At 48.2% G+C, this 65,218-nt stretch overlaps 3 protein-coding genes across 6 annotated transcripts; 1 reads left to right on the top strand and 2 right to left on the bottom strand.

The window, feature by feature from the left end:
* Positions 1-15,674: 15,674 nt before the first annotated feature.
* LOC121339058 lies at positions 15,675-39,381 on the bottom strand. 4 transcript variants are annotated; one of them, XM_041410529.1, is made up of 9 exons: positions 39,250-39,381; positions 32,275-32,344; positions 31,579-31,638; positions 30,373-30,441; positions 29,684-29,743; positions 28,751-28,918; positions 28,049-28,213; positions 27,536-27,691; positions 15,675-16,907 (listed from the first exon to the last, which is right to left on the bottom strand). In XM_041410529.1, the coding sequence occupies exons 2-8, from the start codon at positions 32,342-32,344 to the stop codon at positions 27,579-27,581; spliced, it is 705 nt and encodes a 234-aa protein (XP_041266463.1). In that variant the 5' UTR covers positions 39,250-39,381; the 3' UTR covers positions 15,675-16,907; positions 27,536-27,578. The 4 variants fall into 4 exon arrangements, with proteins under 4 accessions (XP_041266463.1, XP_041266464.1, XP_041266466.1 ...); XM_041410530.1 differs by having other exon boundaries at positions 29,684-29,734; XM_041410532.1 differs by having other exon boundaries at positions 30,400-30,441.
* A 13,631-nt stretch (positions 39,382-53,012) lies between these two features.
* On the top strand, positions 53,013-54,806 carry LOC121339056 (cytochrome P450 4F4-like). The gene is given in 8 exon segments (XM_041410527.1): positions 53,013-53,327; positions 53,686-53,752; positions 53,827-53,956; positions 54,027-54,160; positions 54,242-54,265; positions 54,268-54,305; positions 54,390-54,472; positions 54,572-54,806. Coding segments are annotated over 8 exon segments (972 nt in total). The 3' UTR covers positions 54,753-54,806.
* A 331-nt stretch (positions 54,807-55,137) lies between these two features.
* On the bottom strand, positions 55,138-56,745 carry LOC121339057 (zinc finger protein 3-like; the record flags this gene model as incomplete). Its single annotated transcript, XM_041410528.1, is given in 1 exon segment — positions 55,138-56,745. A coding segment is annotated over 1 exon segment (718 nt), but the record flags the coding sequence as incomplete, so codon positions are not given.
* Between the last annotated feature and the right edge of the window lie 8,473 nt (positions 56,746-65,218).

The raw sequence follows: 65,218 nt of genomic DNA, 5'->3' as shown, positions 1-65,218 counted from the left end.
ACCAGAGGCGTCTCCAGGACCACGACGCTGTCTACATCCAACTGCAGAGAGACCAGGAGACCTGGCTGGTCACTGGGATGTTCCCAGTGCCAGCAAGGGATGGGGGGACTGAAGTGCCCCCCAGTTCCCTGAGGGGATGCCCTCCAATGCCAGCAGCCCACTCACCTCCCAGAGATCATCTTGGGTTCCTTCCAGGAGTGCCTGGAAAGGAGAACAAAGGCTTGGTCTAGACTGGACCTTGTGGGGCTGTGGGGGACTGGGGCACAGGGAGCAGGACCCAGGCAGAGGGATGGGAATTCAGGGCCTCCAAGGAGATCTGTCTGTGGTGGGGGAGACCCAAAGACACTGATCTGGGGTCAGCTGAGGGCCCAGGGGACAGGGCTGGGGTGTGGAAGGAGCAGGGTGTGAGGTACAGGGGAGGAGAAAGGAATTGCAATGTAGGGACAAGGGAGAGCAAGGGAGTGGCTTAGTGGGGACAGAAGATGGGTGGGGACAAAGGCAACAGAACTGGGAGATGGTGTGGGAGTGGGGGGTGAGTCAGGGAATTGTATAGGGGGACTCCTCTGCAGTGGCCAGGAAGAAAGGCAAAGAATGAAGAGGGGACATGGAAGGAAAGGCCTTGGCAATGGTCAGTGGGAGGGGGTTTGGGGACCCTGAATGGGACACAAAGGAGGGACCAACAGGGTGGGAAGGGAGGGCAGAAAGGGCAGTGTTATAGATGCATATTCTATGATTGGCTCTTTGCAAATATTAAAATGAATACTACATATGTTATGTTGGAAAATTACGCTGTAATAATCTCTTTTAAATAGTGGTGCATTAATTTCTTTTAAGAAGTGTAGTAAATACAGTTTTAGGCTATAGCAAAATATTAAAATATAAACTATGTGATGTAAAATGCTTCTTGTAACTAGCTCAAGGAATGGAAAAGATATTCAAGAAATTCTTCTCATTATCCTACCTGGACAGAGTTAACAGCAATAGACACCAAGATTTCAAGAGAAGAATTATTTCCTACTTATCGAGAAAGATCAGACATGGAGGAACCAAGAAGACTGATTTACAAGATGAGGCAGGGGGAAGCTAAAATTAAGCAGAAACACAGTAGTTTGAAATAAATGTTTGAATCACGTATGAGAAGCACGAATATGCATTAGGCTATTGCTTTTCAGGGGTAATCCTTTGTTAGCAAGGTGTACTTTGTGGCAGAGTGCCAGGCACCCAGACATCCACTCCAGAGCCGCCGGTGAGCTGGAGGATTTTCCTGATGCCCCTTTGTACTTTGGGCCTCCTTTGTTGGGGAACTGTGGGGCCTTGGCCCAGGAAGGGCCAGGGGAGGTGACCCCACTCTGAGGGGGGAAATGTCCAGCCCCTGGACACCCAAGTGGCTGTTGGGGACCATCCCAGTCATGGGCTGGTGCTCAGGGTGCCCAGAGCAGCTGTGGCTGCCCCTGTGTCCTTCAACGTGTCCCAGGCCAGGCTGGACACTTCGGCTTGGAGCAGCCTGGGACGGGAAGGTGTCCCTGCCCATGGCAGGGGTGGAACGGGGTGTTCTTTATGCTTTTGTTCCTCCCTTTGCCCACCCAAACCATTTCAGGATTCTGTGCTGAGGGCAGGCGAGGCCAGCGACCGCTCCCCAGGCGGTTCTCCCAGTCCAAACCAGTCCAAGAGCACAGAGACCCCCTTGCTGAGTCTCGTCTCCCCCAGCCCACAGCTCCCGGGAACTGGGGGCTCTGACGGCAGTGAGACCTAAAAGCGGGGAGAACAGGGCCCCCTTTCCTCCTCCCCTTTCCCTCTGTGACCCCCCAGGACACCTCCCTGAGAAGGGCCAGGCCCCAAATGGATTTGGAACCCCAGAGTGGGAGAAATCCCCTGGAAGAGGCTGTGGGAACAAGAGGGATTTCCCCAGGTGTTGGAGTCCTGGATGTGGAGAATTTTAGACTTCCTGTGCTGACAGACTCTGAACCCCCAAGAGAGCACTGCATTTGACCTGAGGCCTTGGAGAAAGCTTCCAAAATTAAATTACAGAACTTAGATTGTAGGTGTGTAGTTTGATTAAAAGCATGTAATATTACATAGCAGAAAACTTAGAGTTTAAAGTTTTAGAATATAGAAATATATATAAAGCAAAATAGAAATTTTAAGACAGAAGCTAGTCCTTCTTCTTCTTCTTGAGTTTAGATAGTATTTTGTAATTAAACTAAAAAGTCCACATTACGAAACACAAATAATTAGTTATTAAGTTAAAAATAAAAATAATTTTTAAGTACCATTTCTCAATTGGATAGTTTTTCCTTAAAAGGCCTTGTAAAAAAAGATACGAGGCCATTTTGCAGCTTATTAGTAAAATGTTACAAAACTCACAGCTTGTAGGACTATAATATAGATTAAGAAAAAAACAAACATCTAAGCCTAAACAAAAAATACCATCTCAAGACCCCAGGACACCTCCCTGAGAACAGCCAGGCCGCAAATGGATTTGGAACCCAAGAGTGGGAAAAATCCCCTGGAAGGGGCTGCGGGAACAAGAGGGATTCCCCCAGATGCTGCCAGCCCAACTTGGGGACAGAAAGGGGGACATCAGGTGGCACCTCAGACTTGTCCCCCTGCGGCCCTGGTGAGGTCTCTGGTGCCTCTCTCTGTCCAACACCAAAGTGGGGACATTTCCCCGATCCCAGGAGCTGCTGATCCGCAAACAGGAGCATGGCCGTGCCTGGCCCATTGACCCACAGCCGGGATGGTCCCCAGCAGCCACTTGGGTGTCCAGGGGCTGGACATTCCCCCCTCAGAGTGGGGTCACCTCCCCTGGCCCTTCCTGGGCCAAGGCCCCACAGTTCCCCAACAAAGGAGGCCCAAAGTACAAAGGGGCATCAGGAAAATCCTCCAGCTCACCGGCGGCTCTGGAGGCAAACGCAGCGTGCCCAATCACGGCAGGTGCCCGAGGGGTTCTGCCAGGTGGCCACAACAGGTCCCTTCTGTGTGGGCAGTGTCCCGTGAGGAGGGAACATCTCCTAGAAATGTCACGGAATGTCAGTGGAGAATGGAGGCACTGGCAGCTCCTGGGAGCCCTGCCAGGGACTGTCCCTGATCTGTGCCCTGGGAGGTCACCCTGACAGGGGCTCTGAGCTGGGACAGCCCCACGGGACCCTCGGGCAGGAAGGGACCCCTGCTCAGGGCCAGCGCTGGGCCGAGGGCAGGGCAGGGCCATCCCTGGGGCCAGGGGCTCTGTGGGAGCTGTGTCCCAGTGCCAGCCCAGTCTGGAGCCACAGCCCTGCTGGGACAGAGCCCCACCGATGTGTGGGACAGCTCAGCAGAGCGGGACTGGGGTGATCCAGCAGGACACAGTGCTCCTGGGTGGGACAGTGGGGCCGGGCAGGGGATCTTCCCCTGGGGGCTGGAGCAGTTTGGGGCTGCAGTGCTGGGAATGGGCTGGAGCTGTGCACTGTGACCACCCCAGCACTGCCCCAAGCCCAGCCCTGGTGTCCCATGCCACCATTCCCCAGTGCTCCCCAGTGCTCTCCAGAGCCTGGAGATCCCAGTCACCCAGGTGTCTCCATGGGACAGTCACACTCTGACCTCCCCCCTCCCTTTTCTCCTGGTCCCTGGGTGCTGGTGGCCCAAGAAGTGGGGTCAGTCCAGACCCAGTTTCCCTGTGAGACTCTCAGGCAGCGCTGCCCAGAGCGAGAGGAAGATGAAGGTGGCTGTGCTCAGCGTGGCCCTGCTCTTCTCCATCCTGCTGTGCTCCCCGGCAGGTGCTTGGGCTGGGACACAATGTTCCCTGGACCTGAGACAGGGCTGGATTTGCCCCCCTGACTTTGGCTCCGGTGGAAGGTTCCATCACCACGGTGAGTGGGAGATCCTTTGGGTTGGGATCTCTAGGATTTTCTTTTGGGTCAGAATCTTTGGGAATTTCCTTTCTAGGATTTTCCAGCCATGGGATGGGAGTTTTGGTGACCCCTTCTGCCCCATAAGGTCCAACCTTGTGGTCACTCTGCTCCCCTTCCCCAGGGCACCATGAACGTGGCGGGTGCTTCCACCCTTGTGGTCAGTTCTGGAGTTTTGGGGGAACTGGGAACAGTGGGGAGTTTTGGGGGAACTTTCTGGGGGAACAGTGGGTACTGGCAACCAGTTTGTCCAGCCCATCCCTTACTGGGGCTGGGGACACCACAGTGATGTGTCACCATCTCTCTGCAGGGGGGAGCCACAGTCAGGAAGAGCAAGGTGAGAACTGGGAACTGTGGGGCCAGACCTCCCCCCAAGGGCTAACACTCATCCCATTGTACCCCATAAATCCCAGTACCCCCCAGTACATGCCAGTACCCCCCAGTACATCCCAGTATACCCCAGTACAGCCCAGTACACCCTAGTACATTGCAGTGCTTCCCAGAGGGCCCCATTGTATTCCCAGTCGTCCCAGTCCACTCCAGTGCTTCCCAGAGGGCCCCACTGTATTCCCAGTTATCCAGGTGTCTCCCAGTAACCCCCACAGTGCTCATTCCCCATCCATTCCCTGCCCTCTTTCCCCCCTTGCCCATTCCTATTGCCCATATATGGGATGTCCCCAAATCCCAAACCCAAATCCCCTTCCCAAACTCAAATCCCCTTCCCAAACCCAACCCAAACCCCTTACCAAATCCAAATCCCAAACCCAACCCAAATCCCAAACCCAAACTCCAACTCCTTACCAAACCCCTTTCCAAACCCAACCCAAATCCCAAACCTAAACCCAAATCCCAAACCTAAACCCAAATCCCAAACCCAAACCCAAATCCCCTTCCCAAACCCAAATACCAAACCCAACTAAAATCCCCTTCCCTAACTCAAATCCCAAACCCAAATCCCAAATCCGAATCCCAAACCCAAATCCCAATCCCAAACCCAAATTGCCTTTCCAAACCCACACCCTAAGCCCAAACCGAAATCCCAAATCCCAAACCCAAATCCCAAATCCCAAACCCGAATCCCAAATCCCAAACCCGAATCTCAAACCCAAACCCAAATGCAAATCCCAAACACAAATCCGAAACCCAAATCTCAAACCCCAAACCCAAATCCCAAACCCAAACTCAGTTCCCAAACCCAAATCCCCTTCCTGAACTCAAATCCCAATCCCAAACCCAAATACCAAACCCAAATACCAAACCCAAACGCAAATCCCTCTCCCAAACCCAAATCCCCCTCCCAAATCCAAACCTGAATCCCCTTCCCAAATCCCAAACCCAAACCCAAATCCCAAATCCCAAACTCAAACCCAAATCCCAAACCCAACCCAAATCCCCTTCCTTGTCTCCACACTCCCAAAGGCCCTGCCACAACCCTCAGATTTTGGGATTTTGTCCCCTGTCCAATTTTCTCCTGTCCCTATCCATGCCTTCAGGCCCCGTTTCCCCCCAAGGAATTGGAATTCCTTCCTCCTCCTCCTCCTCCTACTCATCATCCTCCTTCTCCTCCTCCTCCTCCTCTTCCTCATCCTCCATCTCATCCTCCCCCACAGCACCAGGCCTTCATCACCCACGTCCCAGTCCCTTGGGGTCCCCATTTCCCCATCTCTGAGGGCCTCCCTTCACCCCAACCCTCCCATCCTTTACTGGGACTGGGGAAACCTCACTGGGCATGGGGGCACCTCACTGGGACTAGGGACACCTTTCTGGAGTGGGGACACCTTACTGGGACTGGGGACACCTTACTAGGGCTGGGGCACCTTACTGGGACTGGGGACACCTTTCTGGAGTGGGGACACCTTACTGGGACTGGGGACACCTTACTAGGCCTGGGGCACCTTTCTGGGACTGGGGACACCCCGGTGACATTTTGGGGTCTCTCGGCAGGGGGGAGTGAGAGCCTCTCGAGCGAGGAGATCTGAGGTGAGCACCCTGAGTTCTGCTGGGCCTGGACCTTCCCCTGGCATGGCCAACACCCTTGGGGCCACCCCAGTGTGCCCCAGTACACCCCAGTGCCTCCCAGTCTCCCCCAGTACCACCCTAACCCCACCTTTTGGGGCAGCATCACCCGGCTGCTCTCAGGAGGCTCCATGGGGTCAGGAACTGCTCCAGGTCCTTCCATGGGGTCAGGAACTGCTCAAGGACCATCCATGGGGTCAAGAACCTCTCCAAGTCATGGTTTGGGCTCTGGCTTTAGGATCAGGACCGCTGGTGACACCCATGTGCTGACCCCTCCAGCGGCAGGAGATCACCGTCCCTGGAGGACCCCACCCTGAACTCCTGGGAACTCCCCTGGAATGATCAATAAACCCTCAGCAGAACTTTGTGTCTGTGTGTTGAAATGGGACTCCAGGTCCATCCATGGGGTCAGGAACTGCTCCAGGTCCATCTGATGCCTTGTGAAGGCTGACCTAGAACAGAGACTGGATGGAGCTAAAGAATAAAGTAGGTATTTATTAAGAGGCCTCAATGGATCCACCTTGGGCAGCACAACCCAAAATGGCCACAAAATGGACAACAGGTCACAGGGTCTCACACTTTTATAAGTTTTTGTCCATTAGCATATTGGAGCTAATTGTCCAGTTACAACTTTAGCCCATTAAGTCTCATGATTCTTGTTTTCTCTCTTTGGTCCATTGTTGTTTACGCTCTTGGGCCTGAGATCTGGATCATTTGTCCTTGGTCCCCAGCTAGAGAAGGAATTGTTTTGTCTCCCTACTCTGTTAAGAGAGCTTATTATCCCCTAATATGAAGCCTAGACTTACACACTAAAGCAGAACAGAATCTGAAAAATATAAAAGCTAAAACCTGAGGCATCATTTCCCCCCTTTAGAGGCTTGTCAAGATCTTTACCTTGTTGAGCCTCTACTCTAAATATTTACTAACAATAGGTATTTAATAACATATTAGTATCTAACAATAATAAACTATCAATACAAACATCTAATAATAAACAGATTAATATCTAACAGTAAATGTCTGACAACAGTAATGTCTTTCACAGTCAGGCATCCTGCAAAGAAGATTAATGATTATTGTGAACAGTTCTTTGGGCACAGAAGAGGAATAATTTAACACAGGTTTTCAGCTGCATTAGTCTCTGTTTTTACAGTTGTTTCAGGAGCAGAAGCTTTCTTAACTCTGGAGTAGTGAATCCAGGGTCCTTTGTCAGTGACACTGACTGGGTGAGGGTGGTCAGCAGAACTTGGAATGGTCCTTTCCACTTGGCTTTTAGAGAATCCCTGTCCCACCACTTAACATGGAGCCAGTCTCCAGGCTGGAAGGGATGTGCAGGTGTGTCCAGTCTTATGGGTCTGGATAGCATGATGTAATTGTGGAGCTTCTGTAAAGTGGAACCTAAAGCCACTAGATATTTCTGCAAATCAAGTTTTGTCTTCATGTGAATTTCACCTGGAATATGTGGAATCTGATATGGCTGCCATACAGTATTTCATAGGGGCAGATACTATCCCTTTGCCCCAGTTGAATGCAAATTCTTAGTAAAGCTATAGGCAAGGCCTGAATCCATGTCATGGATGTTTCCTGACAAATTTTGCTAATTTTTCTTTTGAAAGTCCCATTCATACACTCAACTTTACCACTCACTTGGGGTTTATAAGTGAAGGTGCATGCAGATCCCAAGAAATTCCCAAAATCCAGCTAACTTCCTTAACCACTGTTGCAACAAAGTGAGGTCCCCTACCTGATAACATTCCCAAGGCAACTCTGAACCGCGGAATTATACAATTGAGCAAAACTTTCACCACTTCCTTGGCTGTGTTAGTGTGACAGGGGTAAGCCTCTGGCCACCCACTGAAGGTGTCAACTAATATCAGTATGGACCAGTATCCCTCTACATAGTAACTCCGCAAAATCTGTCTTCCAGTAATCTCCAGGAAGATCCTCTGCTTTTGTTACTCCTAACACAACACTTTTCCTTGTGTCAGGTTTGTTTTTATAGCAGATTTCTCATTTGCTCACTGCCGATTGTATAATATCAGTAATTTCCTTTCCTATTACTACTTCTTTCAGATGTTTCAGAAGATTTTCAACCCCAAAATGTGTGTTTTCATGCTCCCTCTGGGCTAGCTCCTGAAGGATCAGGAGTGGGACTACAACCTGATTTGCTGGTGTGACAGTCCATCCACTTTCTTTGCTCTCAGCCTTAAGGAACTTAATTCGTTTGTGGTCTGCTTCGTCATATTTTGGGGTAAACCCTGACAAATCAACTTCTTTTTGTGGAATTACTGCGAGAATACCTTTTTCTGCAATCCCTTATGCTACTTTATCAGTAAAGCGATTTCCCAATTCTGGAGTGGTTTTCCCTTTTTGGTGACCTCTGCAATGCATGATAGCTACTTCTGTGGGGTTTTTAATGCTCTCTAAGAGGGCAAATATTCATTCATCATGTTTGATTTGATTGCTTTGAGCGTTCAGAAGTTCTCTCTCCTTCCAGATGGTTCCATGGGCGTGGACAACACTAAATGTATATTTAGTGTCAGTTCATATATTTGCCTTTTTCCCTTTGCTCAGGTTGGGGGTTCTCATCAGCGCAATCAGTTCAGCTTTCTGTGATGATGCATCTGCTGGCAGGGCCTTTGCCTTGATGCCCTTGTGCTGTGTAGTCACTTCATAGCCTGTCATCCTTTTGCCATTTTTCATGAAGCTGCTCCCATCTGTAAAAAGTTCCCAATCTGGATTCTCCAGGGGCATGTCTTTCAGGTCTGATTGGCTGGAATAGACTTCATAGACCGTCTGTAAACAGTCATGTTCAGGCTCACCATCAGTTAAGGTGGAGGACAGAAACATGGCAGGGTTAACAACAGAAGTGGTTTTTGAGGCAGCATCATCCTGCTCTACTAACAGTGATTGGTATTTAAGCATCCAGTTACCAGACAACCAATGTCCTCCTTTTGCTCAAGTACAGCTGTTACTGCATGGGTACACACAGCACAATGTGTCACCCCAGGGTGAGTTTTCAGGCCTCCTGGATCATGATGACAGTGGCCACCACAGCCTTCAGGTACCCTGGCCAGCCTTGTTCAGAAAAGTAGGCCACAGCCCTCCCTCGGTTCCCGAGGCACTGTGCTAGTACCCCCAAAGTCCTATTCAGTCTCTCATGTGTAAAAAGTTCAAAAAATTTAGTTAAGTCTGGCAGTCCCAGTGCTGGGGCTGACATCAGAGAGTGTTTCAGCTGTTTAAAAGCTGCTCTGGTGTTTTCAGTCCATATGATCATTCATCTCTCAGCTGCTTTTAATGCTCCATGTAGGTATTTTACCAGCAGTCCATCCACAAGCGACATCACCCTACCATTCCCAGGAAAGCTTGCATCTCTGTCTCGGTACGGGGCTCTGGGAGTCGACAGATGGCTTCTTTCCGTTCTTTGCTGCACTGTCAGTGTCCACGGAAGATCTCAAGCCCCAAGTAAACTATTGCTTCCTTGGCAATCTGTGGTTTGTCTTTAGAAACTCTGTACCCACCCAGTCCTAAGAAGTTTAATAAACTTACAGTAAATTGTACACAGTCATCTCTGGTTCTGGCTGCAATCAGGATGTCATCCATGTCCTTAGGAACAACTCCTTCTGGTTCCTGTCTTCTCCAGTCCTCTAATTCCCTTGCTAGTTGGTTTCCAAATATTGTGAGGCTGTTTTTGAACCCTTGTGGTTAAACTGCCTGTGTAAGTTGACTTTTTCTCCCTGTCTCAGGATTTTCCCACTCAAAAGCAAAAAGCTCTTGGCTGATTTTTGTTCACCAGAATGCAGAAAAAGGCATCCTTCAGGTCTACAACATTAAATCACCCTAATTCATCTGTCAGTGTGGTCAAAAGGGTGCAGGGATTGGCTACCACTGGGTGTACATCTTCTGTAAATTTGTTAATTGCTTTAAATCTTGTACTAATCAATAATTCTTACCATCTGCCTTTTTAACAGCTAATATGAGGGTGTTGAACTTGGACTCACATTGTACTAATGGTTTATTGTACTAATAAACCACCTTGTAGGAATTCTTCAATTACAGATACCAGTCCCTTATGGTTCTGTAATTTCAAAGGGTTTGGTTTTTTGTTGGTTTTTTTTTTTTTTTTTTTTTTTTTTTTTTTTTTTTTTTTTTTTTGCCTTACTGGTGTAGTTCCTGGTTTGAGTGTAATACTCACTGGTTCTTTTTTTTTTGCATCTTCCCAGGATATCACTGGTCCACTATTGGATTTACCACATTTTCAACTCCAGGAGGGATTTCACTGCATTTTTTCTGTACAAAAAGTGCAGCAACTCGGATAAATTTAGATTCAGTAATTACAACTTGTACACCCTTCCCTTTTTTGAATTTGTTTTCTGCTCCCAATTTTTTTAGCAAGTCCCTCCCCAGCAATGGTTTAGAGGAGTGAGACATATGATGGGTAACCCAATGCTTCCCCAGTTTAAATTTTAAAGGTTGGATGAAATGCTGTGTTTCGCAAATCCTGGTTGTCCCAATAACATATACAGTATTGTGACTCAGTTTCCCTTCTAAGGTATTTAACACGGAATATGCTGCTCCAGTGTCTACAAAAAACTCAATGCCATCTTTCCCCAGCTTAGCTATAACCAAGGGCTCTGCTGGGGGGGTAGCCCTCAGTCCCCATCACTCAGAGCCTGAGCTGCTTGAGGTTTGTCCTACTGGCAGTTGGGGGACTGATGTTTTTTCTTTCAGCACTGGACAGTCCTTTTTTCAATGCTCCCATTTCTTACAGTATGCACACTGGCCCTTGCCGGTGGGGGAAGCTTTCTTGGATGACTTTTCCTGAGTTGCCTTCTTACTAGGTTGGGATTTAACTCTTTCAGTTGGACCCCTATCTTGAAACACCTTCCAGGCAACCTCTAGCAGTTTATCTGTATCTCAAACTCCCTCTACAGCTTTCTTCTTATGTCATTTGAAGCTTGAGCCATAAACAACAAAACCAGATGTGCTTTACCATCAGCTGAATCAGGATCTAGATCGGTATATTTGATGGCAGCTTTTCATAACCTGTTTAAAAAATCAGTGGGTGATTTATCATAATTTTACCTCACTTCATAAAACTTTGACAAATTTATAGTTTTAGGGACACCATGTTTCAACCCATGTACCACGAGGCTTTGGTATTGTTTTAACCTTGCCATATGTTCTGGTATATTTGGATCCCACCCAGGATTCTCAAGGGGGAATAGCTGAGTGACAGTGCTTTGAAGCAGTCCACTGGCTATGCTTCCCTCCACAGATGTTGTGACGGCTTTATTGACCATTTGTCCCTCAGTGGGATCAAGTCGTGTCTGTCTCAGGTTGGAAAGACAGGTGTGTGCTAAGGAAGGCAGGAGCCTCCCCTGAAATGGAAAATGTAAACCCCCTCCCCCAAATTGTTATAAATTTGAAATTAAGGGGCTCTCAGGCAAAAATATGGGAGCAGGAATAACAGTTCTTTATTAGAGAAGAAAAATTTAAAAAATGAAATGAACAATGTAGTAACATAAAACAACACTGACAGAGTCAGAATATGACCTGACACCCTGTTGGTCAGGGTGTTGGAATGGTGGCTGCAGTCTTCCTGGAGTGTCAGGTGTGGTTCTGTTGGAGCAGTGATCCTGTAGAAGGGTGGAATCTTCCTCTGAAGATCCAGTGGAAGAGGCAGCTGTTGCTCTGGGAATCCAGTGGAGAAGCTGTCTTGCTGTTCTAGGATCTCAGATTATATCCAGTTAGGAATGCTTGGCTCCTCCCTCTGGGCAGAGCATCTCACAATGGGATGATGTAATTTTATCAGTCATGCAGTGACAGTCAATGGCAAATTAACAGAAGATAACTCCCTGGAGGGAGGATTGGTTCATGGAAGAGATAAGGAAAACTGCCCAATTAACAGAGGATAACTGCCACACTTCTAACAGATGGCAAATAGAATACATCTTGCCTTGCAATCTGGGACATTATCCACCTCTTATTCTATTTCCATCTGCACCACAATGAAATCTTACACACAGTTCTCACTTAGGACTAGGTTTCCCTGTGGTACACAACAGGCTGCTCCACCTTTTGCCATTACCCACCAAGTGCAACCAGGTTCTTGAACAAAAACTATCCCATGGATGGGTTTGTCTTTGCCTGAGGTGGGACTAATTCAGTCTGTTAGGAATGTAGTTAGTAATTCGTGGAAATAAATGCTGTATAAAATATAAGTGTATAAAATAAACTGCGGAAGGGGGGGAAGAATCCCTTTTTCTTTCAGGTTGGGAATTCTTGGCCAGATGACCCGCGGCAGATGGACATCACGGCATTTGCACCCAAAGAGGACTCCAGCTGCACCAAGGACGAACGTTCAACAGCACCTACGCCCAAAGATGCCAGGTGCTGATGGCCCAGACACGGAACTGTATTATGGTCCGGCAATAAATTTTATTTTTCATATTTTTATTAAAATTGGCTATTTTTCATTTTTCATTTATAACACAGTCTTTCCTAAAATACCTTTCCATTGGTATTACCAGTATTGTGAACAGGATGTGCCTTGGCTTGTCTGGCCCTGCTGCTGAACCAAATAGCAGCAACTGTGGTGTTTCACCCCAGAGACACCTTTGGCTACCTGGAAGTTGTTATGAATAAAAAGTTATCTATTTTTGTTTAAGGTTACAGAGCTAAAACCGGTTGGACCAGTTGCTGTTAAATTAGCTTAATTGTTAAGAGTTCTTCTTTAATTGCCTGTCAATGGTTGGTGATTTAGCCATTGTCCTGCCGATGCTTGCCCCGGAGCTACACCTGGACACCCAGCCCAGGAGAATAGGAGTGGCCTGAGACCACGTATGCAGATGAGGAATGCACTGCTCCAAAATTTTCCCGTTTTCTAGGAAAACCCCTAAAAACAACGAACCAATATAGAATTAGGGGACTTTACATTGTGTCTAAGGATGGGCGCGAAGTCCAGTACCTGCTTGGATCCTTTTTGCTTCTCACCCTGACCTCAAAGGATGTTCACTGGGGAGGAGACCCGAAGTGTTGGACCAAAAAGTAGGAATCTGCTAATCTCTCATGAGGACGCAGTCCCCAGCTCTGCCTGCAGACCAGCGGACAGAGCTGCATCACCCTCCTCCTCCGTGCCACTCTTGGGGACAGCGGCGGCGTGGGCGCGACCCGTCGATTTCTCCCCACCTGAGCTGAATCTCTTTAATAAAGGCATTAAAAAGGAGAAAGATCTCCTGCCCTATTTATTTCAGAAGTTGCAGCTGGGCTCATGGAGACAAGTCCAGACATGCCGGGGCTCCAGTGGCAGTGGGATGGAGCTTCCTGTCGTAGAGGGTCACTCCTCAGGTCTTCCTCTGCCAGAGAAGCTTTAAGGTGGTAGTGAAAGAAGGAGTCAGTTCTGATGGAGGGTTTCAATCCAGAGCTTTTATTCTGGCCCACAGGCCTCTGAATCCAGCAACAGCTCCAACAGAACTCCCTAGTGTGGTCTGCCAGCCCTTTTAACCTGGGGAAGAGGAGGAGGGAAGGGATAGGGGGACCACCAACCAGCTACGGGAGAGGAGGTCTTAAGGGGCAAAGGACACCTGGATGGCCCAATGCCCCCCGGGGTGGAAGGCATCTTTTGAATTTGCCCAATCACTCAATGCCCTTCTGGAATTCCAGGATTGACAGACAGTGCTCGGCAGGCTCTGGGTGGAGGGAAGGAGAGGTGATTGACACACCTGGGAGGGAATCTTCTGGAGAGGGACCGGGGTCTGGGATAAACCATGAAATCACACTGCAACACTTGGTTACGTGAAGCCCTGCAGTGTCACAATGGAAATTTGCATGGTTGGAACACCTCTGCTCTGGAGCCAGGCTGAGAGAGCTGGAGCTGTTCAGCCTGGGCACGAGAAAGCTCCAGGGAGATATTAGAGCCCATTCCAGCACCTAAAGGGACGTTGAGAGAGATGGAGAGGGACTTTGGACAAAGGCCTGGAGAGACAGGACATGGGGGAATAGCCATGAGGGGAAGGAGGGCATGTTTAGGTGGGATATAGGGAAGAAATTCTTCCCAGTGAGGGTGATGAGGCCCTGGCACAGGTTACCCAGAGAGGCTACAGACTCCCCACCTCTGGAGGTGTTCAAGGCCAGGTTGGATGGAGCAATCTGGTCCAGTGGAAGGTGGCCCTGTCCATGGCAGCAGACTGGAACTTTAGGATTCCAACCCAAGCCATTCTATGATCCTGGATTTGCCCCTCCTTGCCCTCATTCAGCAGCAGCAGGTTGACATGTTCCTTTTGCAGCCATTTACTGCAAACATAGCGACTGAATTAACTTTGCTCTGGATGTTGCCTGCAGCCTCCACCAGCTCCAGCTGGGCTTTGGCTTTCCTAAACACGTGAACACACACTCGGGTCAGATTCCTGAATTCCTCCTCCTTAGCTTGTCCTCGCTTCCACCTCCTGGTCGTTGTGTTGTGGCCCACCCCTGTCACTTGTCCCTGAGGCAGCCCCGCTGCCAGCGCAGGCCCCACATCCCTCTCATCAGACATGGCACAGCACAGGGTGAGTTTTGGGTGGGAAAATGCTCCCCACCAAAGTGTCCATTCCAGACCTCAGTGTCCAGTCTCTCCAGCCACGTCCAGTGCCTGGGTTCATGGAGTGCCCTGCTCTGGGGTCTGCCAAGGGCTGGGTGAGGAGGGAGCTGGGGCAGGGCTGATGCTGCTGCTACACCGGTGCTGAAATCGGCAGGAGGAAGGAGAAAACCACAGAACAAACAGACCAATAAACTGCAGTGAGTGCCCTCAGTGAGGTCTGAAAGTGGCTGACAGAAGAGGCTGGAGGGACGGTCAAAGCCCTGGGGCACCTTCTCAGACTGGCCATACCACCAAGGCCACAGACCACCCTCCTCAAGGCTGCACCTGCCTGTCTGAGATCCCTGCCAGGGGACTGGCACAGCAGCACACACCTGCAGGAACGTGTCCTGGCCCTGCAGAGCCACACAGCTCAGCTGGCATGGGTGGGTTTTATCTCCTGGGAACTTCCCAGCCCAGCACAGCTTCTGCCCAGATCTGCCCACCTCCCCTGCCCTCAGCCCGGCCCAGCCCATTCTGGGTGAGCCCCATGGCAGTGCCTGCTCTGGGGTTCTCCAGTGTCACCATTGAGCAAGAAATGACAAATCCACCAGCAGGCTGGTTTGCACAACAGCAGCAGCTTTTAATATGCAAGTTCTTTTATAACTAGGTTCAATACATTCTACTCGATTGGTTAATTAACAAAACATTTTTCTCACAAACAGAGAAGAACAGAAAAAGAGAGTAGGAAAACACCACCTGAAGGTTGTTTATACTAACAAGTTATCATTGTTTCTCTACAACTCCCTGAAATCTCACAAGTCCATTGTGAGAAAACAAATCCCATTTTTTTGCTCTTTGACCAGGCTGTCACAGCCACACTCCAGCCCTGGGGGCACTCACCCCACAGCCCCGGGGGCACTCACTCACCCCACAGCCCCGGCCCCTGCCTGTCTGAGATCCCTGCCAGGGGACTGGCACAGCAGCACACACCTGCAGGAACGTGTCCTGGCCCTGCAGAGCCACACAGCTCAGCTGGCATGGGTGGGTTTTATCTCCTGGGAACTTCCCAGCCCAGCACAGCTTCTGCCCAGATCTGCCCACCTCCCCTGCCCTCAGCCCGGCCCAGCCCATTCTGGGTGAGCCCCATGGCAGTGCCTGCTCTGGGGTTCTCCAGTGTCACCATTGAGCAAGAAATGACAAATCCACCAGCAGGCTGGTTTGCACAACAGCAGCAGCTTTTAATATGCAAGTTCTTTTATAACTAGGTTCAATACATTCTACTCGATTGGTTAATTAACAAAACATTTTTCTCACAAACAGAGAAGAACAGAAAAAGAGAGTAGGAAAACACCACCTGAAGGTTGTTTATACTAACAAGTTATCATTGTTTCTCTACAACTCCCTGAAATCTCACAAGTCCATTGTGAGAAAACAAATCCCATTTTTTTGCTCTTTGACCAGGCTGTCACAGCCACACTCCAGCCCTGGGGGCACTCACCCCACAGCCCCGGCCGCCCTGAAGGGCTCAGCAGCTGCAGAGGGGCAGGGAGGGAGCTCAGCCTCCACATCAGCCCCAGGCTGCAGCTCCCATGGCAGGGCAGACGGAGCTCAGTGACAGTGCAGAACTCCTGCTCCTGGCTCCAGGAGGCTGCCCCTGCCCACCCAGTGCCAGCTACTCTGTCCAGGGCAGCACAGGGGACACAGGGGCCTGGACAGAGCTGGTTCCTGCAGGAGCAGCTTCCTCTGGATTCCACCTGCAGGCACAGAAACGCTCCCTTGCTCTCCTCCCTGGACATCCTTTCCCCAGCTGGGTGTCCTGGCTGGCTGGGCTGGCTTGTCCTGCTGCCCCAGCCCCTGCTGCCCAAGGGCCCTGAGCTGGCTCTGCTGCTCTGCACACACCAGTTCTGCTGCTGGCCACGGCCCGGGCTGCAGGGAAGCAGCAGCTCCAGGGGGAAGGTTCCAGAAAGGCTCTGGGCACTGAGGCTGACAGGAGCACCACAGGCTCTGCAAGTTCTCTGTGTGGGAGCTGAGCTTGTGACCCCCTGAGCCCTGCCAAGGGTGGGGCTGCACCTCCAGCTCCAGAGGAGATGTGACAAATAGGAGCAGAGACAATAATTCCTGCTGGGTTCTTTCTTGTGTTTGCTTATACAGGTGAGCTGGATCCATATGTAGAGGAGGTGTTTTGTGTTAGTAACACTGGCAGAGTGATAAGAATAATATTTTTAAGCTGAAAATAATATTTCATGCATAACACACAATGAGAAAAAAGAGACATATATGATCAGAAGAGCATCTGAGTTTTTCAGAGGATGAGAGACTCATTGATGTTCCACGTGTCCTGTTGAAATGCTTTCCTCAGGGCTTCCTTGAGATGAGAGATGACCACCTGTCCTGGTTTTGCATCAGGAAGTGATTCAAAGAGAAGCTGCTGGCAGTTTCCTCCGTGTCTGACAAAAAAAACAATCAGTAATTAACTCTGAGAATTGTCAATCTGTTAAACCACTGAGAAAGCTGATACGCCTCTGTGAACACCCATGTGAAAAAAGAAAAATCCTGGGAAATCCCTCTTTCTCTTCTGGTCCCAAAGCGGTGACAAGGCCCCCGTCCTGGCCTGGTTGGGCTGGGCCCAGTGGATGCAGGACAGAGAGAGGGGAGGCCATCAGCCGCTGAGCCCAAGCCTGGCTGCTGAGATCCTACCTGTGAAAAACACCAATCACTTGTTTTTAAAATTTTAAAAGTTTAATAGTAATAAAACAGTTACAAAAATAGCAATATAATTAGAGTAACAAAAATTTGAACAATTGAGATTAGGACAATATGGGACAAGAAGAACAAAGAGTTATGGACAGTCTGGGTACCTTTTCTGGGCAAAATAAGGCCGAAAAAGGACGCAGGTTAACAGAGGATTAACCCTTAAAAACCATAGCCTGTTGCATATTCATATACTTCATACATGATGTATAAATTCCATTCAAACAAAGGATTCTGTCTGGTCAGTGTCAACTTCTTCCTCTTAATCCTAACGGTGTCATTATGGCTGAGCAAAGCGGGAAGAAGTTCGCTTCTCCTGATAAAAGAGCAATAAATTCTCTTTCTCTGAAGGATTTAGGTGTCCTGTGGCTGCTCCATGGTGCGAGTACCTCATTCCTTCCTAAAAAACCCATTCCACATACATAGCTCCTATTTTAACTACAAAAGTTACCTTTTAACTATAAAACTACATTTACCACACTGTAAAAATGTTAATACAGCACTACAAATCAATACAACATAATACATATGCATAGAGCCATACAATATGCACTTTTCACACTAGCCATTCCCTCCCCGCCTTGCACGGCTGCCAAAAAAACCCTGAGGTGGCTCTGCAGCAGAAAAAAGCCCCGGGCCAGACCAGCTAGGCCAAGATTCCACCAGCGCTGAGATTCGCCCGCAGCTGCCGGGCAGGAGGAGGAGAAGGCATCAGCACCACGCCGGTGCTGGCTGCTGAGATCCTGGCCATCCCCAGCCCAGCCCAGCTCCACCAAAAACTTCTCTGCAGCCCTCAGGTGAGATATTAACCCTTTCACTGCATCAATCCCTCCCTGAGTGAGAGAGCAGGATGAAGTTCAGAGACGTAAAGAAACAACATGAAGATACTGAGGTCAGTGAAGAGGAAGTCAGACCCCAGATGGGAAGGATGAGGAGATGTCTTTGTCTTGGGGCTGAAATCTTCTTGTAAAGCTATACCAATCACTTGTTTTTAAAATTTTAAAAGTTTAATAGTAATAAAACAGTTACAAAAATAGCAATATAATTAGAGTAACAAAAATTTGAACAATTGAGATTAGGACAATATGGGACAAGAAGAACAAAGAGTTATGGACAGTCTGGGTACCTTTTCTGGGCAAAATAAGGCCGAAAAAGGACGCAGGTTAACAGAGGATTAACCCTTAAAAACCATAGCCTGTTGCATATTCATATACTTCATACATGATGTATAAATTCCATTCAAACAAAGGATTCTGTCTGGTCAGTGTCAACTTCTTCCTCTTAATCCTAACGGTGTCATTATGGCTGAGCAAAGCGGGAAGAAGTTCGCTTCTCCTGATAAAAGAGCAATAAATTCTCTTTCTCTGAAGGATTTAGGTGTCCTGTGGCTGCTCCATGGTGCGAGTACCTCATTCCTTCCTAAAAAACCCATTCCACATACATAGCTCCTATTTTAACTACAAAAGTTACCTTTTAACTATAAAACTACATTTACCACACTGTAAAAATGTTAATACAGCACTACAAATCAATACAACATAATACATATGCATAGAGCCATACAATATGCACTTTTCACACTAGCCATTCCCTCCCCGCCTTGCACGGCTGCCAAAAAAACCCTGAGGTGGCTCTGCAGCAGAAAAAAGCCCCGGGCCAGACCAGCTAGGCCAAGATTCCACCAGCGCTGAGATTCGCCCGCAGCTGCCGGGCAGGAGGAGGAGAAGGCATCAGCCCCACGCCGGTGCTGGCTGCTGAGTTCTGGTCTGGCTGCTGAGATCCTGGCCATCCCCAGCCCAGCCCAGCTCCACCAAAAACTTCTCTGCAGCCCCCAGGTGAGATATTAACCCTTTCACTGCATCAATCCCTCCCTGAGTGAGAGAGCAGGATGAAGTTCAGAGACGTAAAGAAACAACATGAAGATACTGAGGTCAGTGAAGAGGAAGTCAGACCCCAGATGGGAAGGATGAGGAGATGTCTTTGTCTTGGGGCTGAAATCTTCTTGTAAAGCTATGGAGAATATAATTGATCCATCAGACCTTTTTCCCTATAACGCATTGAAGAATTATTGCGGGGGGTGGGTTGTTCAAACCTGTGTTGAAGCAGGCAAATGCTGAAATAGCTGTGAATTTAAAAAGTTTGAACACACACAGAGAGAGAAGAGTCATGAGACCCTGTGCCCCCAGGGAGAGAAGAAGACCTCTGTTCCCAGAGATTATCTGAGATAAAGAGAACCTTTGCTCTTGAACAGCTCATCCTTAAAATAGTACCCCATAACTTGACATGGTCCATAAACCCAGCTGTGGAAAAGCTGTGGAAAAGATGGGAGGGACTCCATGATTGCTGATTTCCTGGGTGGCTGCTATTCCTGAAAATTAGAAGCCATGAGAGAACTTTTTTCTGGTGGAGCAGTTTCCGTATTTCCATAAACTCAACAAGAGGGACTTCTCTCCCTAAGTGAATTGTAGAAAGACTATTCTAGAAGTGCTAAACTGACTGAATTGTTTCTGTGCATTGGGAGTGGGAAAGAAAAGGTTGTGGGGGGAGGAGAAGTGTTCTAAAAGTTTTATTCTGATTCTCATTCCTCTTTCTTTTAGTTACTGTTAATAAAGGTTTCTTTACATCCTTTTCAAATTTTGAGCCTGCTTTGCCTTCCTGCCAGTCCTATCTCACAGCAGGAAATGAGTAAGGGTATTCTAGGGGTGCACGGCTGCTTGGCCAGCACTGAAATCCACCACGTTAATTGGTGAGCTGGCTGGGAAATCTCAAACTGGAAAACCAAACCCACTACAATGAACTACTGGTACGAAGCAAGAGAGGAGCTTGGATCCGCGGTTCTGTTTCTCAGGTGACCAGAACAGCTGGAGAAAAGCCAAGTGTTTGTCATTTTATAATAAAGATTTTGCGTTGTTTGTACGAGTGCAATTTTATGCTAGTTTTGGATCTGGGTGTGAACCTTGGGTTACGTGTGAGTGTAAAATGTGTCACAAGAGGTGGTATTGCACAGCCACTGGTGAGAGTGCCTGGTGCTGGGAGTGTAAAAGAGTGGAATTAAGGACCAGAAATCAGACCTTTAATTTCTTAATTTCTCTAGGACATGGGGAAATAGGCAGCCCAAGAAAAAGAAAAGCTTGGTGGGAGGCATTGATTGAATCACACCAGGCAGAAATAATTAAAATAGTGTGTGGGAGACAGTATTTGGTTCCTAGATTTGGATGTATCTGAGGAGGACTGGGACAAGACATGTGAGAAGTGTAAAGTTAAGATTTACATAGAAGCTAAGCAAGAAGAGAGACAAAAAGGGGTGTAAGGGACGTTTTGGGATAAACTAAAAAATGGGACACAAGGCAAGCAAGGAGAAAGTCCCCAGGAGAAAGGGAAGCAAGAAAGCATCAATAAAGATACCTTCCGATAGCCCCCTTGGGATAAAATTGGCACAGTGGGAACATAAACCTGACACCAAGAATAAAAATATAATGTATCATAAAAAAATGACACATTATTGTATGCTAGAATGGACTAAAGAGGAGATATACATGGAGCTTTACACATGGTTCCTTTGAGAGGGGGATGTGCCAAGCATTGAACATTTTTGTGAATGCTAAAGAAGCAATCACTCAGGAACAGAAGGATTCTGCCACTTGCTGGAGGGGAAGCCTCTCTGGGGGAAGAGAATACATTTAAATTAAAAGAAGCAAAAAACTGAGACCCCTTAGATTATCAATCTCCTCCATATCCACCAGCACCCAATGTACCCCCTCCACACTCTGATGGATCCAGCAAGAATACCAGGGGAAGAGCAGTCCAGTGAGAGGAATCAAAAAATTGGGAGACCAAAAAATTGAGAGGACCAAGAAGTATCACTACACCCCCTCCAGGAAGTACCCTTGGGAAGGGCACAAGGGGAATTGGGTTTGTAACTGCCCCACTTATCTCCTCTGAAGTGAGGGCCTTTGAAAAAGAATTAAAAGCTCTACTAGAAGATCCTATTGGATTAGCAGAACGAGTAGACCAATTTTTGGGACCCAATGTTTATACTTGGGACAAAATGCAATTTATAATAAACCTTTTGTTTACACACGAAGAAAGACAAATGATCCCAGCAGCAGGGATGCAGATATGGGGGAGGGAACATGCAAACAGACCCCCCGGGGAGGAGAAAATGCCATTACAGTGCCCGATTTGGGACCACAATAACCCCAGAGGAAGGCAAAACATGGCAGAGTATAAACATTAATTACCAGGGGAATTAGGGAGGCTGTTCCCCAAACTCAAAATGCCCATAAGGCATTTGCTGAACACCAAAAGAAGGAGGAGACTCCAGCTGAATGGCTGGAGACGTTAAAAAGAAATATGAGACCATACTCAGGAATGGACCCTGACAGAGAGGCTGGACAAGCTCTGCTAAAAGTGACCTTTGTCACTCATGCTTGGCCAGACAGAAGAAAAAATTTAGAAAGACTAGATGAGTGGCAAGACAAAGGACTAAATAACCTGTTAAAAGAAGCCCAGAAGGTATATGTACAGGGTGATGAAGAAAAAGCAAAGACAAAAGCTAAAATAATGGCGGCTGCTCCTGCTGAGGCAAACTTGCCGTTTGCCCAAGGAGCCATTCCCACAAGGAAATGAGGCCCGGGAGGACAAGGGGAACAGAGCTCCCTGGGAAAAAGGCCATAAAGAGGGGGAAAAGGGAATTTAACAACCAGGGCCCAATCTGTCACAATTGCAAAGAAATTGGACATTTAAAGTGGAACTGCACACAGAGGGAAAAAGACCTGAAAGCCTTTAAGGAGGTTTGAGAAATGGATGAATAGGGGTGGTCAGGGGCTCTGTCTCCTGAGGTCAAAATATCAGCAGGAGCCCTTGATAACTCTAAAAGTAGGCTCCCAGAAGGAGGAATTTGAATTTCTAGAAGATACAGGGGCTGAGAGGACATGTGTCTGTAAAATTCCAAAAGGATGCAAAAAAAGCCAAATTCAAGTAGTACGGGCAAAAGGAGAAGAATTTAAAGCACCAATTATAAAAATTGAATAGTTGAGGGAACAAAAAAAAGTAGGAATGGGGGATGATTTATTAGTACCAGGGAGAGAATGTAATTTGCTGGGGAGGGATTTGCAAGTGCAGTTTAGTATCAAGGTGCCTCCAGGGGGAGAGAAAATGGGAGAAGACAAAAAACAAAATGAGGAAACAGTTTGGCCCAAGCCTGGAAATAGGGGCAAGTTAAACATAATGCCTATAATAATCAAAACAGATTGCCTGATTCGAGTAAGGCAACACCCAGAAAAGAGCTGCAAACAGTAATTCAAGAAAGGATTAAAGATGGAATTTTAGAACCATGCATGTCTCCCCAAATACCCCATATTACCAGTAAAAAAATCAAATGGGACATGCAGGCTTGTCCAAGACCTGAGAGAAATAAATAAACAAACTAGAGATCAATGTCCAGTGGTGCCCAATCCCTACACACTATTGAGTAAAATTCCCCCATGGCATTGGTGGTTTAGTGGGACAGACCTCACAGATGCCTTCTGGACCTGTCCCCTAGCAGGAGAAAGCAGAGATATATTTGCTTTCGAATGGGAAGGTCCCGACACAGGGAGAAAGCAAGAATTCAGACAGACCAAATTACCCCAAGGATTCACTGAATCCCCTGAGCTATTTGGACAAGCCTTAGAAGTAGTACTGCAATGTTTCCCCAAAGTACCAGAGGTAAAACTTATCCAACATGTTGATGATTTACTTCTCTCAGGGGAGGACAAGGAAAAAGTCTGAGAATTCACCATATTGTTACTAAATTTTTTTGGAAACCAAGGGCTTCGAGTATCAAAAGAAAAACTTCAATTAGTGGAGAATGAAGTAAAATACTTAAGGCATATAATGAGCCAGGGGAGTAGGTTATTGAATCCTAAAAGGATCACAGGAATAACCTCACTTCCCCAACCAAAAACTAAAAAGGAAATCAGAAAACTTTTTGGGCTGGTTGGGATATTTATTGTAGGATATGAATAGAAGCATACACCCAAGCTGTTAAATTCCTCTATGAAAAATCAGTAAAAGAGGAAATGACGTGGGAAAAAGAAGACAAACAGAGAAAGTTTAAAACAAAAATTGATTATTGTCCCTGATCTAAGTCTTCCTGCTTTAGATAAACCTTTTGACCTATTTGTAGGTGTGGAAAATAGGGTAGCCCATGGAGTCCTAGCCAAGAATGAGGGGGGGTCCAAGAAACCAGTGGCTTATCTGTCAAAATTGATAGACCCTGTTAGCAGAGGGTGGCCAACCTGTATCCAGGCAGCTGCCTCCACTGCCTTACTAGTAGAAGAAAGCAGAAAATTCACTTGGGGGGAAATTAAAAATGCACACCCCACATGCAGTCAGAAATATTTTGAACCAGAAAGCTAAGAAGTGGCTCACTGATTCTCGAGTACTAAAATATGAAGCAATTTCAATAAACAAAGGTGGTCTGGAACTAACTACACATAAGCATCTCAACCCTGCCCAGTTTTTGTATGGAGAACCAGTGGAAGAGCTATTGCATGGTTGCTTAGAAATTATAAACTATCAAACCAAAGTGAAAGAAGATGTGACAGCCCAACCCCTTCAGGGGGAAATGATTATACATCGATGGCTCCTCGAGGGTGAATCAGGGGCAGTGAATGTCAGGATATGTATAGCAGATGAGAAGTTAATAAATACAGAAAAAGTAGTAAATAGAGTAAAGTAAATTAGTAATTTTAGTATATTAGTAAATACAGAAAAGTTATCCCCCAGCTGGTCAGCTCAAGCATGTGAATTGTAGGCTTTGAAAGAGGTGCTCAAAATATTAACACAAGAGAGGGGGATTGTGTATACTGACTTTGAGTACGCCTTCGGGGTGGTGCATACCTTTGGGAAAATCTGGGAGGAAAGAGGACTGCTAAATTCAAAAGGGAAAGGATTAATTCATGAAAGGCTTACCTCAGAAGTATTAGAAGCCTTACAATTGCCAGAGGAAATTGCTGTTGTGGGTATTTGGGGGCTATGAGAAAGGGACCACCTTAGAAATAAGAGGGAACAACTTAGCAGACTTAGAGGCTAAAAATGCAGCCGAGTCAGGGGAAAGAGAACGTGATGATGATACTGACTCCTACTGAAGAAATTCAGGATACACCAGCATTCAGTGAGACAGAGGAAAAGAAATTCCTTGAAATAGGAGCAAAAAAGACAACAAAGGTAAGTGGGTGTTATCTTACAGGAGACAGTTAAATGAACCATTAGCCAAGAAAATGTTAGAGAGCAGGCATTGTAAGACTCCTTGAGGTATCCAAGCGCTGAGTGATCAGTTCCTGAGAAACTGGGGTTGCATGGGAATTTTTGGAATAGCTAAGCAAGTAACTGAAAAGCAAAAAACTGTGCAATATGTCAAAAAGTAAACAGAAATGCCATGAGGGGAGCAGGCTGAGGAGGGTAAGAATTAGCCTTACAACCCTTTCAAAGCATCCAAGTAGATTTCACTGAACTCCCTCAAGTACAACGGTGATAATTTTTGCTAATAATAGTAGATCATCTAACCCACTGGGGAGAGGCAGTACCAACAGTTAAAGCTACTGCCAATATGATATGTAAAACTCTCCTAGAACTCATCATTCCCCAGTATGGAATAGTAAACAACATCAACGCAGATCGAGGAACCCATTTCACATCAAAAATACTATGGCAGGTGGTCCAAGCTCTGGGTATAGAATGGGAATTACACACTCCATGGCATCCACAAAGTTCAGGGTGGGTTGAAAGGATGAATCAAACTCTCAAGAGAACTCTAAATAAACTGATGATTGAAATGTCTTAGGTAAAATGCCTACCCCTAGCCTTGTTGAGAAGAAGGACACAACCTAGATCAGATTTAGGGATTTCACCCTATGAAATGATGTTTGGCTTACCCTTTCTGATTTCACCAAAGAATGTTGCCACTTATGAGGAAGGGGAGGACAGAGTCAAGAAATATGTTCTGTCTAAAGCACAAACCTTAGAGGAACAGTGAGGAAAAGGGATGCTCCCTCAGACTGCTACCCTAGATTTCAAAATTTATAATGTCAATCCTGGGAATTGGGTAATGGTTAAACCATGGAAAGACCAACCTTTAACCCCTCAAAGGGAAGGTCACTTTCAGGTGTTGCAGACCACTGAATCAGCTGTATGAACTGCAGAATGAGGATGGACCCATGCTAGCAGAATAAAAAGACCAGTAGCAGAACCCCGTGACTAGAAAGTCATCAAAGGACTGAAAATTACTCTAAATGAAACTCACAAGGTCAGTGTGGCAAGTAAACCACAAGCAACTGCACATCAATCCAGACTAGCAGGGAGTTCCCTGTGGGCTTTCTAGATTCTTTTGTATTCCCATAGGCCAGAGGCTTTCCAAACTCCGGGGCAGTGGTTTGCTACCTCCCCAGTCAGGGTCATCAGGATTATCTAGATTAACAAACACGGGGTCCATAGGTGATCCTAGAATTTTTGGTTTTGCCTGTGACCTACAAAAAGAAAAACCATCAGCTGTCCCTGCTGAGACATTTGCCAGATTTATTCCTGGTCACATTCCCTGCTTAAAGCACCCTAGGGCAAAACACTCAAGCTAGGTACGATGTCAGTGTGAAAAACTGTGGCCAGCTCTGGCATTGTAGCTCGCCCAAGCGGCAAGCGGGTTGCAAAATTTGTCAAGAGAAAGGGACAAGTTCAAACACAAATGGAGGGCAAGCACCAATTCTAACTCTTTGTTGTGGAGTTGAATGGATGCTCCCCAGTACTCATGAACTATTACAAGCTGAGTGAGAGGCTGTAGTAAATCAAAAAACAGGGACCATATTTTGAGTGTAGACAACAGCTCCATGTAGTGGGGAGGTAGTAAGACCCTATTCAGCTGTGACCAGAACTGCACCAAAGGGGAAAGTGCCTGAGAGATGGGAGAAGGCTGGGACTGGGTCTGTGCTTCTGGCTGGGACTGGGTCTGTGCCTCTGCCTGGCACTGGGTCTGTGCTCCTGGCTGGCACTGGGTCTGTGCTTCTGCCTGGCACTGGGTCTGTGCCTCTGCCTGGCACTGGGTCTGTGCTTCTGCCTGGCACTGGGTCTGTGCCTCTGCCTGGCACTGGGTCTGTGCTCCTGGCTGGCACTGGGTCTGTGCTCCTGGCTGGCACTGGGTGTTTCTGCCTGGCACTGGGTCTGTGCTTCTGGCTGGGACTGGGTCTGTGCTTCTGCCTGGCACTGGGTCTGTGCCTCTGCCTGGCACTGGGTCTGTGCTCCTGGCTGGCACTGGGTCTGTGCTTCTGGCTGGCACTGGGTCTGTGCTCCTGGCTGGGACTGGGTGTTTCTGGCTGGGACTGGGTCTGTGCTCCTGGCTGGCACTGGGTCTGTGCTTCTGCCTGGCACTGAGTCTGTGGTTCTGTTTGTTGTTGCTGCCACTGTTGCTTGTTTGCCTTGTTTTACATATATATCTTAGTAAAGAACTGTTATTCCTTTTCCCGTATCTTTGCCTGAAAGCCCAATAATTTTGAAGTTATAATACTTTGGAAGGAAGGTGGTCACATTTTTTATTCCAAGGCAGGTTGCCGCCTTCCTTGGTGGCATCTGTCTTTCAAAGCAAGACAAAGGGAGATGAATTTCCCTGCAGGAGACCTCTCTGGTTTGCCATACAATGGGAGGGGCTGTAGCTGCAGGGCTACACTGGTCCCATCTGCTGTAGGGATGCACCTTCCCCACCACAGCCCAGCTGCTCTATGACAATTTCCTGGTGCCAACTGAAACTTCCCCATTGCAATATTTTCAGAGTGCCTTAAAATCTGCTCATTGTCCACAGTAATTTCCAGGTTTTGATATTTCTCAGGATGTGTCCCCTAATAAGACACTTTGGAGGGGGATCCAAACAGTTACCAACTATCTGCTCTGAGACCACTCTCACACTCCCCTCCTGCCCACTCCATTCTCTTAACTAGTTCTGCTCTCATGTCTCCAAAAGGAAACAGTAAATCAGGATGTGTGATAATTCTGTTTCCCAGACAGAGGGCTCCTGGCTCAAACTTCTCTGAGGTCCAAGGAGTACTAAAATCTGGTCAAAGAAGGTCACCCCTGTGACCAAACTGATCCCACCCCAAAGGCCAGGCCTTCTGCTGGGCTCTGGAAGGGGTTCTGCAGGCAAAGTGCTCAGGGCAGAGACCTCCACTGGCCTCACCTCTCTCAGGAATAACACATCCCACCCCAAGGGTTCCCAAGAATGGCTCACACAGTGGTTGGCCTGTAGAGCAGCTTTTGCCTTCAGACAGATGGAAGTCTGCTTAATAATAGCCCTGCTCACCTTATTACTTCTCCTGGTCTGCTCTGAGAAGCTGAAACTCATGCTATGATGACTCTGGCGATTTCTGCAAACGCTCTTCCAGAGTTTCAAATCTTTGTGAGAGCTGCCGGAATTGGCTAATCAACTCAGCAATTGAATTTTCCTCCTCTTTCTTTCCTGTGAAGAAAGAACAATGCCACTGGGTGACTAATGATTCCTTCTTGAGGGGGAGACAAGCTCTCTGACACGAGGATACCCAAAGGCTCTGGTTTAATGTCCCTGACAGAGGGTCTCTGCTCGCACAGACACATCCAGGCTCTGATCAGGGAAGCTCCTCTCCCTGCTGGTCATCAATAGGGAAACATTGATCTCACATGTGCCCCAGCATGGGACCAGGAGCGGGGCAGCAGGAGAAGGGCACTGGGGAAAGGGAGAGAGACGGGGACAGGACTTCAAGGGGGGACCCTTGGCAAGTATCAGGCAAGGAGAGAACTCCCAGCACAAAAAAGTCTGCTTGGCAATGGCCCCGCTCACCTTGTTTCTTCTCCAGCCTTGCTCGGAGCTGACGCTCACGCTGTCTGGACTCCTCTAATTCATTGAGACATTCCTGCAAGGCTTTCAGTGTTCTCATGTGCTCCTGGGAGGCTTCATCTCTCTTCGATTCCGAGGCTTTTGTGGTCTTCTCCTCATTCCCCCTTCCTGTAGAAAAGGATTGGTGTCAGTGGGGAATGGACATTGCTCATTTGATGGGGAGAGCACCCATCCTGCCTCAGGATGATCAAATCCTCTGTTTTAAAGTCTCTTCTTGAGAGTCTCTTCTTGGGTCTTTGACAGGTTGGTTTTTGGTTTCCTCTCCTCCTGGTTGTGCTGGGAAAAGCCCTCTGCTGGGACATCTCTGCACCCTGGGATCCTGGGCATCTGCATAGGGATGGGCAATATAACAAAGGACTGGCTGGAGGCCTTAGCAAATGGGAATTTATGGACAGGTGGGATTGCTCAATCTGACTCCACTGGGCCCTCATGCACAATAGACCTCTGGATCTCCTTCCTGCTTGGCAGGGTTTAGTATCCAGGTAGTGTGGGCAAGGACTGGCACTCACCTGCACAAAGGCTTCTGCCTTTTGTCCCTGTAGCTAAGGCCAGGGTGAGATTCCTCCTTTAGTGTTCAAAGACAAGCATCAGGCAATGTGAGAATTCCCAGCACAAAAAAGTCTACTTGGCAATGGCCCTACTCACCTTGGTTCTTCTCCAGGTATGCTCTGAAGAGCTCATGTTCATGCTGTCTGGACTCCCGTAATTCTTTGAGACAATCCTGCAAGGCTTTCACTGTTTCTTTGAGCTCCTGGGAGGTTTCATCTCTCTTATATTCCAGGGCTTTCATGGTCTTCTCCTCATTCCCCCTTCCTGTAGAAAAGGATTGGTGTCAGTGGGGAATGGACATTGCTCATTTGATGGGGAGAGCACCCATCCTGCCTCAGGATGATCAAATCCTCTGTTTTAAAGTCTCTTCTTGAGAGTCTCTTCTTGGGTCTTTGACAGGTTGGTTTTTGGTTTCCTCTCCTCCTGGTTGTGCTGGGAAAAGCCCTCTGCTGGGACATCTCTGCACCCTGGGATCCTGGGCATCTGCATAGGGATGGGCAATATAACAAAGGACTGGCTGGAGGCCTTAGCAAATGGGAATTTATGGACAGGTGGGATTGCTCAATCTGACTCCACTGGGCCCTCATGCACAATAGACCTCTGGATCTCCTTCCTGTTTGGTAGGGTTTAGTATCCAGGTAGTGTGGGCAAGGACTGGCACTCACCTGCACAAAGGCTTCTGCCTTTTGTCCCTGTAGCTAGGCCCAGGGTGAGATTCCTCCTTAATTGTTCAAAGCAAGGAAAGGAAACCCCAGAAGGGATGTGCTATGTCTTTGAAAATGTTACCAATTGTGAAGAACAGCCCCCACTAGAGTAGGATGTGTCCCTGATCAAAGAAGGTCACCCCTGTGACCAAACTGATCCCACCCCAAAGGCCAAGCCTTCTGCTGGGCTCTGGGAGGGGTTCTGCAGGCAATGTGCTCAGGGCAGAGACCTCCAGCGGCCTCACTTCTCTCAGCGATAACACATCCCATCCCAAGGGTTCCCAGGATGGCCATAGACAAGAGCAATGGGATCCAGCACACTTACTGATTGCTTCAAATAGCATTCCTACACCTTCCTTAGCCAGAAGGCCAGCACCTGCAGATACTGGACATCAGGTACACATGAAAATAAAATCAAAACCAAAACAGAACATTTAACACGGACCCTTCCCCAAGGAACTCCAGCACTGCACTGAGCAGGTTTTAGGGCAGAACATATCCCACAGCTGGCTCAGGAGCCGCTCCTGTGGAGCAGGAGCCCCACAGCAGTGCTGGGGGGTTCCTGACCCTCGGGACCCACTGAGGCTCTCGTGGGCCAGGGAGCTGCCTCAGCTGGCACAGCACTCAGGCACCACACAGGTGCCTCAGTCCCACCAGAGCACAGCCACCCACGAGAGGGTGAGACTCTTCTGCCTCTCACTCCAGGAGTGGAGAGGGACCCCCCAGGACCCTTCAGTGTCCCTTGGCACATTCACAGCCTGACCCTCAAAGCCCTGCTCAGCAACACCCCCCACTAGAGTAGGATGTGTCCCTGGTCAAAGGAGGTCACCCCTGTGACCAAACTGATCCAACCCCAAAGGCCAGGCCTTCTGCTGGGCTCTGGAAGGGGTTCTGCAGGCAACATGCTCAGGGCAGAGACCTCCAGTGGCCTCACTTCTCTCAGGGATAACACATCCCATCCCAAGGGTTCCCAGGATGGCCACAGACAAGAGCAATGGGATCCAGCACACTTACAGGTTTTGTAGAACATCTTTTCTGCACCTTTCTGAGGCCGATAGTCATCATCGTCATCATCATCAGATACTGGACATCACGTGCACATGAAAATAAAATCAAAAACAAAACAGGATATTTAACAAGGACCTTTCCCCAAGGAACTCCAGCACTGCACTGAGCAGGTTTTAGGGCAGAACATATCCCACAGCTGGCTCAGGAGCCGCTCCTGTGGAGCAGGAGCCCCACAGCAGTGCTGGGGGGTTCCTGACCCTCGGGACCCACTGAGGCTCTCATGGGCCAGGGAGCTGCCTCAGCTGGCACAGCACTCAGGCACCACACAGGTGCCTCAGTCCCACCAGAGCACAGCCACGCACGAGTGTAGCATCCCATGAACTCTCCCACCTTGGTCAATCCCCAAGCCCTCAGCCCTGGAAACATTAACGACATACCATACAGTCATCCCTCCCAAAGGGAAAAACACTCTCCCCCATGGACTTGGTGTTGCAACTTCCTCTGGTTTCTCCTTTCCCTGTCACTGGCTTGGTACCCCTGGTGGCCACCCCCCTACCCCTGGTGGCCAGGCCCCTCTGCCCACCCCTTAGCTCTGCCCCCGACCCTATCCCCTTTATAAGCTGCCTGCTCCACGTGGTTCATCCTCTTTCCCTGGCTTTGTCCATCAGCAACCGTGTTACCCCGCTGGAATGAAACCTTGCACAAGAGCCTTTCTTGCCTCTATCGCTGAGCCAGCTGCAGTAAGGGTTGAGTGAAGGTTTGACTGCATTGCCTGAGCATTAACTCAGCTTGCCCTTCGACAGGAGAGGCTTGCAGGGGACAAGAGACAGGCAGCAGCACCTAACACTTTAACACCCGCATTTTCACACAAGAGGGTGAGACTCTTCTGCCTCTCACTCCAGGAGTGGAGAGGGACCCCCCAGGACCCTTCAGTGTCCCTTGGCACATTCACAGCCTGACCCTCAAAGCCCTGCTCAGCAACACCCCCCACTAGAGTAGGATGTGTCCCTGGTCAAAGGAGGTCACCCCTGTGACCAAACTGATCCCACCCCAAAGGCCAGGCCTTCTGCTGGGCTCTGGGAGGGGTTCTGCAGGCAACGTGCTCAGGGCAGAGACCTCCAGTGGCCTCACTTCTCTCAGGGATAACACATCCCATCCCAAGGGTTCCCCAGGATGGCCACAGACAAGAGCAATGGGATCCAGCACACTTACATAGTTCCTCAAATAGCATTTCTACACCTTTCTCAGCCAGAAGGCCAGCAGCTGCAGATACTGGACATCAGGTACACATGAAAATAAAATCAAAACCAAAACAGAACATTTAACACGGACCCTTCCCCAAGGAACTCCAGCACTGCACTGAGCAGGTTTTAGGGCAGAACATATCCCACAGCTGGCTCAGGAGCCGCTCCTGTGGAGCAGGAGCCCCACAGCAGTGCTGGGGGGTTCCTGACCCTCGGGACCCACTGAGGCTCTCGTGGGCCAGGGAGCTGCCTCAGCTGGCACAGCACTCAGGCACCACACAGGTGCCTCAGTCCCACCAGAGCACAGCCACCCACGAGAGGGTGAGACTCTTCTGCCTCTCACTCCAGGAGTGGAGAGGGACCCCCCAGGACCCTTCAGTGTCCCTTGGCACATTCACAGCCTGACCCTCAAAGCCCTGCTCAGCAACACCCCCCACTAGAGCAGGATGTGTCCCTGGTCAAAGGAGGTCACCCCTGTGACCAAACTGATCCCACCCCAAAGGCCAGGCTTTCTGCTGGGCTCTGGAAGGGGTTCTGCAGGCAATGTGCTCAGGGCAGTGACCTCCAGTGGCCTCACTTCTCTCAGAGATAACACATCCCATCCCAAGGGTTCCCCAGGATGGCCACAGAAAAGAGCCATGGGATTCCATGAGTCCACACTTACTTCTGGACTCCATTTGGCCTCCAGGGTAATGCTGCCATGAACTCCTTTTTCTTGTGGCCATTAGGTTCATCTGAAAAGAAAAAGAAAAATTAAAAAGAGGAAGCTTCACTATGGTATTTCCCCTTAGGATTGAAAAAATGCTTTTAAGAACTTTCTTGGGACACATATATCCCTCATACTACTCCAACCTCTGATCTACTCAGGGTTTTTAAATTTACTGATTTTCCCTTCCATCACTGTCCAAACAGATCTTTAGCTCTTTCCAGGATATTCAGTCCTTGTTTCTTGTCTCCTGTATCCTTTTCTCTAGTTTCACTCTGCAATGCAAGGGAAAAGAGGGGCAAAATCTCTGTGGTGAGCCCAGCACTAGAGAAGATAATGCAGTTGATAAGATGTTCTGTTGCACTCCCAGCTAGTCCCTAAGCCATCTTGTCTGCCCTGGAGCTCTGAGAATTCTCACAGACACACACATCATCTTCCTTGGTCAAAATTAGGACCTTCTGTTTTTGCAGAGTGCAGAATCTGGTGTTCAACCCCAGCCACAATTTTCCACAGAGGTAAGGGACCATTTTCCATTCCTTCAGACTCATATCCTGGAGGTTATCCTGACCAGCTATGAAGAAATCAATGGAGAAAGGACAAGTGACCTTGGCTGGCTGCCAGACACCCACCAAACTTCTCTCACTCCCCCTCCTCAACTGGACAGGAGGAAAAATCACGACTGAAGAGCTGACCTAGAGCCTGGGACATCCCTCTCCAGTTGCCACCACGGGCAAACCAGACTCAACTTGGGGACGATTGCTTTGCTTTCTGAGCAATTCCCAACAGAGCAGCAAGCTGAGTAACAAAGACAAAACTGAAACCACCTCAGTGCCACTCTCCCCTCTCCTGGCTGTGAACACACCTGGTGCAGGTGGCTGGGCCAGCTGCAGTGCCAGATGCAAGCTGAGCTCCAGGTGGGAGCCCGAGACAAGAGCTCGTGACCTGCCAGCAAAGCACAACAAAGGGCACCAAGAGTGGTGGCACAGCTGGGGAAGGGACACCGAGAGACCCAGCAGGAGCCAAGGGCTCGGGAGGAAGAGCCAGGCCTTGGGCATGGAGACTGTGAGGGGATAAAACTGAGGGGCTCCCTTGCTGGGGGAACAGCTCAGGCTGTTCCTGTGTCACTGCACTGGGAATAAATGGCTTTATGGAATCAGACAGCTGAGACTGCTCTGGGAAACCTGGGCTGGAACCAGGGAGGACACAGGGGCTGGCTGTGGGAGGGGGGTGCGGGGAGTCCAGCAGGGCCCACTGGGGCACTGCAACCTCTGCTGTGGAGGGGCTCTGGTCCCAGCACTGAACACCTCTGGTGGCTGGAGTCTGATGGCCAGAGAGCCTCAGGAAGGGTCAGACTGGGGAGTTTCCTAAATATCCTCTTCCGCACAGCTGGCTGCAGAAAGCAGGGCCCTGCTGACACTTCCAGCAAAGCTGCCTGTCCCTTCTGAGCACATCCATCAGAGCAGCAGGGACGAGGTGAAGGCAGAAACAGGGACTGCTCAGGAGTGAGGAAAGCTCTGCTCAGGGCACAGCTCGCTGCCGTGCTTTGCTCTCCCTCTCCTTGCACTCCATTTCCCTGGGCTGTCTCCTCCTTGTGACTTTCTGTTTTCTTTGCCCAGGGCCAAGTTCCAGAGAAGGAGGAGGACCTGGACTGAATTAAGGAATCCCTTGCCAAAAGCTGCTGCATGTCCAGAAAGCTTTCCTGGTGTTCAAGGGGAGGATAGACCTGAGTGAGGAAAAGAGCTCCACTGAGGATTAGAAATAGAGAAATGCCAGCACGGACCCAAGAGAAGTCACAGCCCCAGGGACCATGGCTCTGCCACGGGTCTAACTGAAGGTCAGACAGGAGATGCCAGGGCTGATTTCCCAGCATTGAGCCCTGCTCTATCTCCTCCCACTACCTTTTCCTGTTTTGCTCTGGTCTGAAAGGAGGGAAAGCATATAAGTGGCATAAAACGCTCAGAGTTGGAGGGATTTTCTCCTGAAAGCTGAGCAACAGTGTGATGGCTTCTCAAACAGTAACAGTGAGTAGATGATGTGCACGTGGAGCTGTCCTGGATGTGCCTCTGCCATTGATAACTGATGAACACAGACGTTACCTCAGGTCACGACTCATGGAATGATGGTTGTGCTTCCAGGGATGGGTCACCCCGCTTCTCACAGTCAGAGACACATTGTTCTCTCTGGCCCTCATATTTGGAAGGAGCACTGACAACTGGTTTAGACAGCAAAATTATTTTATGCAGGGCCAGATCAGCACTCCTGAGCCAAAGCTGAAGCTTTGAGGGGGAAAAAGAAAAGGCAGGGGGAAAGACAGGAGAGGGCAGGAGAAGGAAAAGGAAAAGGAAGGAGTGGGGGCAGGGGAGAGAGGAGACAGAAAAATTGGGCAAAAAAAAACAACAAAAAAAAACCCCTAAAAAAAAACAAACCCAAAAAAACCCCAAAAAAATAAACAAAAAACAAAATAAAAAAAAAACCAAAAAAACCCAAAAAAAAACAAAACAAAAAAACCCCCCCAAACAAACAAAAAAAGAAGAAACTCTCTCTTTTGCATTGTCAGTGATGGCTATGTTGCCCAGAGACCAACAGAGTCTGGTCTGCCAACAGATGCCAAATAAATTAGACATTTTGAATTATGCATTGAGTGTAATACAACATTAATACCAGTATTTGAGTTAAATCCAGGAGGATTGTATGAGTGGTGGTGAAATCTCATTATGCTTTTCCTGGGGTGCTAAGGTGAGCTAATAATATAAAATATAAAAATTAAAAGAATAAGTTCTACTCACTCCATGAAATAATTTTTCATTATATACTCAGACTAAAAATTTTTCTGATCAGCCAAGATCAAAGAAACAAACAATTGGCCATAATGTATTCATGGCATCCAGGCTGTGCCTAATCAATATGCTACTTACTTTTTACTTTTCTCCCATTTAAAGTGTAGCAAGAGTCATGGCAACAATTTTTGCTATCAGACACAAAACCCATGAAATAAATAAGGCCTGAATTGACCATTTTTTCTCTTTGTAGGAATGAATTAGGAGCTGGATTAGTGTCTGTAGACTGTGAGCGGGAAGGGACAATGGACTTTCAGTGGGAATTCTGTGAAATATTAACTTTCTGGTCCCTCACCCTCTGCAGCACAGCTGGGCCTTGATGAGACAAAGACACTGAAAGCCCTGGGGACTCTGGAGGGCAGCAGAGCTCCTTCAGACCTCAGCATAGCCCAGTGAAGGCCCCAGCATGGCCCAGGGAGCTTTTCCCACTCAGTCCCCTCTGGCAGAACTGGACACAGCGCTTGAGGCGCTCAGCAGTGCCCAGCCCAGGGACGGGCACTGCCTGGGAAGCCGTGTGAGGAGCGGTGTCACTGCTGCGGATTGCCAACAGCGATTCCACGCGCCTTGCCCAGAGGGGCGGCTGCCGACTGTGCAGATTGCTCTGCTGCAGACACTCCTGTTCGGGCAGGGCCACGCTTTCGTTGTGGCTTTGTTGGTGCAGACACTGATATTCTTAAGGAAATCCCACTGGCACTTGAAGCACAGCTGGAGGATTGCCACCTCAGTGACTGTTTTAGGTTAACAAGGAAGTGAGTTTTTTGGGAGGTTGTGGTCAAACCAATTAGTGCTCACATTTGAATATTGGCACCTGGTGTGGATGTTGGAGACATGGATACGCCTCTGAGAACACAGGGGGTTAAAAGCAGAGAACTCCCAGAGGAACTCTCTTTTGGTTCGGTCTGTGAAAGAGGTCAGGCCTCCCCTGCCCAGCTGCGGGCTGGGGAAAGGAGGGGAAGCCATGCGGCCTAAGCTGAGGCAGGCCGGAGCCCCTGCAGGACGTCAGGCAGCACCCCCCTTTCCTGGGGGAGAGGGAGAGAGATAGAGAGAGAGAGAGAGAGAGAGAGAGAGATAGAGAGCCTGTGCCGCCTTGAATTTGATATCATGTGCTGGCAGCACGGCCAAGAAGGAGAAGGGGGGGTGCAGGGAGAAGGTGCCCGGCCGCCATAAGAGTCCTGAGCAAGCAAAGCCTGAGATTTTAACCCTTTTCTTAGACAATGAAGGCTTTTCGGAACATTAACCTTCCTTGATTTGAATGAGAAGAGAGACAGACATGACATAGAAGGAAATGGGCAAGTGTGGTGAAGGTCTGAGCAAGAGAAGGATGTCAGAAGAAGATAAAGAATCCTAGGTGGGAGGAGATGATGGAGTGGCCTTTGGCTGGACTTTTCTTGCATAGCCATAGACAACCAATTTCATGTAACACAAAGACTGCATTTAGGGGGAGGCAATGGCTTTGAGCCAAGAGAGTGCAGTGATGTTATGTGAAGGAGTGCGTGAACAGAGACGGCTGAGGAGGGTGTGGTGGTGCCCTCTGTCTTCAGTGAAGAAGATCTCTGTTCTCACGATCCCTCGGCCCCAGGGCGTGAATTTGAGGGGGACTGGTGTCCCGAAAGTAAGAGACTGTTGCTTTTTTGGAACTGGGCAAAGCATCCTTAAAAGGGGAACCCTAGAAGCAGCTCTGGTCCATGTGCAGTGGTGAGAGCACTGGATGTGGAAAGGAAGAAGCCACGAAGGCAAATGTTCTCTGGGCGGTGCCAAGCGTGACATGGAAACAAGACAAGAGGTTTCAACTGTGTTTCCTGGGGCAGCCTATGGTACAAGGAAGACTCCTCTCCCCTTGATGAACTGAGAATTGATTATCTGAGGGATGGTAACTGGATTGAGAATCTAAGGTTTTATCTCATTGTGCTGTGGTGGAAATTAGGGGGAGGACGAGGAATGTTTTGGAAGGTTTTCATTCTGAGTTCTGTATGTGTTCCTTTTCACATATGCTAAGTTAATAAAGTTTTTTCCTTTATTCCTAATCTGGAGCCTGCTTTGCTGTATTTCTGGTCCCATCTCACAGCAGCCACTAAGAAGAAGATATTTTCATAGAAGCACTAGCATTGCGCCAGTGCCAAACCATGGCAGTGACCCACCAGGGCCTGAGTGCCACAGCCCCAGTGTCGCTGGGCAGGTGTGGTGTGAATGTGCTGGGCAGGGGTTCAGCCCTTCCCCTGGCTGTGTTCCTGCTCACACAGCCCCGGGAGCTGTTGGCTTGCTTTGCTGCTGGCTCCACCTCCCTGTGCTGCCTTTCCACCCTGCAGCTCGGTCAGTTCAGCCGAGAGCCTCAGGAGAGGAGTGCTTTACTCCTGGCTCTTGGAGGGACCATTCCTGCCCTTGGAAAAGGCTGCCCTGTGAAGCCGATCAGATTTCCTGAGAGGCATTTACGGGAAATCAGCGTCAAGCCGAGAAAGGAGGTGCTGGGGGGGAGGGAGCAGCCCGTGGGGGTGGGAACCCTCCTCAGCTGCTGCTGGCCCTGCCACCACCTGGCTCAGCCCATCAAAGTCTCTGGAGCCCCAGCCCTGTGCTCTGGTGCTGGCCTCAGTCCTTGGTGCCTGGACCCCACTATTTCCTGGCTGTGACAGCCCAGGCTGGCCCTGATGAGCATGTCCCTGACCAGCCCTTCCCTGTGGGGCAGGACTGGGTGCCCGTGAGCATCCCCCTGTTCCCCCACAGGGCAGCTCTGCTGGGCCATCGCTCCCAGCTCCCCCAGGCTGCCGGAGCCCTTTGCTCTGCCTGGCCATGGGTGCCAGGGCAGCTGCCATTCCCACGGGAACCTGCTCACTGCCTGGAGACGCCTCCAGGCTGCCCCAGAGCTCTTCTGCCAACTCTCCCTGATGATCAGGGAGTTTCTGAGCTGCCAAGGCAGTGCCCCCCCTCTCTGATCCCTCCACTGCTCACTCACACAAGTCAACCTCTGCCCATCCTGTTGAGGATCTCCAGGTGTGCCAGCTGCTCCTCACACCTCCCATCCTCATCCTCCCTGACACTCCCCTGGCAGAGCCTCTCCCTCCATCTGCATTCCACCAGAACTCAGGAACAGCCTTCCAAGCCATCTAGAGATGGGTTTGGACCCGAAAAAAATTATGTAGGCAGCTTCTGAGATCAAGCAATTTTGGGCTCTCTGGGGTTCAGAAACTCTCATTCAGGAGCATTTGGGCTCAGAAACTGCAAGTTTGGGAGCTCTGGAGTCCCAAACAATGATTTAGAGAGATTTTGGGCTCTGAACAAGCCCAAACTTTAGGCAACATTGGGGTTGAGAAACACCAATTTAGGGAGCATTTGGCTTAAAACCACTGACTGGGGGAACTTTTGACCTCAGAAAGTCCCCCCTAGGCAGCTTTTCAGCTCAAAATTCCAATTTAGGGAGCTCTTGGGCTCAGAAGCACGTTTAAGGAACTGCAGTACTCAAAAAGGGATCTTGGGAAGCTTTGTGCATCAGGAAAAGCAACTTGGGGAGCTTCAGGTCCCAGAAACACCAATTTAATGAGCTTTGGGGCTCAGAAAAATCAGTGCCCAGAGACTTGCGGCTAAAAAGCAGCAATTTAGGATACTTTGGGGCTCAGCAATACCATTTCAAGGTGCTTCTGGCCTCAGAACCAGGCATTTGGGGAACTTCACACCTGAGAATACAGAAGTTTCAGGAGCACTGGGGCTCAGAAAAGCCACCTGGGGACTTTTTGGGACCTGAAACAGCATTTGGGTTCAGAAATACTGATTTAGGGAGCACTGGGGCTCTTAAACACCAATTTAGGGACACGCAGACCTACAAAACCCTGATTTGGGGAGTTCAAGGCTGAGAAAAAATCCTGTCGGGAGCTTTGGGAATCAGGGAGAGTGATTTGGGGATATTTTCAGATCAGCAAGAACGATTTAGAGAGCTTTTGGGCTCCAAAAAGAACCCAGTTTAAGCCGATTTTGGGCTCTGGAGTCCCCATTTAGGGAGCTTTGGTGCTCCAAACCAGCGATTTCGGGAGCTTTTGGGCAGAGAAACATCAATTTCGGGAGCAGAAGGAGCAAACCGCGGGGAAACAGGAGAGGGGCTGGCGCTTACCTGGGACAGGACTGGGCAGAAGCAGCTCCACGCCGGGGGCTCCGCTCACCCGGGTATATCGCACCCTGCCCGCCCCCGTGCCCGCCCCCGCGGGCTCCTCCCTCCCCTCCGCAGCTCCTTTCTCGCTTTGACGCTGATTTCTCGTAAATCCTGAAAACTGAAAGTGGAAATGCTCGGCTGGGGGGGAATGGGCGCAGCCAGCGGCCCCTCCCTGCTCCGGGAGCCTCCCGGGGCACCGGGAATGCGCCGGGAGGGCACCGGGAGCGATCCCGGGGGCTGATGGCAGACAGGGCACAGGGCTGCAGTCAGGGACGTCAGGGCTCTGGACACTGGATTTGGGAACTTCATGGCGTAGAAATCCCTAATTAACACTGATTTTGTGAAGCTTTTGTCTCGGGGGGTGCTAAAGGGAAAAAAAAAAAAAAAAGAAAAAAAAGAAAAAGAGAGGGAGCTCCAAGTCTCAAAGAACTCAATTTAGGGATATTTTGAGCTCAGAAACAGCAATTTAGAGAGATTTTGGGCTCAGAGACATGCATTTAAGGATATTTTGGTGTCTGAAACACCAATTTAGGGAGCTGAGAAACACTAATTTAGGGAGGATTTTGGCTCATAAATATCAAATGAAAGAGTTTTTGATGTCCCAAATCAAAACCCTGTTTAGGGAGGGCTGGAATACAAGTATGGGGAGGCCTGGCAGACTGACTATACCCCAAACCCAGCAGGGCAAGTGCTGTGTGCCTGTGGTGGTGAGAACAACGGCTGGATGACTGCAGACAGAGCCTGTGTCCCATGTCTCTGCCTGGGACACTGTCCTGGGCTCGGAAAATGAGTGTTATTGGCACACAGTGCCCCATGAAAGAATTTAATCAGAGTGTGGGACTCATTTCCAAAACAACCTTACAGACACCTGGCCAAGAAGGAGGCACTGAGTGGATTTATGACATCCCCTGTGATGGACCAGCCTCTGGAAAGATGGAATGATGGAACGGGCTGGTGAAGATGACGGCGAGCAATGGGTGGTGGGACAATAACATTCTGCTCCAACTGATGTTATTCTTGCACTGAGAACAAAATGAAATTAAGTCATGTATACTGAAATGTTTCTCATTTTGAGAAATCACCCTGAATAGCAAAAAGATTGTATTAATTTAGCACCTTCAGATCCTTTCGTTTAGGCTTTGGAGAAGGAAAATAAAGAGAAAATTATTAAATGTTGATGTTGTATGTGTAGCATGAGACACATCTGCTCTACTCATTTAGATTATCAAGAGAAAGAAGGTTTAAATGCAATTGCAAAGCCCAGTGCATAGAGGACGAAGAAGGCTGGCTGCAGGCACAGATTAGAAAGCAATAAAGGTAAAACAAAGTTCAGGAGGAGAGTAAAAGTCGTCTGGCTATTATTTGCATAGCATAGTCCTTTGTGGTATTTGAACAAAACTTCAGGAAATCCAGGAACAGCTGCTTTTGATATGGGTAAACTGCTTGACATTGCATGGGCAGTACATACAAATCCAAGGAAAACCAGTTGGAAGCGACTAAATAGAAAATAATTCCAGCTGAAGAAAAAGGAATCAGCAGAGGACTGCTGTGCCCAGGGAGGAAGGGGGGAGGGGGTCTCGTGGCAGGGGAAGGAGTTCAGTTCCTTGACCTTCATTAGAAAGATGGGGAACAAATTAATGCACATATTGTAAAAAAGATGGACATTGGAAGCAGAAGTGTCCTCACTTAAAACCCAGGACTTCTCCAAACCCCCTCATGGCAACAGCTGGGTACTTGTGAAGGGGACCAGAGGTTTCATCCCCAGCAGAGCCTGTGGTAACAGCCACACTGGGAAAGACAAAACTGGGAGTTTTGGTAGGCACAGGAGCTGGCTATTTTGTATGAAATACCCTGCAAGGGAAGTTAAGTGATGATTCCATCCCAACTGTCAGTGCCACTGGGACTTGTGAAATACGCCCCTTTTTCAAGCCAGCTGTGCAATGCAAACTTCACAGTGCCAGAGGTTTATGTCCAAAAAGGAGACAAAAGGGTCCTGCAACTTTATTCGAATAAAGGGAGAGGCCATGACACGTTTACCCTGGGGTCTCTCCAAATTTTTGAGGACACAGCCTCCTTTTCAATACTGTTTTCCCATCCACATCACCCTCTGTCTTTCCTCACTGGCTGAGGTACCTGAGAGGTACAGACTTCCCAAACCAGCCAATACATATCCCCTCCTAATATGCACCCCTCTTTTTCTTTGTACCTCTGTTATTCTTTTCTAAGACCAGGGATTTAACACGGTCTTGGATAATCAGCAGTCTGTGTCAATTAGTAGCATTCCTCTGAAATGTGTGGTTCCTCCTGTTGCTTCTTTCACCTGCCAGTATCTGCTTTTATCTAGAGGCAGACTCACAGTTTGTAAAGACACATTCCTCCCATTCCTTCAACAAATTCAAACTGGGAAAATTATGCATAACCCATCAATTTTTGTACTTGCCTAACTCTCCAAAACCTTTATTAGTAGGAAACTTACTGTGAAAATTGAATGCAGAGATGAAGTTTTGGGAATGCTGCTTCATTCAAACAAGAAAGCACTGATGAGGGCTCCAACTTTAGGCTTGCCAGATCCCACAAGGTCTTTTGAATTATTCACCTGTGCCAAGGATGGCTCAGCTGTTTGTGAGCAGTCACAGCTACAGTGCTGTCAATTCAGGAAGCTCCCAAATTGGCTCTGGGACAAAGCCTGACAGTCTGTGTACCACAGTTGGTACCCACAGGCTGGGAACAAAAGGGAGGCCACTGGCTGTCCCCAGCTGTCCCAGACTGCAAGGCAAGATGTATTCTATTTGCCATCTGTTAAAGGTGTGGCAGGTATCTTCTGTTAATTGGGCAGTTTTTCTTTATCTCATCCACAAACCAATCCTCCCTTCAGGGAGACATTTGCTGTTAATGAGCCATTGAGTGTCACTAATGAATTACATCATCCCATTGGGAGATGCTCTGCTCAGAGGGAGGAGCCAAGCATTCCTAACTGGATATAACCTGAGATCTTGGGACACCAGAACAGCATTTCTCCTGGATTCCCAAAGGTAACAGCTGCCTCTTCCACTGGATCTTCAGAGGAAGACTCCACCCTTCTACAGGATCACTGCTCCAACAGAACCACACCTGACACTCCAGGACTGCAGCCACCATTCCAATTGGACTGCTACCAACACCCTGACCCACAGAGTGTCAGGCTGGGCTCTGAGTCTGTCAGTGTTGTTTTGTTTTACTGCATTGTTTATTTTATCTTTTTATTTTCTTCCCTAATAAAGAACTATTATTCCTGCTCCCATATCTTTACCTGAAAGCACCTTAGTTTCAATTTTATAAGAATTTGGAGGGAGGGGGTTTACAGTTTTCCATTTCAGGGGAGGCTCCTGCCTTCCTTAGCACACTCCTGTCTTTCCAAATCTAGACACCAGCCAATTGCTCAGGTACCAAGTGGAACTAATGGACCCTCAGAACCACCTTTGTTGTTAATCCAGCTGTGTTTCTGTTGGCCTCCAAAGTACTCCAGAACATGATTGCCTACAAACAGCCAAAGGAGTTGATTCCAGCCAGCCGGACTTGAAGGAGAGCCCGATGGAGAACCCAGACTGGGAGCTATACATGGAGAGAAGTAGCTTTGTACACAAGGGAAAACACTTCTGGGTTTGCAGTGACTAGGCTGAACAAAGGAGTTAGATCCAAGGCTCTAACATCAGGTGTTCCAGCGCAGAAGACCAAACTGGTTGCTCTCAACTGAGCATGGGAACTGAGAAAGTAAGAAATTGATCATCTGGATGGATTCTAACTATGCTTTTGGTGTAGTGCTTGCCCATGGGACAGTCTGGAGAGAGAGGTTTGTTATCAGCACGAGGTTCATCAATCAAACACAGCACACAAATATTACACCTGCTGGAAGCGGTACAAAAGCCAGCTGAAGTTGCAATTCTGCACTGTAGAACACACCAGACAAGTAAAATAGGGCCAAAATAGGGAAATGACTTGGCTGACAGGGCAACTAAAGAGGCTGCAGAAAAAGGCATCCACATTTTGGTTCCACAGCAAGAGATCAGTGTAGCATCTGTTAGGCTAGAATATGGTGCAAAGGATTGTCAGTTAAGTGAAGCATCATAAGCTAGACTTCACCCTGGTGCATGGGCAGTCACCCCTTCTGGACAAGTAATAGTTCCCAAAAAATGATGAGAGAAATACTAGAGAGCACCAATCTATACATTGCAGTGCAGAAAAATGCTTAAGACACTTAAGAAAGGCAGCAGTTGGCTCCAAGATGACCAGAAAGGCCAGTTAAGTTTCACCCAGGGATTGGTCATAAAATTCTTAGAAAATGTAAAGATCAAAGCAGCCAAAATACTCATTGTAATTAATTGTTGGAAATGTTCTCAACTAATGCTGAGAGGAATGGGATTCCCTTGGAGGGCCCACCCTGTGGGGTGGCAGAACTCTGTCAATGGGCTCTGAGTTGTAACGGAGTCAGTGAAGGGACAGTTCAAGAAAACTGCTGTGGAACACAGGAATCCAATGATCATTTTGACAGGATTCACTAAGATTTTCCTTCAGGAGAAACCAAACCCTGTTATTTCAAGGGTTCAAGGCCACAGTGTGAAAGGATTTCTGTGCTTTGCCATCGCTCCCAATGCCAATAGAACTCAGGGTGCTGGAGCTGGTCAGGGTCAGTGTCATACCACTCCCAGCTGCAGGGCCACTGTGAAACTCCTCTGGCCCAAAGGCACTGGGGACACAGCAGGAGTACAGAGAGGAGCCTGAATCCATCAGCAGCCCACAGTGGGAAATAGGAAATCAGACCTTTGGTACTGGAAAATGGAGCTGCTGGGTGTTACAGTCATATTTTCTGAAAAATCCCTTCGCCCAGGATTTTTCTCCTGGGAAGCTGAGAAGCCTCAGAGAAAAAGGAAAACAGTATAATCTCATTTGTTTCTCCTGTGTTTTGCTGCTTTGGAATGTGCTTGGACATTGTTTACCAACAGATGGTTGTTTCATTGGTTTCATGGGAATTGTTTTGACTCATTGGCCAGTTGGGGCCAAGCTGTGTTGGACTCTGGAGAGAGAGTCACGAGTTTCATTATTATATTTTTAGCCTTCTGTAAGTATCCTTTCTGTATTCTGTGGTATAGTTTAGTTTAGTATTCTTTAATATAGTATCATAAATAATAAATTAGCCTTCTGAGAACTTGGAGTCAGACTTATCATTCCTTCCTTCATCTGGGAACCCCACAAATAAAATAGCTGGGCGTGGAGACTGCCCATAAACACCTTCCTAAAGAATGGTTTGGGTCCTGTTGCCAGGCAATGTTGGTGCCTCCCTTTGGGGTACTTTGGCGACAACCACAAGGAAGAGTTGGGGCCCAGAGCAGAGGCAGCTGATGATGCTCCTTGCACTGCTCCCTCCCACACGGACTCTGCGGGGCCATGGAGGGGGCTCAGAGGTGCCTGCCTCGTTCCAGAGCTACCAGAGGGGCTTGGGGCTGCCCTGGATCCTCCTGGGGGAGTTCCCTGAGGGTCAGATGAGTCAGTGCCCAGACTCCTTTCCCTGGGCCTGCTGTGTCCCCTGGGCTGCAGAGCTCTCCTTTGCCAGTTTGTTGCCAGAGGAGGAACTGTTGGCACCTGATGGGTTAATGCAATGCTCACTCTTCAAAAACCCTGGAGCCTCTGAAACCACTCAGTGCTTACTCTGCAGGAGCATGTTAAACATTAACCAAGAAGAATGGTCAAGTAACTAGCACCGTTATGCCAACTTTTCTCCTAATTTGGGAAGCAGTACCAGTTCACTGGGCAGTCAAGTCTGACTTTGGGGTCACCAACCACCAGGAACCACCAAAGAGACCACCTGCCCAAAGGAGAGGGAACATATGTTAGTGATTACAGGGAGATGATTATCACTTAGATGTTTATTCCAGGAAAATCAAGGAGCATGTCTCTAAAATACAGTTTATAAACAGGAGCTTTCCTGTACTCAGCATTCACAGTACTTTAGAGGAGATACCCCTTGTGCATCTGGCTGAATAAAGAATGCTGCTTCTTAATGCTACATTGGTGTCAGGGAGTTTTATTTTGCCAGTTTTTGGTAACAAGGTGACAGGAGACTCAGTCCTTTACCTCGGGATGCCCCCAGCCTGGGCAGGATTCTGCTCCCGGGGTCCATTCACTGCTGCCCTGATGGGATGGGCTCTCCTGGCAGGTTCTGATGTCCTGCTGAAAAGTGCTCACCTGCCACCAGAGCCGTCAGGAGCTGCAGAGCCCCAGGCAAGTGACTTGGAGATCATTTGTCATCTCCATGGCCATTGGCCACAGAGATCAACAGCGGATTTGTCGTTACATCAGCTGTGGGTCTTTTGGTAGATAAAACCAGCACTGGGAGATAGAAGAAACAATGGGAAGGATTACAAATAGATGACAATGAAAAAGTGATAAAACAGGTAATAAAAAGAATAAAATAGTTAGCTCATGCACCGGTCCAAACATAAAAAAAGTAGAAATAAAAATGAAACATGTTCTTCCTCATATGTACTGTAGCAACTCTAACCTTTTTACCATGCATAATTCCTTGCTTAGTACAATTTATTCAACATGTAATCAAAGAGATACAGGTAATAGCCATGCCTACTAATTCAGAGATAGCTACAAAAAGACAGAAATTAATGCCACCCAAGGCTGTGAGGAGACACCTTGTCCTGAGCACCTGCACCCCCAACAGCTCCCCTGGACCCCAAATTGTCCCTCAGAATCCTTAAGTGTCCCCCCCCCCCATTTCCCACCATGTAAGAAGTGAAACATTGGGGATGGGAGTTCTTTTTCCAGGGTGGCAATTGGTAGTTAATGTTAATAAAGTTGATAAAGTTAATAGGATCTTAACTGGAAGTGTTAGTCTGTTGTTGAATGTACTTTGTTTGCCATTGTTAAGTGTTACGGTCTTACCCTGTGTTTGCAGCCCTGTGTTTGTATCCCTTTCTGTCGGGAACCACTTCTCCTGCTCCCAGAGGGACTTGCACCCGGACTGAATTTAATGAGGAGCTGTTGGTATGGTATGAACTCTCTCAAAAACAACAAACCAGCACATAAACTATGGTTTTAAACTGGCTGCACCACCAGGAATCACCCACCATTTACAGAGCCGGATTACGTCCTGTCACCATGACTTGAGGAGTACTGAGTCTGGATGACACCCCTAGACTACGAGCCAACATCCTCTTCCGGAGGATTCTCGTGAGGACGGAAGCCCCAGCTCTGCCGAGAGACAAAGCTGCACTCCTCCTCCTCAGCATTGTCCTGTGGGAGCGGTGGCGGTGTGCACGACCCCTCGGGGTCCCCACCCAAGAGCTCTTCTTAATTAAGGCCTTCTTAAAGGAGCTGGTCTGTTGGCCCTGTCCATTACAACCGGATCCCCCAAGTGTCCTCCCGACCCTCAAGTTCTCTCTGAATTCCAGACCCAGACCCAGAACTGCCCCAAATGTGCCCCACAATTGTCTCCGTGCAACCCGAAGTGCTCCCGTGAACCCTATGTGAGAGAAAGATGATTAAAAAGATGACAGAAGGACTAAATATAGGGTGAACTAGCATAAAGAAGGAGAAATCAATAACCAATAGAGGTTAATTAGCGAATGAAGGGAATTGCGATACTTAGAAACAATGAATATTAATTTAATTGGTTATGTATGTACAGATTTTTTATATAAATATAAAATTAGGTAATAAGAATGAAAAATATTATTACAAGTAAGAAATTAATACAATTAACACATTTAATTAATAAATATTTAAAACAAAGAATAAATTACTTTTTTTTTTAATATTTTGGGATGTCAGTCCCAGGTGGGCGATGTCAGACGTGGTGAGGCTGGGAGTGAGGAGCAGGTTGTCCAAACAGGCTCAACCCAAAAGGGGCTTGATCTTCTGTGTGCCCAGACCTCCTAAGGAGACATTCAGCATCAAGATCACCTGAGGAATGCTTCTGTCACCTCTTCAATGAAGAGAAAAGTAGAAACATATTCCCTTGATTAAAACCAAAAATCATGAGGTGCACTTTGAAATCTTCCTGCTGAAGAGAACTCCAAACTGACTCCAATCACTGCACAAGCCCTGGAGACTCGAAGACAATTGAAGGGAGACAAAGAGCTCCTGAGGGCTTTCTGTATTTTCATGGTCCCCATTGTGGATTTGGGGCTGGGTCTAGGACCCTCAGGCACTGAGAGAAGGATGAAGAAGCTGCTCAAGGATCAGCAGCAAAACTCCAAGTCCCTTGGAGCATGGCTGGGCCCCAGTGTGGGCAGGGAGTGCCAAAGGCTCCCCAGGGACTGCTGAGAGCAGATCCTTGAGGCCAGGATTGCAGGGAGCCCAAGGCTCTGGGCAGGGAACTGCAAGGCTGAGCAAGACCTGGCTTGGCTGCAGGAAGCAGAAAGGCCAAGCCCTGAGCCCAGCCTGGGCCAGCAGGGCCTGTCCCTCACGGGTGGCTCGGGGCTCTTTGTGGGGCAGGGGCAGCAAGGACAAATGGCATCAACCCCGGGAGACTCCAGATCCTCAGGGAACCAAGGGGCCAGTGCGACACTCTGGGGCCTCATGGAGCCGATGGGATCATTGTGGCACTGCTGGGGCCTCATGGAACCAAGGGGATCATTGTGGCACTGCTGGGGCCATGGGACCAAGGGGATCATTGTGGCACTGCTGGGGCCATGGGACCAAGGGGCCAGTGTGACACTGTGGGGCCTCATGGAACCACGGGGATCATTGTGGCACTGCTGGGGCCTCATGGAACCAAGGGGATCATTGTGGCACTGCTGGGGCCTCATGGAACCGAGGGGATCATTGTGGCACTGCTGGGGCCATGGAACCAAGGGGCCAGTGTGACACTGTGGGAAGTTGTGGAGCCAAGGGGATCATTGTGGCACTGCTGGGGCCATGGGACCAAGGGGCCAGTGTGATAATGTGGGAAGTTGTGGAGGCAAGGGGATCATTGTGACACTGCTGGGGCCATGGAACCAAGTGGCCAGTGTGACACTGTGGGGCCTCATGGAAACAAGAGGCCATTGTGAGCCTGCAGGGCTGTGACACCCCAGATCACTGAAATGCTGAGGGTAACCAAAGGCTCCTTTATTCGATTTTGGTGCACAGGAGAAACACCAAGATACTCTCAAGAGGTCAAAATGACACAAAATTTTACTGGCAAAGTACAAAAAACCAAGGAACTGTGCCAAAGGATTTAATGCAACATGCAATTAAACATAAAACACTTATCATAGCAGTAACCTAATTCACTCAGTCCATTTAATCTGGAAACCTTTAAACATTTAAGTTATTGAGGTACCCAAAAATGTTCCATATAAAGAGCATTAGAAGGGGAAGAAAGAGAGACAGAAAGACAGAAGCTCTATAGAAAGACATGCATATGACTAACAGCTCCTAGGGTTCCAGTGTGGGTGGGACACAAACCCCAGGAGAAGGCGGAGTCCCTACTAGGGGCTGACCTGGTGCTCCATGTTTTTAAGCCTCTGGGCCTTTGTGGACCTCTCCCCAGGTGGGACTTGGGATTGCTCGGGCAATCAGGGCTGGGTTAGTGCTGTCCCCACTGTGTGACTGACAGCCCATCCCAAGGTGTCTCGGGACACTGATCTCATCCAGACTCTGACAGTGACCACCGGTCACTGGGGTGACACCGTGTTGACACCGGGGAACCTCATGGAACCATGGGTCAGTTGTGACAATGGTGTCCAAGGACACCACAGTGACACTGGGGAACCTCATGGAACCACGGGTCAGTTGTGACAATGTGGGTCCAAGGACACCACGGTGACACTGGGGAACCTCATGGAACCATGGGTCAGTGGTGACAATGCAGATCCAAGGACACCACGGTGACACAGGGGAACCTCATGGAACCATGGGTCAGTGGTGACAATGCAGATCCAAGGACACCACGGTGACACAGGGGAACCTCATGGAAACAAGCAGCCATTGTGACACTGTGGGGACCTCATGGAATCAAAGGAGACCATTGGGAAACTGCCATGGAACCAAGGGCACCAGGTGACACTGTGGAACCCATAGTGTCACAGAGGAGCCATTGTGACACTGTGGGTCCCCATGGAACCAAGGGAACATGGAAGAGGCTGATGCCTTCAGTTTTAGCTTTCATATTTTCCAGATTCTGTACTGCATTATTATGTAACTCTAGACTTCATACAGAGTATTAGCAAGTTTTCTTCACAATGTAATCAGAGAAATCAATCCTTTTCCAGCCCCACAACCAAGGACATGGTTGCAGCTTCAGGCCCAAAAAGTGCAAACAACAGTGAATTGAGTTGAGCAAACTGGGAAAATGGGACTGTATAACCATAATTGGACAATTAACCCCAATATTTAAACCAAACCTTATAAAAGTGTGAAAACTCTTGACTTGTTATCCATCTTGAGTGTAGCCTTGGCTGGGCTCTTGCACTGCCCAAGGTGAATCCTTTGAAGGCATTTTAATAAATCCCTATTTTATTCCTTTAACTCTGCCCAGCCTCTATTCCAGGGAGCCTCTCTGGGCATCAAGCTGATCAGCGCCCAGAGAGCAAAGGATTGCTCAGGAAGTCTCCCTCACCCTCAGACAGTCCCATCTGACCAGGGCAAAAATCCAATGGGGAGGAGAACATTATCTTGGGCCCTGGAATGTGTGTTCATCCTTTTCTTTGGGCTTCCTTTTCTTGGACATTTGTAACATCTTCTTTGAGGAACTGAGTCTCACGGACTTGGCACCAAATCTCCCATGGGGCTCCTCAGAGTGCACAAAGGCCAAAGGACCTGCACCTCTACCAGAATTGTCTTCTAGAATTAATTTTTTCAGGAGTGGAATTAATGAAAAAGATTTCAATGAGCAATTACCTCAAATGATTTTTTCCCCCCATTTTCAAGATTTTCTCTCATTAGTTTTCTTTTCATAAGAGGCCAAAGAACATCATTTTCTAATTGATATTGAAGCAGCGTGTTTCCTAAGGAAGTCTTGATTGGTAGGAAAAGTCTTCCTTGAGGTCAGGTGGTTAGATATTTAAGGCAGGACGCATGAGAGAAGAAAGGGGGAGACACTATCGCTGGCGGGATGCATTTAGAAGAGAGGCAGAAATGCTGCAGGTGGGGCATGTATAAAGGAGAAAAGCAGGGACCCCATCGCCAGTGGGATGCATGAGATTGAAAGATTTGTAAAGACTTGGGAGTGGGGAGACCACGTTGTGCCAAGACTGGCACCCGCGGCAGGGTTCTGGTCAGCTCACACAAAGGGAGATGGTGTAAGGCTCCACATGGAGCCCCAGAGTGGGGGTGGGTGTCTTGGGTGGAGGGACCGCAGGGGCTGCGTGCACGTGGCTGCCCGTGGTGGCTTGGAGATGCCAAGCAGTAGAGCCCAGCAGGACTGGCCTGGTAAAAGAGTACCTGGCACTGTGGGGCTGACACCACAGCATCAGGAGGCAGCCGTGTGTGCGGGGGCTGGTCTGTGCGGACAGTGGCCGCACAGACCTGGCACAGTGCCTCCCGGTGCTTGCTACCCCAGTAGAGGCAGCGCCAGCTCTGGGCACAGTCCACGTGGCTCTGCCAGGGTCAGGGCAGACTTAGCTCTGCAGAGGTCTTGTAGACCGCGGGGGTTGCTGATCCAGCAATGGTGCAAGATGCAGTCTGCATGGGGGCCGCTGGTTTCCCTGTAAAGCCCATCAACATAAAGCCGTGAGACCGAGGCACCGTTGGGGGGTGGTGCTCCGGAGCAGAAAGAGGGGAAGAGAGGACTGCCAGCGTCAGCTTGTTATAAGTATAAAGCTGGCTTTCGTAGGCAGGGTTATGAATTGTTAATGATGTAATTTCATTCAAAATTGTTAATTAATGTAATAGATTGTTCTACCTATGTTATGTAATAAGTTACGAAGTTAAATGTAGTATGAGTGTGTGCCCACTAGAGGGGGTAGTGAGAACTGGGTGAGGGAATTTTCTAGAAAGTTAACCCCTTGAAATGATGGCATCAATATGGACTATGATTGGTAAACTAACCAACCAATGAGATCCCAGTATTCCAGAGTGATTGGTCAGGCATGCACCATCTTTTGGACCAAACGTGGAATGATATCAAAAGGAAGTTGGAGAAGATGGAGGATTGGCAGGAAAAGGGCTTGAGCGAATTATTGCGCGAAGCGTAGAAAGTGTATTTGAGGAGGAAAGAAGAGAAGATTAAATCAAAGGCAAGGATTATGATGGCAGAGGCCAGAGACAGCCAAGATAAGGAAAGGGAGGAACAAAAGGGAATGGAGAAACGGAGAAAGGAAGAGACCTGGGAACAGAATAAGGACCCCTGGGAGGGGAAGTGTTTCCACTGTGGGAAAGAGGGTCATTTCAGGAAGGATTGCTAGAAACGGAGAAGGCTGTACAGAGAAACCGCATTGGAGCAAGTGACAATTAGGGGTGTCAGGGGGTCTATCCCCTAGGGAAAATGCAGAATCATAAGATAGAGCCCTTGATAAACTTGGAAATAGGTCCCCAGGGGAAAGAATTTGAATTTTTAGTTGATACTGGGGCTGATAGATCATATGTTTCAAGAGTCTCCAAAGGATGTCAGTCAGGTAAAGAGATGTGTAAAGTAAGGGGCGCTAGTAATGAGCCACTGGAAGTGTCAGTAATAGAGCAAGTTACTGTTAAAGGAAATTCGAGAGGAGGATGTATGGATTTGTTATATATGCCCAAATTAGAATATAATTTATTAGGCCAGGACTTAAAGGTGCAACTAGGAATAGGGATAATCCCACAGGAACGACAGATGGTGGTGAAATTGATGGTGCTAAAATTGGAGGATGAAAAATAGACTGTAAAGCCTGGGCAGAAGAGGGAGGTTGTGGTCTCCTGGTCATAACCTGCATAGAAGAGAAAATGAAACTGGGAATCCCACCCATCAGGGTAAATCAGTATCCCATCTCAACAGAAGGGAAGCAGGGATTAACCGCAGCAATAAAGGAGCTCATAAAGGATTTCCCCGGGGAGCGGAGGGAACACACATCAGCACAGATGGGAGGAACATTCTCCAATGAGATGGGAATATTCTGGATCAGCAGGCTCAAGCTGCCCAGTTTCGTGTCTCTGTAGATGGACACAAGTGTCAGAAGAGACTGAGAACCAGGAGGCCCAGCAGTGTCTCTGAGTGCCCTTGGTTCCAGGAGGCCCCACAGAGTCCCAGGGTGTGGTAGTAACCTCCTTTGTTATGAAAGGGTGGTGTTATAAGCAAAAGTAGTTTGTTCTGGTTGTCCCCCATGCATACTGGTTTGCCCTGGAGATGTACCTTCCCATCCCCCTGTCCATCTGCCTCAAGCCCTACCCCTTATTCCAGATCCTTCCCTGCCACCCAGGGAAACCCTGTCCTCCTTCCTTGTCCATTACAGACCCCTTTGGCTCCCACAATGTCACAAGGACCCCTGGACACCACAAGGCCCTGAGGTATCTCAATGGATCCTTGCTTCCATCTGGCCTTGCTGTGTCACAAGGACCCCTGGATTACCTGAGACCCCACAGTGTCACAGTGTCCCCTTGTTTCCACAAGACACAGGGTTACAATGGCCCCTGAGCATCTTTAGGCACCAGAGTATGAGAGCATCCTCTCAGCATCATGAACTCCACAGTGCCACAATGTCCCCTTGGTTCCATTCAGTCCTGCAGTGTCACAATGATTCCTGGGAACCATGAGGCCCTGAGGGATCACAGTGGATGGTTCCATGAAGCCCCACAGGTTGGCAGTCTCCTCTTGGTTCCATGAGGACCCTTGGCCCAGCGAGTACATCCAGGCCATCCTGGAGCTCAGCTCATTGGTGGTCCGGCACCAGCTCTGGCCACTTCTCCACCCGTGGTGGCTCTACAGCCTCTCCTCTGATGGCCGGTGCTTTGCCCGAGCCTGTGCCACTGTCCACGCCTTCACTGCTGATGTGGTGCAGCGCCGGCACCAGGCACTCGCCTGCCTGGGCCACCAGGCCTGGCTGGACGGCCACCGGGGACGCAGCATGGACTTCATCGACCTCCTGCTGCTCACCAAGGTGGGGCTGCAGTGGTGGCCATGGGGACATGGAAGTGGTGAAGAGGGTGACTGTGGCCATGGGGAGATGATGGTGACCATAGGGTGGTGGCCATGGGGGGACGGTGGTCAAGGGGATGGTGGTGGCAATGGAAGGGTTGGCCATAGAGGCCAGGAGGATGCCGGTGGCCATGAGGGACTTGGGGATACACTGGTGGCCACAGGGGAACAGTGGTGGCCATGGGTAGCATTGACCATAGAGCTGGTGGCCAGTGGGATGGTGGTGCCCATAGGGTGGTAGCCATGGGGGAAGAGTGGTGGCCATGGATGGGATTTGGCCGGTGGCCCCAGGTGGCCCATGGCTCATCTCACCCCTGCAGGACGAGGACGGCCACACCCTGTCAGACGAGGACATCGCGGCTGAGGCTGACACCTTCATGTTTGAGGGTGAGCACGAGCTCCCAGGGGCCACTGGGGAGGAGCCACTCCAGTGTCCCCTCACTCACCCAATGTCCCCACAGGTCATGACACCACGGCCAGTGGCCTGGCATGGCTCTTCTACAACCTGGCTGGCCACCCTGAGCACCAGGAGCGATGCCGCCAGGAGGTCCAGGAGCTCCTGGCTGGCCGGGACACTGCGGACATTGAATGGTGAGATGTCCCCAGGGCCACCCCTGGACAGGTGGCTCAGGGACACGGTGCCACCCCTGCTTGTCCCCAGGGAGGACCTGTCCCAGCTGCCCTTCACCACCATGTGCATCAAGGAGAGCCTGCGGCTGCACCCTCCTGTCACTGCTGTGTCCCGGCGCTGCACCGAGGACATCCCCCTGCGTGATGGCCATGTCATCCCCAAGGGTATGGCATGGCCAAGGTGTCCCCAGTGTCACCAGCCACCCTCATCTGCTGTCCCTAAAGTGGCCATTCCCATCCCACCAGGGGTCATCTGCCCGATGAGCATCTATGGACCCACCACAACCCAGACCTCTGGCCTGAGCCTGAGGTAGGGTCACCCTATGAGGTGTCCCTGTCACCATGGTGGTGACAGCTGTGTCCCCTCAATGTGACTGTGTTGGTGTCACCCCAGGTGTTCAATCCTCTGAGGTTCAGCCCAGAGAACAGCAAGGGATGGTTCCCAGTGTCCTATATCCCCTTCTCTGTTGGCCCCAGGTATGTGGTGGAGTAGGGACAGGAGTGTCCCCAAGTGCCACCCCCGTCCCTGGCTGGGTTCACAGTGGGGTGACACTGACAGTGGGGATGTGGTGGCAGGAACTGCATCGGGCAGAGCTTTGCCATGGCTGAGATGAAGGTGGTAGTGGCACTGACACTGTCCCAGTTTGTTCTGCGGAGGGACACGGCTAGGCCACCCCCGCGCCGCAAGCCCGAGCTGATCCTGCGTGCCGAGGACGGGCTCTGGCTGCTGCTGGAACCACTGGTGGGAGTGGCCTGAGAGACACGGGTCACCAGGACATGGGGACATCCCCCAAGGGAGGTGTCACAGCCAGGGGAGGAGCAGGGAATAAACGGGAGCATGAACGGGACAGTATTGTGGTGGTGGTGGGGATGTGTTGTCCTTGGTCATGGGACACCTCATGGTATGGACATGTCAACCCATGGGCTTGTCCCCTAGTCCTCATCCCTGGCCATATAGCCCCATGTCACCATCTGTACCCATGACAACCCCTCCATGCCCAATATTGCCATCCACAGACATGTCCGCACCCACGTCCTTGTCCATGTCCCCATCCCCACCCATGTCCCCCAATGTCACCATCCGTGTCTTAGTTAAATGTCTTTATTTTTACCCCAATGTTGGGTGAAGGGGTGAAGAAAAATGAAGGAAAATCAAGGTCAAAATAAAAGGATTTACGTGTCCATGCTGTCTGAGTATCCCTGTGCCTGGGTGGGTAGAACCTTTTCTAGAGGAATTTCCACTCCACTGTCTCCAAAATCTTGTGGTTTTGCTCCAGTCCATCACTATTTGGCTGTGAAAAATGCATATGTGCCAGAGAGAATTAAATCATGGAATGATTTCGTTTGGAAAAGACCTCCAAGACCATCCAGTATTCCTTGATGCCACCCGAAGAAATGATTGGATGCAAAAGGTGAGATATTTTTGGGGTTAAAAGTAAAAAACTGTGCTGTCCCCTATGTTGCCTCTGCTGAGGCAGGGTGACCTGGTTCAAGAACGGCACGGCAGCCACCTCAGGCTGCTCGGGCCAATTACTCACAGACACCAATATGGAGGATGGTAAATGACGTTTACTCCCTGGTTACACAACCTTATATAACCTTCATCTGCTTACGCAACGAACCAGGAGAAAGGGGAGGTCCCTATCTTTCCGTCCAGTGCGAGATCTTCCATTCCTGTCCCTATCTTCCCACGCTTCTCTATCCTCCCACACCCCTATGAAATTCTGATGTCGCTTTGCATCCCAATGGATTTTTCTCTGGCTGTATCCAAGTGCCCAAGGGGAGCCAGGAAGATGTGGAGATCACCAGCCACGTGTCTTTCTAGCATGGATCACCAGGACCATGGATCACCAAGTCTCTGCCCAACGAGGGTCAGTGTGGACCATCCAGTGGGGGTCCTGCAGTGGGGGATGGAGTTGGAGCAGCGCTCAAAGCTCTTCCCGCACTTGTAGGGCTTCCCTTACTGCTGTCTCCCTTGGTGTTGGGTCATGGCAGAGTTCTGGGAGAAGCTCTTCCCACACTTGGGACTCTGTTAGGGCCTCTCCCCAGTGTGGATCCGCTGGTGGGTAACGAGGGTGTTCTTCTTAAAGCCCTTCCCGCAGTCGGGGCAGCGGAAGGGCCTCTATTCTGTGTGAATCTGCTGATGCTTGAGGAGACGGTATCTGCTCTGAAACCTCTCCCCACACTCAGGACACTCATAGTGCCTCTCACCAGTGTGGATCCTCTGGTGGGCAAGCAGGCCGGACCTCTGGCTGAAGCTTTTCCCACATTCTGAGCACTTGTAGGGCCTCTCCCCGGTGTGGATCCTCTGGTGGCATATCAGGTGGGAGCTGATCTTGAAGCTTTTCCCACATTCTGAGCACTTGTAGGGCCTCTCCCCGGTGTGGATCCTCTGGTGGCATATCAGGTGGGAGCTGATCTTGAAGCTTTTCCCACATTCTGAGCACTTGTAGGGCCTCTCCCCGGTGTGGATCCTCTGGTGGCATATCAGGTGGGAGCTGATCTTGAAGCTTTTCCCACATTCTGAGCACTTGTAGGGCCTCTCCCCGGTGTGGATCCTCTGGTGGCATATCAGGTGGGAGCTGATCTTGAAGCTTTTCCCACATTCCCCACACTCGTGGGGCTGGTCCCCGGTGTGGATCCTCTGGTGGTTCATCAGGTGCTGGCTGATCCTGAAGCTCTTCCCACATTTCCCACACTTATAGGGCCTTTCCCCAGTGTGGATCCTCTGGTGGATGATCAGGTGGGAGCTGGCTCCCAGGGCTCATCCTCCCCTGATCCTGTGACAAATGTTTTTGTGATTGACGTCAATTGGCAATCGAATCAGCAAATGTTTCTATCTGCTGTGTTGAAAATTGACACTAAGAAAGGTTTTGGAACTTTCTGACCAAATAGCCAAATAAAGCATTGAAATAAAAGAAGTATAGTAGAGTAAAAGAAATGAGGTACCAAGACGACTGATGCTTAGAATAAAATAGAGGAAGTTATGGTAAAGCTAAGAGATATTGCAACAAAGCAACTAAATGCTTATGTATAAAAAAATCTTGATGCGCTTGACAAAATTATGTAGCAGACACCAGTGTAAGGCCTCCATCCAGATGACGACAAGAAGGACAGGAAGCCAACGACCACCAGGAAAGATTATGAAACTGCAGATCCCAGCTTATTGATATTTGCTGATTTGGACTAACCAAGCACATTGGAAAATACTTTGTAGGCTTAAAACCAGTATATATACACTTTACTGAACTTGTAAGTGGTGTGTGCCGTGAGTAGAGCAGTGACTCCCCGGCCACCGAGCGCTGCTGGCTTGCTTTCTTTGAAATAAAAGAAATAGAAATAAAATCCAGATTGACTATTGAAATTTTATATCAATTTGGTGATGCTGACCTGATGCCCTGGGATCTCTCAGACTGAGGCTACTGCAGGGGGCACCCCACTTTTGTGGCCCGTAGAAGCCAATAGCCCGGGAGCTAACAGCACCACAAACCTGGTAAAGAAAGCAAGCAAGGAATCGAGCTCCCTGAGAACTGCAGTTTAAATCACCTGCAATTCCAGGGCACGAAGATGCAGACAAGAGCAGCGGGCTGTGAGTATCGTTCGGCTGGGTGGACACGACAGTGTCTGATGAAAGCGAGTGAGTGAGACGCAATATTATCGCGGAGCCATCGAGGAGTCCTTCTGTCTGCGCTCCCACCGCCCCGCGAGGGGCTCGGCCAGTGAAGGGACAAAGCGAGTGCTGTGAGACACTGGTCACCGTGGGTCAGGGGAAGAGGAAGACCTCTGGCTCAAGGAGCCCCCAGAGAGGCTCAAGGAGCCCCCAGAGAGGCTCAAAGGGTCCCAAGAGAGGCTCAAGGTTATGGGGCCCCCAGAGAGGTTCTAAAAACGAGAAAGGGAGTGAATAAGCAGAGATAGCCCCGGAACAGCCCCTGGGGTTAACAACTGCACATTGGGATGCAATGCCCTCCAGGAAGGGAAGAAGAAAATAAGAGATGGTCCATTATTGTATGGTAGAGTGGACTAAGGAAGGAATTAGGCCTGATCATTTATATTGGCCCGTGTTTGGGTCCTTTGAGGACTGGATGTGTCAAGCTTTAAATATTTATGTAAATAGTAAGGAACCCTTTGATCAGGAGGAAAGTGATTATGTGGCACTTTGGAGGGGGGGGTCTCTGTAGTGATAACATTATACCCCCTGAAAACTAAAAAAAGGAGAAAGGCAGAGGAAAAACAAAAACCTTGGGAACCATTAGACAATTTGCCCCCTCCCTATCAAGGGCAGGAAACTCTCTCCTCCCTTGAGATGCCCCAGAGCTCGACAACTCCACCCCCATCATCACCATCTAGTAGGACTCAGAGCAAGAGGAGTGAACAACGCGAGGAAAATAATTCTAGTGGGGGGGAGAAAGGTCAAAAGACGAGACTATTCTTCAGAGCAAGAGGAGTGAACAACGCGAGGAAAATAATTCTAGTGGGGAGGAGAAAGGTCAAAAGAAGAGACTATTCCCCTTGAGAGAAGTACTTATGGGAAGAAATGATAGGGGAATAGCGTTTGTAACAGTCCCACTTCGTAGTGGGGATGTAAGAGAATTTAAAAAGGAAATGGGGCGGCTGCTTGAAAACCCTTTAGGGGTTTCCCAGAGGTTAGACCAATTTTTAGGCCCAAACACCTGGGAGGCGCTTCAAGCTATATTAGGAATAGTATTTACTACTGAGGGGAGGGAAATGATTAGGCAAGCAGGAATGAGAGACTGGGAAAGGAGACACCAGCAGGGTCCACATGGGGATCAAAAATGGCCCAATCAGAACGAGCAGGACAGACAAAATGTGAGGGACCTGGGAGATATCATTGTACAAGGGATACAGAATGCCATACCTCGAGGGCAAAATATTAACAAAGCCTTCAGTGTGCGCCAAGAAGAAGATGAAATACCTACAGATTGGCTTTAGAGGCTCAGAAAGAGCCTGCAAACGTATTTCGGAGTGGACCCAGGTTCCCCAGTAGGAGCAGTATTGCTTAAAACTCCATTTGTAGCAAAATTATGGGGAGACATACAAAAAAAAAAAAAAGGCTAGAGAAATGAGAGCATTGGCAGGACTGGGGTCTGCAAGAGCTATTGTGGGAAGCCCAAAAGGCATACGTGAGGAGAGGTGAAGAAACACAAAAGGCAAAAGCCAAGATATTTGTAGCAGCTGTGAGGGAAACTCAGAAGGGGGAAAAGAAAGTGTTTAGAAGAGAAGGACAAAGACCTAGGGGAGATTTTAAATAACTTCCCCAAATGAGAAACCCCGGAGATGGTCCTGCAGATTATCATTGCTACTACTGAGGAAGGAGAAGACAAAGCGAAACTGTAATCAATGACAAAAAGATGGGGAAAAAAAAGAAAAAAAATGTCTGAAGAGGACAAATAGGGGTGTCAGGGGCTGTAGAAGAATTTATCTTTTTAGTGGACACTGGAGCAGAAAGATCAACTATACAGTACCTCCCCAAAGGGGCTAAAATTACTTCAGAAATTGCTCTAGTTGTGGGAGCAAAAGGGGAACCATTTAAAGTACCCATACTTGAAAATGTTGAAATTGAATCAGAAAATAAGATTTGTTTGAATGATTTGTTACTGGTACCAGAAGCAGACAATAATTTGCTAAGAAAATTTGGCTGATGCAGAAGCACAAAGGGCAGCAGTATGCTTAGCCGTGCTTTTAAATAATTTGAATAAATGTGAGGATGATACAAAGTATCCAAAATGCTATATCTCAAAGGAAATACAAGAGATGGAGAGACTGGGGGCTAAGCTAGAAGGGCATAAGTGGCTTTTACCAGATGGCAGAGAAATGCTATCTAAAAGTAATGTTAAAAGAGTAATTCCCCAGTTACATTAATGAGCTCATGGGGAACACGAGCACTAAGCAACCACCTTTTAAAGATTTTTGGGTGTAAAGAATACTTGATATAGCAAAACAGAAGACAAAAGGATGCCTTATTTGCCAGAAAATTAACAAGAAGACATCTAGACAGACCCCACAGGGAGGGAGAAAAACTGCCTATAGGTCTTTTGAAAAGATACAAGTGGATTTTACCAAACTACTGAGAGTGGGAAGATAGAAGTATTTGTTAGTAATAGCAGACCAATTAACTCATTGGGTAGACACCTACCCTGTGGCACGAACAACAGCACATTTTGTTACAAAGATTATTTTAGAAGAAATAATTGCATGATTTGGGATTATTAGTGATTGATTTAGATCAGGGTTCCCACTTTACCTCAAAAGTGTTAAAAGAAGTCATGAAAGCTCTAGGGATCTCTTGGGAATATTATACCCCTTCACACCCTCAGAGTTCAGAGAGAGTCAAAAGAATGAACCAGACCCTAAAGCATCAGCCAGCAAAACTAATGATTGAAACAAAACTATCTTGGATTAAGTGCTTCCCATTGCCATTGTTAAATATTGGAACAATGCCAAACTCAGAGCATGGGATCTCCCCATGCAAGATGTTATATGGGATGCCATATTCTCAAGAGATGCCGGGAGATAGAATAACCTGTATTGAAAAGAACTGAAATTGCTATCCCTTTGTAAGCACTGAATGCAGCTATTGTAAGGAGAGGTGGTGTTACCATTGTCACAGGGGTGATCCTCCAAGTGGGTTGTGTCCAGAGTGTGAACACATTGAACAGATTTTAACTGAATATATTTTAAAAAAGAGAACAGAGGAAGGAACATTAGAACTAGATTCTTAACAGTGGTGGATGCTGTGGAAATACGGATTGAGAGGGGGACTATCAAGTGAGGCAAATATTAAAAAGATTGAGCGCTGCAAACGTAATCGAGTCCCTCACAGACCCGAGCCAGCCAAAGCAAAGAACTGGGAAGTATTCAAGGAACGGCACGAAACGCGGGAGAACTCACACGGAACCCCTGAAGTACAAATAGGGGTGTCAGGGGCTGTAGAAGAATTTATCTTTTTAGTGGACACTGGAGCAGAAAGATCAACTATACAGTACCTCCCCAAAGGGGCTAAAATTACTTCAGAAATTGCTCTAGTTGTGGGAGCAAAAGGGGAACCATTTAAAGTACCCATACTTGAAAATGTTGAAATTGAATCAGAAAATAAGGTTTGTTTGAATGATTTGTCATTGGTACCAGAAGCAGACAATAATTTGCTAGGAAAAAATTTAATTACAGCTTCAGGAATAAATTTAGAAGTGAAACAAGGAGAACTACAGGTACAGTTTTACACCTTAATGTCAGAAGATGAAGACAAAACTAATCCAAAAGTGTGGCACCATAAAGGGGAAATAGGAAAGCTGAAGATTGGACCCATTAAGATAGAAATAAGTAATCCAGTCGTTCCCATAAGAGTATCAGAAGCTTTGAGGGGTCCATCAGTGATAGCTGCTGTCCAGGCAAGAGGACACCAGAGGGGAAAAATGTGAGGGACCTTGGAGATATCATTGTACAAGGGATACAGAATGCCGTACCTCGAGGGCAAAATATTAACAAGGCCTTCAGTGTGTGCCAAGAAAAAGATGAAATACCTACAGATTGGCTTGAGAGGTTCAGAAAGAGCCTGCAAATGTATTTGGGAGTGGACCAAGATTCCCCAGTAGGAGCAGCATTGCTTAAAACTCCATTTGTGGCAAAATGATGGGGAGACATACCAAAAAAAAGGCTAGAGAAATGAGAGGATTGGCAGGACTGGGGTCTCCAAGAGCTGTTGTGGGAAGCCCAAAAGGTATACGTGAGGAGAGGTGAAGAAACACAAAAGGCAAAAGCCAAGATATTTGTAGCAGCTGTGAGGGAAACTCAGAAGGGGGAAAAGAAAGTGTTTAGAAGAGAAGGACAAACAAAGACCTAGGGGAGATTATAAGAAACTTCCCCAAATGAGAAACCCCGGAGATGGTCCTGCAGATTATCATTGCTACTACTGAGGAAGGAGAAGACAAAGCGAAACTGTAATCAATGACAAAAAGATGGGGAAAAAAAAGAAAAAAAAATGTCTGAAGAGGACAAATAGGGGTGTCAGGGGTTGTACATCTTGGGCACCAGATCATCAAAAGAGCTCTTGATAGAACTAAAAATAGGTCCCCAAGGGGAAGAAGTTACCTTTTTAGTGGACACTGGAGCAGAAAGATCAACTATTCAGCACCTCCTCAAAGGGGGTAAAATTACTTCAGAAATTGCTCTAGTTATGGGAGCAAAAGGGGAACCATTTAAAGTACCTGTACTTGAAAATGTTGAAATTGAATCAGAAAATAAGATTTGTTTGAATGATTTGTTATTGGTACCAGAAGCAGACAATAATTTGCCAGGAAGAAATTTAATTATAGCTTTAGGAATAAATTTAGAAGCGAAACAAGGAGAAGTACAGGTACACTTTTATACCTTAATGTCAGAAGATGAAGACAAAATTAATCCAAAAGTCTGGCACCATAAAGGGGAAATAGGAAAGCTGAAGATTGGACCCATTAAGATAGAAATAAGTAATCCAGTCGTTCCCATAAGAGTATCAGAAGCTTTGAGGGGTCCATCAGTGATAGCTGCTGTCCAGGTAAGAGGACACCAGAGGGGAATGGATTATCGGACTCACGGCAATAATTTGGCTGATGCAGAAGCACAAAGGGCAGCAGTATGCTTAGCCGTGCTTTTAAATAATTTGAATAAATGTGAGGATGATACAAAGTATCCAAAATGCTATATCTCAAAGGAAATACAAGAGATGGAGAGACTGGGGGCTAAGCTAGAAGGGCATAAGTGGCTTTTACCAGATGGCAGAGAAATGCTATCTAAAAGTAATGTTAAAAGAGTAATTCCCCAGTTACATTAATGAGCTCACTGTTTGCTGGAAAAGTGCAACACATGCTAATCCTTCTGAGGAGGTAAAAGATCTTAAGGGATATTGGGAAAATCAGGGGCAGAAGGCTGAAAACTGGAAAGCTTCACATGGATTATTTTGGATATGTGGTAAAAGGGCATATGATGAATTATCAAAGAGATAGAAAGGTTCCTGTACAATTGGAATTATACAACCTGCATTCTTTTGCTACCAAAGAGCAAAGTGAATATTTAGGACCACCTCTTTAGGAAACTCTGCGCAGAAGAAAACAAACGGAAATAGGAGGAAAACAGAGCTGGAAAAATGAAGAATGGACTCTCCAATGGATCACAGATTACTGTGATCCTGCCTCCTGGGCTTAGGATGCCAGCTGGGGTTATAGAACCCCTATTTATAGGATTAACCAAATTATTAGATTACAGGCCACTGTAGAAATTACTTTTAATCAAACATCAGAGGCATTGAAGCTTGTAACTAGACAACTAAGCCAGACCAGAGCAGCAGCATATCAGAACAGGCGAGCCCTAGACTATTTATGAGCTGAAGAAGGGGGGTTTTGTGGAAAATTTGTACATCTGAGTGCTGTTTAGAGATTGATGACAATGGAGAAGGTATTACAAATTTGGCAGACAAAATTAAACAAGCTGCACATGTTCCAGTGCAAAAATGGAATTCCATATTAACTGATAATTGGAGGAATAATTGTTTTGAAGGAGCCTGGTGAAAAAAGCTGGGGTTCATGTTGCTTTCTTCTGCATTAGGCTGATTGTTTATACCATGAATGATTCCATGCTTTGTTAGGCTGATGCATTCAGTGATGCAGGGAATGCAGATTTCAGCAATGCCCATAAACCCTAAAATAACAACCACGGGAGAAAAAACTCACTCCCTTATGATAGTCAAGGCCAAAACAGAACCAAATCAAAAACCTGCAATCCAAAAAGTATTAGCCCAATTTGAAGGAAAGACACGAATCAATAACACAAAGGAGAGGGATTGTGAAAAATGTTTTTGTGATTCGTGTCAATTGGCAATGGAATCAGCAAATGCTTCTATCTGCTGTGTCAAAAACAGACACAAAGAAAGGTTCTGAAACTTTCTGACCAAATGGCCAAATGAAGCATCAAAATCAAAGAAATATAGTAGAGTAAAAGAGATGAGGTAGGAAGAGGACTGATGCTTAGGATAAAATAGAGGAAGTTGTGGTAAAGCTAAGAGATATTGCAACAAAGTAACTAAATGCTTAGGTATAATAAAAAGCTTGATGCATTTTGTTATGCGTATTTTGGTAATTTGTGCTGATTGAGACTATATATGTATGTGTATGTTGATAATTCGTACATTATGAGTATTCTGTGAGATGTGGTATGAGTGTTATATAGGATATAGTATGATTTCTAATAAAACAAGTCATGAAGGGCACACTAGCCAGAGACAAGGGATTGCTACAGGGAGTGAGGAAACCACAGCTGGCAGCAGAGGAAAGGAATCCGAATTAACAAATGAAAAAGACTGGCCAAGACAGGAGATGGGTGTTCTCCCTAGAATGAACCAGGAACCACCCAGCGAGGATGGCCCATGAAGATGTCTGACCTAGATAATCTGAGCCATCAGAAACTTACATCTGAAATGCATATTCCAGGAACTCGGCTGCGAAAATACATGAATTCCTGGAGGAGCTTTGTTAGACTTTTGCACAGAGAAAAGAAATGACATGAATATGGGAAAACCTGAAAAAAGAGGAGAGTCCTGAATGGAAGACAAGAGACTCTGCCTCGGGCTAGAAAAACTGTATTTAAGCCGGCTCTGCCAGGCTCTCTTTGTGAACATTGGGGATTCTCGGCTAGCGAGCTCGGACTCTCTGTTCACCCAGCTCAGATCCGGGGTCGGTGCTGTTCCTTGACTGTTGGATGTCAGGACTGTATATCTGTCACGAATTAATTCTATTTTTATTTTTGTTCAATTGGCTGGATCAATTTTTTACCTGGAGCAACTTAACAAAATCATGTAGCAGACACCAGTGTAAGTCACCTCCATCCAGATGACCAGAAGAAGGACAGGAAGCCAACGACCACCTGAAAAAATTATGGAATTGCAGATCCCAGCTTATTGATATTTGCTAGTTTGGACTAACCAAGCACATTGGAAAATGCTTTGTAGGCTTAAAAGCAGTATATATACTTTACCGAACTCATAAGTGGTGTGTGCCCTGAGTGGAGCGGTGACTCCCCGGCCACTCTGTTGAGTCTTCCACGGAATGGGAAACCGATCCCTGCCTGAAGTGCTACCAAAATGTAAAGTATGGCCAGAGCATGGCCCGAGCGTTTGCAGCACACACTCATATTAATGCAGGATGTTATGGGCCAGGACAGCTTGAAACCTGTACA

The sequence above is a fragment of the Onychostruthus taczanowskii genome, unplaced genomic scaffold (assembly GCF_017590055.1).
Source record: "Onychostruthus taczanowskii isolate IOZ18803 unplaced genomic scaffold, ASM1759005v1 scaffold325, whole genome shotgun sequence".
In the NCBI taxonomy this organism is placed as follows: domain Eukaryota; kingdom Metazoa; phylum Chordata; class Aves; order Passeriformes; family Passeridae; genus Onychostruthus; species Onychostruthus taczanowskii.
This window is presented reverse-complemented; position numbering and strand designations above follow the sequence as displayed.

Coding starts and splice junctions, on each gene's coding strand:
- LOC121339058 (XM_041410529.1), bottom strand. CDS start 32,344: ATGAACCTAATGGCCACAAGAAAAAGGAGTTCATGGCAGCATTACCCT. Junction 31,639..32,274: donor AGGCCAAATGGAGTCCAGAA/GTAAGTGTGGAC, acceptor CCTGATGTCCAG/TATCTGCAGCTGCTGGCCTT. Junction 29,744..30,372: donor AAAGATGTTCTACAAAACCT/GTAAGTGTGCTG, acceptor CCTGATGTCCAG/TATCTGCAGGTGCTGGCCTT.